We start from the raw sequence: 59,414 nt of genomic DNA, 5'->3' as shown, positions 1-59,414 counted from the left end.
CAGAAACATCAAAAATAAAATTATGAATGTTGGATGTACAAACAACGAGACACACCGCACATCAATAAAAAAATCACGCGCAGTAAAACAGTAATATTCAGGATTATGCCAATGATGGTATTGATTACCTTGGCTGAATTTGGCAAAACTTTTAGGAATTTTGGTCCTCGATGCTCTTAGATTTCGTTCTTTGTTTGGCCTTTTTGACTTTTTTGGATTCGAGCGTCACTGATGAGTCTTTTGTAGACGAAACGCGCGTCTGGCGTATATACAAAATTTAGTCCTGGTATCTATGATGAGTTTATTTACAACCACTGGGTCGATGCCACTGCTGGTGGAGATTTATTTCCCCGAGAGTATCACCAGCCCAGTAGTCAGCACTGTTTGTGCTGACATGAATTATCATTGATATGGTTACATTTATAAATTAACTGTTTACAAAATATTGAATTTTTGAAATACTAAGGCTTTTCTACCTCAGGCACAGATTACCTTGGCTGAATTTGGTCCTGGTATCTATGATGAGTTTATTAAAAGGCAATTTTATAATTATTTGGACTTCAAACGATAAGACATAACACCTTATGCAACCGAAACCATAACAGAAACATCAAACATTAATATACATTAATGTTGGATGTACAAAATACCGAGACACGTAGTAAAATAATGTGAATTCAATCTCGATATAACAGTCACATTCGACAATAACCCACGTTTGGTGGTTAGCAGGCAGACGACATAGATGTTAAACCACAATCTAAGACGTGGTCAAAATGTCATTAGTTAGTTTAAACACAGACACATCGCAAAGATTTTAACATCACCATAACACGTGAACTACACAGTCAAATTTTACTCACATAAATTTCGGGTACCTGTAAAAGAGGGACGAAAGATACCAGAGGGACAGTCAAACTCATAGATTGAAAATAAACTGACAACTTCATTGCTAAAAATAAAACAAAAACATACAAATAAGAGTATAGAAGACACAACAGAGAAAACTTAAGACTGGGCAACACAAAACACACCAAAAACTGGGGGTGATCTCAGGTGCTCCCAAAGGGTAAGCAGATCCTGCTTCACATATGGCACCCGTCGTGTTGCTATATTATTACAAATCCAGGTAAATAGTCTAATTCGGAAGGTCGTGAAAAGGGAAGGGTATTGTAGTTACGACATAAGGAACATATCCGATATCATCTGTGAAACGGTTATTCATTAATGGTCAACCAACTCGTGATGGCGTCCGTAAAATTTAGAAAGAGATGATTTCAACTTCACCATTTGAAACTCTTGGTTTAATAGCTTTCTTGTGAGCAGCAATTCTCTATCAAAGAAATCATGATAGGAAATAAAAGCCCGGGAATATCGTATCAATTGGGAGATATTTACTCCCTATGCAACCGCTGCTGGAATGTTGGTTCATAGAAATGGAAAGTTCACAATTGGGAAGCTGAAATCATCTCTTTTGTCGCAAAGTTTTGTTTTCAACGGTTGTAAAGTGCTAAACAAAATAGAAACGGAAGGAACAAAACAAAACGAAACGAAATTATAAAATTAAAATTTATTTCCTTTTGTTTCATATCGTTTCGTTTAGCTGTATTTCTTTTGCTTGGCGCTATTTCGTTTCGTTTCGTTTCTTTTTTTTTTTTTTCTTTCTGTTCCGTTTTTAATTCATTTCGCACTTTACAGGTACCTCACATTAGTTATAATGACTTAAACTTTTTATTAACTTTTATGTGAAGAAAGAAGGATAACTCAAGATTCTCAGAATCATATATGACTTTGTAGCGCTACAATTAAATACTGGACATGTGGTAGTGTGCCATTAATTAAGAAAAAGTCCATTCGAGCTAGGAAAGAGGGAAAACAGTATACATATAAGGAGATGTATAATATACGATGAGTCAACTATTCTGCTAGGCACAAAATCACGTGGATATAAACAGCCATATAGACCACCGTGCAACCTTCAGAAACTAGGCACAAAATCACGTGGATATAAACAGCCATATAGAACACCGTGCAACCTTCAGAAACTAGGCACAAAATAACGTGGATATTAACAGCCATATATACCACCTTGCAACCTTCAGAAACCTAGACCTATGATAAGCTATTAAATGCTCCTGCTTGACAAACTATAAAACAATCAAAACGAGAAAAGAGCGACCTAGATTATTTATTTAAATCTGTATTTGCTAGTTATCCGTTTATTATCACCAGAAGAATTTTTCCTGTTATTCTTACTGAACGGTTTATCAACAAAAACATTGATAAGAAATAAATATAAGTAACAATTTGCATTATAACAACACTTACCAACAAGAAAGACGACGACAAATATAAACTAATTATGGTTGGACAGTAGACAAATACATGAGTTTCGACAGCATTATAAAGGGGGAAATATGGAGGTTTGTGTCGCGATGTCTGTCACCACAAGTTTGTATTAACAGAAGATCGTATTTAATGGATCATCCAATGTTAAACTGTTAATGTGGCGATGTCTGTCACCATAAGTCGGTATTAACAGAAGATCGTATTTAATGGATCATACAATGTTAAACTGTTTATGTCGCAATATCTGTCACCATAAGTCGGTATTAATAGAAGATTTTATTTGATTGATCGTCCAATGTTAAACTGTTAATGTCGCGATGTCTGTCACCATAAGTCGGTATTAATAGAAGATTTTATTTGATTGATAGTCCAATGTTAAACTGTTAATGTCGCGATGTCTGTCACCATAAGTCGGTATTAACAGAAGATCGTTTTTAATGGATCATCCAATGTTAAACTGTTAATGTGGCGATGTCTGTCACCATAAGTCGATATTAAAAGAAGATCGCATTTAATTTATCGTCCAATGTTAAACTGTTAATGTGGCGATGTCTGTCACCATAAGTCGATATTAATAGAAGATCGTATTTAATTGATCGTCCAATGTTAAACTGTTAATGTCGCAATGTCTGTCACCATCAGTCGGTATTAACAGAAGATCGTATTTAATGGATCATCCAATGTTAAACTGTTAATGTGGCGATGTCTGTCACCATAAGTCGGTATTAACAGAAGATCGTATTTAATTGATCGTCCAATGTTAAACTGTGAATGTCGCGATGTCTGTCACAATAAGTCGGTATTAACAGAAGATCGTATTTAATAGATCATCCAATGTTAAACTGTTTATGTCGCAATATCTGTCACCATACGTCGGTATTAATAGAAGATTTTATTTGATTGATAGTCCAAAGTTAAACTGTTAATGTCACGATGTCTGTCACCATAAGTCGGTATTAACAGAAGATCGTATTTAATGGATCATCCAATGTTAAACTGTTAATGTGGCGATGTCTGTCACCATAAGTCGATATTAAAAGAAGATCGTATTTAATTTATCGTCCAATGTTAAACTGTTAATGTCACAATGTCTGTCACCATAAGTGGATATTAAAAGAAGATCGTATTTAATTGATCATCCAATGTTAAACTGTTAATGTCACAATGTCTGTCACCATAAGTCGATATTAAAAGAAGATCGTATTTAATGGATCGTCCAATGTTAAACTGTTTATGTCGCAATATCTGTCACCATAAGTCGGTATTAATAGAAGATCGTATTTAATTGATCGTCCAATGTTAAACTGTTAATGTCGCAATGTCTGTCAAAATAAGTCGGTATTAATAGAAGATCGTATTTAATGGATCATCCAATGTTAAACTGTTAATGTAGCGATGTCTGTCACCATAAGTCGGTATTAATAGAAGATCGTATTTAATTGATCATCCAATGTTAAACTGTTAATGTGGCGATGTCTGTCACCATAAGTCGGTATTAATAGAAGATCGTATTTAATTTATCGTCCAATGTTAAACTGTTTATGTCGCAATATCTGTCACCATAAGTCGGTACTAAAAGAATATCGTATTTAATTGATCGTCCAATGTTAAACTGTTAATGTGGCGATGTCTGTCACCGTAAGTCGATATTACTAGAAGATCGTATTTAATTGATCGTCCAATGTTAAACTGTTAATGTGACGATGTCTGTCACCATAAGTCGGTATTAATAGAAGATCGTATTTAATTGATCGTCCAATGTTAAACTGTGAATGTGGCGATGTCTGTCACCATAAGTCGGTATTAAAAGAAGATCGTATTTAATTGATCGTCCAATGTTAAACTGTTAATGTCGCGATGTCTGTCACCATCAGTCGGTATTAAAAGAAGATCGTATTTAATTGATCGTCCAATGTTAAACTGTTAATGTCACAATGTCTGTCACCCTCAGTCGGTATTAATAGAAGATCGTATTTAATTGATTGTCCAATGTTAAACTGTTAATGTCGCAATATCTGTCACCATAAGTCGGTATTAACAGAAGATCGTTTTTAATTGATCGTCCAATGTTAAACTGCTAATGTCACAATGTCTGTCACCATAAGTCGGTATTAATAGAAGATCGTATTTAATTGATTGTCCAATGTTAAACTGTTAATGTGGCGATGTCTGTCACCATAAGTTGGTATTAACAGAAGATCGTTTTTAATTGATCGTCCAATGTTAAACTGTTAATGTGGCGATGCCTGTTACCATAAGTCGGTATTAACAGAAGATCGTTTTTAATTGATCGTCCAATGTTAAACTGCTAATGTCACAATGTCTGTCACCATAAGTCGGTATTAATAGAAGATCGTATTTAATTGATTGTCCAATGTTAAACTGTTAATGTGGCGATGTCTGTCACCATAAGTCGGTATTAACAGAAGATCGTTTTTAATTGATCGTCCAATGTTAAACTGTTAATGTGGCGATGTCTGTCACCATAAGTCGGTATTAACAGAAGATCGTTTTTAATTGATCGTCCAATGTTAAACTGCTAATGTCACAATGTCTGTCACCATAAGTCGGTATTAATAGAAGATCGTATTTAATTGATTGTCCAATGTTAAACTGTTAATGTCGCAATATCTGTCACCATAAGTCGGTATTAACAGAAGATCGTTTTTAATTGATCGTCCAATGTTAAACTGCTAATGTCACAATGTCTGTCACCATAAGTCGGTATTAATAGAAGATCGTATTTAATTGATTGTCCAATGTTAAACTGTTAATGTCGCAATATCTGTCACCATAAGTCGGTATTAACAGAAGATCGTTTTTAATTGATCGTCCAATGTTAAACTGCTAATGTCACAATGTCTGTCACCATAAGTCGGTATTAATAGAAGATCGTATTTAATGGATTGTCCAATGTTAAACTGTTAATGTCGCAATATCTGTCACCATAAGTCGGTATTAATAGAAGATTTTATTTAATTGATCGTCCAATGTTAAACTGTTTATGTCGCGATGTCTGTCACAGGCGTTAAAACACAAAAAATCATATCATGATTTCAAAACATTTGGTCTACAGTCTGTCTATCCCACTCAATATTGCTATCAACTGTTTCCCACTCAATGCTCTACAAAGGATATCAATCCCTTGCCGGGGATTAAGTCGTCATCCCGTGGGAGATTAAGTTATCACAATGTTATCAGATGCATAATACTATAATGGTATGCCGATAATTAAATGGCTATTCACTGAAAGATTAAGTTGTCATAATAGACTTCGATATCGTATTGCTGGTGGTTTTTTTGGGTTTTTTTTTTTTGGAAAAGGGGGGGGGTGTACTTTTTCAATAAAACTTTCACGACAATCTCTCTAAAAATACAGGAAATCATACCTTTATCGAAACGATGGACGAATTTTACCTTCTAGTATCCGTATCAAACAGATTCTCTGGCTTTTTGAAAATATTGATGGCGGAGCATTTACACTTCAACTTTATAAACGCTATATTGGGGCTTGCAGGACCTACTCAGACTTTGTAAAACGTCACCAGTGTCTGAGCATAAAGTTGATGAACCATGGGTATGTCAAACAACGTCTCGTCCTTTTTCTAAAAAAAAGTTAATCGGAAGGTACCAAGACCTTGTTGATAAATATTCCGTATCAACTTCACAAATTATACATGATGGTCTTGAAGTATAGATTATGCGTACTGACGCTGTTTATCATCTTAATAACGTACGTGTTAATCTGTTCTTTTATTTGTCTTTATTAATATTACTTTTATTGTTGGCCTGTTTTTGGTGATATATATTTGATGTGGCTCTGTTCTTATGCATCCCGTCATTGTGTTGTTTGTATTATTTTTCATTTTTACTTGTGTGCTTTGTCCGTGTGACTTTTTATGTTTCTTTGATACATATGACGTGTATCTGTACTTTAAACATTCCGCCATTGTGTGAAATATTATTGATATGGTCATATTTATTAGCTGTTTACAAAACTCTTGAATTTTTGAAATACTAAGGCTTTTCTACCTCAGGAATAGATAACCTTAGCTGTATTTGGCAAAACGTTTAGGAGTTTTGCTCCTCAATGCTCTTCAACTTCGTACTTTATACGGCCTTTCTTTTTTTCTTTTTTGATTCGAGCGTCACTGATGAGTCTTTTATGGACGAAACGCGCGTCTGGCGTAAATACAAAATGTAATCCTGGTATCTTGATGAGTTTATCTATTATAATTTTTGCATACTTTGAACGACAAAATCATTTTATATCACTACCTTTATTACATTATGACGTCAAACACACGATTCTACGCCAGAGTTAATGTTAAAATTACGATTCGGTCCCAGTGCTTAAAATATCTCGATCCTTTATGTGTACATAAATGAAATACAAAAATTAGTAGGCAATGAGCGAGGTTGTTTAATGTGATATAATTATGTTTTTTTGTGCTTGTTTGTTAAATATTTTTTAGTTTTAGTTGTGATTAAGATTGTAACACGGTGTTGACTGCTGTACCCCTATTTTGACATTTTTATCTATTATGTCTGTTTGTTTCATTCACGCATCGTTGTCAATATAATGGAATGTGATGCGACTGGCATACAGGTTAGAGGTTTAGCGCTACAAAACCAGGTTCAATCCACCATTTTCTACAAGAAAATGCCGGTACCAAGTCAGGAATACTAATGATGACAGTTGATGTGTTTGCTTTTGATTTTTCCATTCGATTAAGTACTTTCCGTTTTGAATTTTTCTGAGTTCAGTATTGTTGTGATTTAACTTTTTGGATGGAGCATGAGAATGTGCATTGCAGTAGTTATCGTTCGTTCCACAATTTGAATCACCAACGAGACTGTTGTATGTATGCTCGGATCTCGTAGACCACACGTACGTCAGAGGAACGACTCTGTCCATACTGGAAGTTGCTGGAAATTGTCTATATGAATATCCTAAGAAGTTTCAAAATATCGGAATTAGTGGTCGGTAAGAAAATGTATCAAATTGAATCGTATTGTTGTTATTCTATTTGAACTTAATATATGGCATGTTTGGTTTTCATTTTGAATAATTGTCGAATCCTGTTTTATTTCTCTCATTAGCATACAATTCACTATATTTCATTGTTAAATATTCTAATGAAAAATTAGTTCGGTTTCTTGAAACAGAATATTCTTTTTATCAAATCTTTGCCATTCTCTCGAAACTTTGAATCAAAAAGTGCATAAATGGCGGGATTAGCGATATGATTCCAACAATATGATGATCTGGCCAGTATTTGATGTACGCATTTGTTATAAGTTTCTGGGTCGTCTATATTCCAGTGTGCAGTAGTATCCAAGAGTTTCATGACTGTGCTGGGTAAATAACTCACTATGAACACTATTACAATTGTAAAAGAAATTTTGGTAATTTTACGCCCCGAGGATTGGTCCTTTTCAATTGGAGCGGTTATATCAATGACTGCAATAATGGATCGGAATCGTTTCCTGTATTTTGATTGCTTGATAATTTTTTTCCAGATTAGTGCATATATTGTTATTAACATTGTAACCAAGGTTACAAGAATGAAAAGAATAACACAATTATATATTGTAGGGAATGAGTTATGTTCATATGTTTGGGTTACACAAACCTCAACGGTTATATGATAATTATCTACCTTGAACAAATGAGTATTCCAAATGAAGTAATGAGGACAGGACAGTACAATAGCTATTAAACAAGCGCCATTCATAAGAACTATGGCATACTTTGGCGTGTACTGAGAGTCCATTGGCGTGCACACACGTTTATACCGATCGACAGACAAGATCAGAATAATTAGAGCTGATAATATCACCACAAAATAACAAAAAGTAAGCCATAACTTACATGTAATTGATGTGAACAGCGAAAAGTGATTTAGTTTTTCTGCGACTTCTATTGGAATAGCAACACTACACACAAGAAAATCAGAAATCGCTAATCCAAGAATAGCTGTTGAATGTGTAGTTCTGTTCTGTTTAAATCCATAGACAAGTATAACAAAACCATTTCCAAAAAGTCCAATAAAAGACAAAGTTGATAAACATATTATATAAACGATGTGATTTGACGTATGATTCCGATTCAGTTCTGTAATGACATCCTGATAGTGTGTTATGTTGTCATCCAAAGCGCACGAATTCATATTAAATGATTCCTTATTGAATGCTACTTTACTTCTGTTAAAAATCCTTGTTTAGATCCTGACAATCATGTATACTATGACTCAATAATCAGTATTACTTTAGGTGGTATAAAACAGCAAACAACACATTAAGCTTTTTTTCCAATCGAGGAATTGGTCAAGTGAAAAATAAACAGACGTAATGGAGTAAAATCACGTGGGGTGGTTCTACTCAAATAAAACCAAGATAACCAAATTAATCGGACACTTGACATTAATCAGAGATAAAGAGTTCTCTGTATAAGTGTATGAGGCAGCAACCTAACGACACACTTAAAGTTTCTTACAACTTTTTAAAACAGTATTAAATCACATAGTTATTGGCTAGTGGTGTATTCTGAGACTGCTACCGAACATCTGTGATGTCTCGGATGTGCTAAATATTCAAGGAAATTCGACCTTATCAGTTAAAGATGTCAATATAGTTGATTTGTATATGCTTTTATAATGAAAATTAGGTCTTTATCAAATTCATATGACTCAGAGCCATGAACATTATAATAGTTACGATATGTGTATATACATGTATATCCCAGCTCGTTCGTTATGTCTATGACGTTAAAATACTAAATCCCCTGGGGGTGTCTTAGCTGATTTTAGTCTCTGATGCATGATTTTTTATTATCTATTTGTTTTGGATTTTAACTATCTGTCAGTAACTGCGAGTACTCTCAAATCGCACTTTCTTGTTAATTTAAAAATGTTGATACTATTTGTAATATTTTTTGTCATTTAATGTTTACTTATTCGGGATTATATTTGGTCTATATACAAACTTGGATAAGGTTTTGGTAATACTATAATTTTTCACTTCTTCGACCTATGACCATCAACATTTTTTGTTTTGTAAAAACTATTTCCTTTCTCCTGTTAAAACAACATTATTTTCATTTACTTGTGATTGAGTAAAACCATTTCAATTTATATTTCATAGTGTGTCTTTCAATGTTTTGATGTTACATTATTGTTTCAGATGAATGGTTTGAATGGTTTTACACTAGTAATTGTTGGGATCCTTTATAGCTTGATGTGCGGTGTGAGCCTAGGCTCCGTGTTGAAGACCGTACTTTGACCTATATAAGGGTTTACTTTAATAAAATTGTGACTTAGATGGAGAGTTGCCTAATTGGCACTCATACCACATCTTATATATATAGCTCACAAAACTAACCTTCTAAAACGACTTGTTTTCTTTAAATGTGTTACTTGATGAACTCATCAATTCTGTTTTGATCAATGAATAAAACAAAGTAAATGAAAATCTTCGACAAAAATCACCGCCTTAGCTTTAAATAATGATTTGTAATGTTAATTATTTTTATTACTGCCTCAGATCAAGAAATTGCCAAAGATTGAAAAAGGGCGTTGACATGGAAAGGTACATTGTAGATTGATACTAATTTTCTTTGTTTTATTTTATTGATAAAATAAATGAAAGGTGAGGCCGACCATCATTGGTAGATTTATTCAACGTATTCAATTCACTTCTAAAGAGGAAACCGACCACCGTTGGTAGACTTATTCAACGTGTTCAATTCACTTCTAAAGGGGAAACCGACCATCATTGGTAGACTTATTTTACGTGTTCAATTCACTTCTAAAGGGGAAACCGACCATCATTGGTAGACTTATTCAACGTGTTCAATTCACTTCTAAAGGATAAACGTTCATCATTGGTAGACTTATTCAACGTGTTCAATTCACTTCTAAAGGGGAAACCGTCCATCATTGGTAGACTTATTCAACGTGTTCAATTCACTTCTAAAGGGGAAACCGACCATCATTGGTAGACTTATTCAACGTGTTCAATTCACTTCTAAAGGGGAAACCGACCATCATTGGTAAACTTATTCAACGTGTTCAATTCACTTCTAAAGGGTAAACGTTCATCATTGGTAGACTTATTCAACGTGTTCAATTCACTTCTGAAGGGGAAACCGTCCATCATTGGTAGACTTATTCAACGTGTTCAATTCACTTCTAAAGGGGAAAACGTCCATCATTGGTAGACTTATTCAACGTGTTCAATTCACTTCTAAAGGGGCAAACGTCCATCATTGGTAGACTTATTCAACGTGTTCAATTCACTTCTAAAGGGGAAACCGACCATCATTGGTAGACTTATTCAACGTGTTCAATTCACTTCTAAAGGGGAAAACGTCCATCATTGGTAGACTTATTCAACGTGTTCAATTCACTTCTAAAGGGGAAACCGACCATCATTGGTAGACTTATTCAACGTGTTCAATTCACTTCTAAAGGGGAAACCGACCATCATTGATAGACTTATTCAACGTGTTCAATTCACTTCTAAAGGGGAAACCGACCATCATTGGTAGACTTATTCAACGTGTTCAATTCACTTCTAAAGGGGAAAACGTCCATCATTGGTAGACTTATTCAACGTGTTCAATTCACTTCTAAAGGGGAAAACGTCCATCATTGGTAGACTTATTCAACGTGTTCAATTCACTTCTAAAGGGGAAAACGTCCATCATTGGTAGACTTATTCAACGTGTTCAATTCACTTCTAAAGGGGAAACCGACCATCATTGGTAGACTTATTCAACGTGTTCAATTCACTTCTAAAGGGGAAAACATCCATCATTGGTAGACTTATTCAACGTGTTCAATTCACTTCTAAAGGGGAAACCGACCATCATTGGTAGACTTATTCAACGTGTTCAATTCAATTCTAAAGAGGAAACCGACCACCATTGGTAGACTTATTCAACGTGTTCAATTCACTTCTAAAGGGGAAACCGACCATCATTGGTAGACTTATTTTACGTGTTCAATTCACTTCTAAAGGGGAAACCGACCATCATTGGTAAACTTATTCAACGTGTTCAATTCACTTCTAAAGGATAAACGTTCATCATTGGTAGACTTATTCAACGTGTTCAATTCACTTCTAAAGGGGAAACCGTCCATCATTGGTAGACTTATTCAACGTGTTCAATTCACTTCTAAAGGGGAAACCGACCATCATTGGTAGACTTATTCAACGTGTTCAATTCACTTCTAAAGGGGAAACCGACCATCATTGGTAGACTTATTCAACGTGTTCAATTCACTTCTAAAGGGTAAACGTTCATCATTGGTAGACTTATTCAACGTGTTCAATTCACTTCTAAAGGGGAAAACGTCCATCATTGGTAGACTTATTCAACGTGTTCAATTCACTTCTAAAGGGGAAACCGACCATCATTGGTAGACTTATTCAACGTGTTCAATTCACTTCTAAAGGGGAAAACGTCCATCATTGGTAGACTTATTCATCGTGTTCAATTCACTTCTAAAGGGGAAACCGACCATCATTGGTAGACTTATTCAACGTGTTCAATTCACTTCTAAAACTAGGAGCTGCTCTTTGTCAACATCATTTGATAAAATTGTACATGGAAGTTAACAAAATAAAAATATGTGTAATGTTTGATGTCTGTACCATAAAGCCACAACAGCTTATAAATCGTTAAACCACAACTACTCCGTCAGAACCATAAAGCAAAAACATCTCTGTCTGAACCGTAAAACTACAACAACTCCGTCTGAACCGTAAAACCACAACAACTCCGTCTAAATCGTAAAACCACAACAACTCCGTCTGAATCGTAAAACCACAACATCTCCGTCTGACTCGTAAAACCACAACATCTCCGTCTGAATCGTAAAACCACAACATCTCCGTCAGAACCATAAAGCAAAAACAACTCCGTCTGAACCGTAAATCCACAAAAAATCCGTCTGAACCGTAAAACTACAACAACTCCGTCAGAACACTAAAGCAAAAACAACTCCGTCTGAACCGTAAAACTACAACAACTCCGTCTGAACCGTAAAACTACAACAACTCCGTCTGAATTGTAAAACCACAACATCTCCGTCTGAATCGTAAAACCACAACATCTCCGTCAGAACCATAAAGCAAAAACATCTCTGTCTGAACCGTAAAACTACAACAACTTCGCCTGAACCGTAAAACTATAATAACTCCGTCTGAATCGTAAATCCACAACAACTCCGTCTGAACCGTAAAACAACAACAACTCCGTCAGAATCGTAAAACCACAACAACTCCGTCTGAACCGTAAATCCACAACAACTCCGTCTGAACCGTAAAACCACAACAACTCCTTCTGAACCGTAAATCCACAACAACTCCGTCTGAACCGTAAATCTACAACAACTCCGTCTGAACCGTAAATCCACAACATCTCTGCCTGAACCGTAAAACCACAACAACTCCGCCTGAACCGTAAAACCACAACAACTCCGTCTGAACTGTATATCCACAACAACTCCGTCTGAACCGTAAATCCACAACTCCGTCTAAATCGTAAAACCACAACTCCGTGTGAACCTCCATCTGAACCGTAAATCCACAACAACTCCGTCTGAACTGTAAAACCACATCAACTCCGTCTGAACCGTAAATCCACAACTCCGTCTAAATCGTTAAACCACAACAACTCCGTGTGAACCGTAAAACCACAATAACTTCGTCTGAACCGTAAATCCACAACAACTCCGTCTGAACTGTAAAACCACAACAACTCCGTCTGAACAGTAAATCCACAACTCCGTCTAAATCGTAAAGCCACAACAACTCCGTGTGAACCGTAAAACCACAATAACTTCGTCTGAATCGTAAATCCACAACAACTTAGTTGGTACCATCAATTCCCATTAAATTTGACTTAACCATAAAGTCACAACAGCCCCGTCTTTACCATAAAATCACAACTTCGAATTAATCATAAAGTGACAACACGTTTGTATGTTTATAAAATCACAATATAGTTTGGTCTAAACCATAAAGTTGCAAGAGCTTCGTATTTTCCATAAAGATACATTAACTTCGTCGGTACCATAATATCATAAAAACTTGGACCTTAAAGTCATGATAATTTCGTGTGTACCATTTAGCATTAACAACCTTCGTCGGTATCATAATAAGATAAAAACTTCGACCTTCAAGTCTTGATAATTTCATGTGTACAATATAGCATTCACAACCTTCGTCCGTACCATAATATGATAAAAACTTCGACCTTAAAGTCATGATAATTTCGTGTGTACCATATAGCATTAACAACCTTCGTCCGTACCATAATATCATAAAAACTTGGACCTTAAAGTGATGATAATTTCGTGTGTACCGTTAACAACCTTGATTTGTCCATACAGCTTCAAAACCAACTTTTTACAATTTTACATTTGATCAAACATATTTCCTCGTATTCTTCGGATGAAAATCTCAAACGCAAAATATATGATTTGTTGATTTTATCTAGTATTAAAAACATTACCTAATTTTTTGAAAGATGTCATCACCTAATAGTTTTTGTATCCATTTATATCCTTTTTGTTTCATAAAAGAGAGTATGTCATTACGATGTTGATCTGTTTCTATCGTAAAGACGTCTATATTTAGATCATCCCATTCAATTGAATTCAATATGTGCATTTCTGCACCTTCTACATCTAGAGAAAAGTAATCGATATCCTTGCGCCTTATTGTTCTCATTATTGTAAGCAATGGAAAACAATTAACTTTAACGGTGTCGTTGACGTGAGCCCAGTGTTTATCTTTAGCATAGGCAATTCTCTCCCTGTCTATGCGTTTATGATGCCTATCTGTTAGTGTTTCCTTTGCACTAGTAATAGCACCAGCTAACATAAATGTCATTGCTGGCAGGCTTTTGCTCATACATGCATTCACCATATAACACTTCCGGTCTTTTTTCAACATCATATCATACAGGAAAGGACTGGCTTCGACAAGCAAGCCATTCCAATTTCGTTCTTTTTCAAAAAACAAAGTATTGGACATACTTTCGCCATCATAACCTCCAATTTCTACAAAAAATCCATTTTTCTTTTTATTCAGCAACTTGTCAATGACCTGGTCCTGTCCATATTGTGACCAGCTTATCACACCTTGTTTGGTTCCTTTAGGATGTTCCAGTTTATAACTTCCTTTACCTTTTATTATAGCATTTAAATCCATGTATTTTTCTGCTTTTGTGTGCAAGGGAGATAACCTGTTTCTATTTGCATTATCAATCAAATCGAAATTATATAACTGCTGTTTTGTTTCGTTTGAGTCGTAATTCCTTGTTCTTTGAAAATTGGCAAAATAGAATAGAAATAAAATAAAAGCCGTCAAACAAACAATCATAAGACAGCCCTTCGAAATGGTTTGCATCTCTCTTTCTTCTATGTTATGTCCAATAACAAAACTCTACAAAATAAGTAATTGTTATTATTCATGTTGTTCCAGAATAACACTTGTATCTGGGGGAGGGGGAGAACAATCTCGTGTATAATAATGATGGATTTCATTCCTTACGGTTTGTACAAGTAGTAACGAGGCAACTACTTTGCTTTATCTTATGTTCAGCTAGCTTAATACCAGATTCAATCCACCCTTTTCTACATTTGAAAATGCCTTATACGAAGTCAGAAATATGACAGTTGTTGTCCGTTCGTTTGATGTGTTAGAGCTTTTGATTTTGACATTTGATTTCAGACTTTCAGTTTTGAATTTTCCTCGGAGTTCGGTATTGCTGCTGTTTTACTTTTTGCAAGGCAAACCCATTTTAATTAAGAAAAATAGTGAACGCGAAGAAACAGTTGAATGTATGGGTGCAAATTATAATTACAACAATGAGAAAAATTGATACCGCACAGTAAGCTATAAAAGGCCCTGAAATAAAATAAGGTGAAATAATTCAAACGAGAAAAGTAACAGCCTGATTTAAATAAATAACAATAAACGGAAAAAAAAATAGATATACAGCAACAAACAAACGACAGCCACTGACTTTACAGGCTCCTGACTTGGGACAGGTACATATAGAATGTGGCGAAGTTGAACATGTTTGCTAGCGCCAAACCCTCCCCTTACCTGAAAGTGCAACAATACAACACATACACTAGCACATTCAAAACTAGTATAATTTTCTTCTTCAATTAAATTCAATGTGTCTCAAGTCTGATACTTTCTTAACAAACAAATAAATTTTGTCATTAGATCGATAATGAGGCAATTATCAGGCAAGTTGAGGCAGAGTTTGGTGTTGTCTCCCATAATTTGTTCATTCGTTCAACTCTGTTGTTTGATTTAGAAAAAAAAGATAATGAGCAAAAATACCTTACCGATGTTTACTGGGTATGTATCCGTATATCCTAAAGACGACAAATATACACTGGTATTAAGGCGAAGTGTACGTAATTAAACTACACAATGGATTTTTTTTTAATTTTACATGTAGATTCTGCTTGTAAAAATAAATCGGAAAATAAAATAAAACAAGAGGCTCTCAAGAGCCTGAATCGCTCACCTTAATTCTTTTGGTTAAATCTCTCATCAATGATTATTTTGGCTTTTCAATTTATTTAAATGTTTTTTGGATCGTCCTATTTTCTTCAAAAGCCAAAAAAAATAATCATTTTCTCCTATGTTCTATTTTAGCCATAGGAGCTATGTTTCTTGACATACAAGGAAATAAAATATAAAATTTATACTAGATACTCTGAAACTCATTTAGCCTAAGTTTGGCTGAAATTGATACAGCAGTTTCAAAGGAGAAGATTTTTTAAAGTAAGTCAACATGATGAACAAATTGTGAAAAAAGTCTTTAAAGGGCAATAACTCCTTAAGGGGTCAATTGACAATTTTGGTCAAATTGACTTAATTGAAGATCTTACTTTGCTGAACATTATTGCTGTTTACAGTTTATTTCTATCTATAATTATATTCAAGATAATAAACAAAAACAGCAAAATTTCCTTAAAGTTATCAATTCAGGGGCAGCAACCCAACAACAGGTTGTCTGATTCATCTGAAAATTTCAGGGCAGATAGATCTTGACCTGATAAACAATATTACCCACGTCAGATTTGCTCTAAATGCTTTGGTTTTTGAGTTATAAGCCAATAACTGCATTTGACCCCTATGTTCTATTTTTAGCAATGGCGACCATGTTTGTTGATAGATCATAACTTCGGATACAATTTACAAACTAGATACCCTAAGGAACATTCAGTTAAAGTTTGGAAGTATTTGGCCCAGTAGTTTCAGAGGAGAAGATTTTTGTAAAAGATTACTAAGATTTACGAAAAATGGTTAAAAATTGACTATAAAGGGCAATAACTCCTAAAGGGGTCAACTGACCATTTCCGTCATGTTGACTTATTTGTAAATCTTACTTTGCTGAACATTATTCCTGTTTACAGTTTATCTCTATCTATAATAATATTCAAGATAATAACCAAAAACAGCAAAATTTCCTTAAAATTACCAATTCAGGGGCAGCAACCCAACAACAGGTTGTCCGATTCATCTGAAAATTTCAGGGCAGATAGATCTTGACCTGATAAACAATATTACCCCTGTCAGATTTGCTCTAAATGCTTTGGTTTTTGAGTTATAAGCCAAAAACTGCATTTGACCCCTATGTTCTATTTTTAGCAATGGCGACCATGTTTGTTGATAGATCATAACTTCGGATACAATTTACAAACTAGATACCCTAAGGAACATTCAATTAAAGTTTGGAAGTATTTGGCCCAGTAGTTTCAGAGGAGAAGATTTTTGTAAAAGATTACTAAGATTTACGAAAAATGGTTAAAAATTGACTATAAAGGGCAATAACTCCTAAAGGGGTCAACTGACCATTTCCGTCATTTTGACTTATTTGTAAATCTTACTTTGCTGAACATTATTCCTGTTTACAGTTTATCTCTATCTATAATAATATTCAAGATAATAACCAAAAACAGCAAAATTTCCTTAAAATTACCAATTCAGGGGCAGCAACCCAACAACAGGTTGTCTGATTCATCTGAAAATTTCAGGGCAGATAGATCTTGACCTGATAAACAATATTACCCCATGTCGTATTTGCTCTAAATGCTTTGGTTTTTGAGTTATAAGCCAAAAACTGCATTTGACCCCTATGTTCTATTTTTAGCAATGGCGACCATGTTTGTTGATAGATCAAAACTTCGGATACAATTTATAAATTAGATACCCTAAGGAACATTCAGTTAAAGTTTGAAAGTATTTGGCCCAGTAGTTTCAGAGGAGAAGATTCTTGAAATAGTTTACGACGACAGACGACGACAGACGACAGACGACAGACGACGGACGACGACGGACGCCAAGTGATGGCATAAGCTAAAAAGGGGGTAACCGTTTTCGTTTTTGAGATACGAGCTTTTGAAGTTAACAGCATCATACACCAAAATTACAAAGGATATATAGGGAAAATCGTGAAATTCGGCAGGAATTGTTACATTTCCAAGATTTTCTATTATATTAGACAATCGATTTTTTTTTAAATTTATGAAACGATTCTAAAATGTCTGAGGAATCGATTGGTGCAAAGAAAGTCCTTAGCAACCGTGCTACTTTTCAAGCTATTATACCCTGTTAAAGTTGAATCTTGAGTTTAAAAAAAAACAAAAAACAACGACAACGTTATTGACGTCGCTTCATAAAGTCCTATACTTGTATGAAATATATACCGTTTTGTTGGAGTTCGTGTTGCTCGGTCTTTAGTTCTTTATGTTACGTTTTGTGTACTATTGTATTGTATTTGTCTATTATATTCGGGTGCATGCGGAGATCGCCAAGCTAGAAAACGGTTGACATTTTCTTCATCATGAACTAGAACTATTTTCGACCTTGGTGTCTTATTTTTTGTTAAAATCTAAGCACTGCGAAGTGTTTTCAAAATCTTTGTTCCCATAAAACTTGCATTCTCAAAATATCAGCCATCTGTCTGGCACAGGATAACAAATTAATATTTAAGTAAATTTAAGTTGTGTGGTAATTCTTAGTACATTTGGGTAAATTCATCTTATCTTTATGCCGCATAAGCATCTCTATAATTCAACACATCCCTGAGCCACGACATTATATATTTTATGCATTGCATGCGCTTCTTTTTATCACAATCCAGACCGTCTAGTAACCGTTGTATAACTTTACACGTCTGAAGACGAATATTTGCGTGAAACATTTTTGTATGATTTTTATTTCTGGAAATCAATCTGAAATCTACAACAGTCCATTTCCGAAAGTCGGGCTGGACCTTTACTTTTATGTGCATTCGGGATTTACACAAATTGTAACCCGAATAATTCAGTCGTATTATTCAGCTGATGTACGAATGCTACATTTCTCGTGTGGGAGAAAATCGGAAATGGCTTGAATTATTCGAGTTACTCGAATTGAAACTCGGGAATATATTTCTAGCTGTTCGGAATTCGCGGAAACAAATGATTGTTTTTCGGCATTACGGTATTGAATCAATAGAGATACAATTTTTTTTTTCTTTTAACAAATTCGAATACCAGTCAGTTTATAGGACTTCAGTTTGAAATAGGGGCGGCAATCCATTCATTTTATCCAATCAATTGGAAGAGGGGGGGGGGGTCAACATTGATAGTCAAAAAGCCTTGAAATATTCGATAAAAAACGTTGAATGTAAATTATATGAACTGCAAAGTCTCATATTATAAGACTAGTAAACCACAGGCTTCTCAATTCGTGTATGAACATGAACTACATGTAGGTGAAAACTTAGAGCTGACCGAGTGCGAGATCCTCATGGATAATCATCGAGGTCGTTAAACACCCCTTGCAGTAAACTTTGGTTAAATTTAAAAAAAAATCGAAATGTAATAGTCTGAACACATTTCACCTCTCATTCCACGAATTATTAAATTGCAGTTACAAGTATCACAAAACTTCCCTGACCTCTTTTCTTTAACAATAATAGAGGGGGAGGGAAGGAGGGATCCAGATTCCGAAATCCCGGGCCTAAAAACACGAAATCCGGCGAGGTCCCGAATTAAAAAAAAAATTAAATCCCGACTACCCAAAATTCGGAAATAGAATTCCCGGATCCCGAAAGGGTCAATCCCGAAATCCCGAGCTTAAAAACACCCAATCCCGGAGTTCCGATAAAGGTCCTACACCCTCCCCCCCCCCCCCCCCCCTTTCCGTAATACTATATTCTATTCATTCATAATCTTGAATTGAGACTTGATACTTCAAAATTACATTCTCTAATTTTGAATGATGCACACAGGCACAATAAAAGAAAACAGATTTCGCTATATATCTCTTCGAAATTGGAATTTGTGAAAGAAGAAATGACATGTTATATTTAATCTTACATGTTTACTTTCAATTTCAATATGGTTCTAAATTTAGATTTAGTTTTCCCATAAATTGCGGACGGAATAGAAGACACCTGTTTATTTTCTGCACATGTAGAAAAAGTTGAAAACTGGGAGTTGAATGACATAATTTTTACTTATTTTAAGATAAATGTTAGAGTGAGACAATTTTTAAATTACTGAGTAATTTTTGGGGCATAATTTGTTTATTTTTTGTTTGGTTTCCGTCTTTGTTCTTCCGACTGGTAGGTTTTGACTAGTGGTCAAATTATTCTCGTGGTATCGTCTGATTTCTTATATGAATATAAATCATGTCCTTAGATTTTCAATTGCACAAAATACGAAAATTTCAACGTCTTTTTAATTAAACAATTAAATTCACACGTCTTTCATTAATTATTTGTAACCTATTATAAAACTTTACGTTGAGCACTGGTTTTCGTTCAAGACTACGGCTTTTTAAAACGATATTGTTGGGTCAATCCAGGTTTCATTTTCATTAATTTGATATCAATAGAAAAAAATTGTTACATGTTTATTTGTTTATAATTTTGTTGTGAGGCGTTTTTCCTTTCTGTTGATATCATAAACACGAAATGCCTTCTCCTACGCTTCTAAAACAAACAAAAAACAGTGTTTTTAAGTCAGGCTGCACACAGAACAACGTATAGAATGCTGTGATTTCTAAGTGGAGTTATTTTGATAATTTCTATGAGGTTTAAGACAGCACAGGCGTGCTTGTTGGATTCATTATAGACCGCAGAAAGTAGTTTCTCTTTCGTGTGTCCTTTCTTGGAGTAAGGGAGATAACTTGCGTAACTAACGACGAACGTTTTTAATCCCGTATTCCGCTAGAGGCGTGCAATTACGTACACTTCGCCTTAAAGAGATAATCGATTATCCCAATATGGCGACGGTAGATATAGGTAAAATCTTTACACTCATTTTCTTAAATGTAGCATGTTTTTGTCAATAGTTACTCAGCTGCAAGGTTTATCTATACCATTTCATCATATTTGAATCGTAACGGTTCACTGGTATTGTCTAAGCGTTTTGAAAATTGCCATTGAAAAATTCGGGATGATAATCGTAACTCGGAAAAAAGATAACCGTAATTATGGTATTTAAAAATGAAAAGATAATCAAAACTGGAAAGTGTTTTATTGATATTGATACTAAAAACGTACATCTGATAGCATATTATGAAATTGTGGCGATGAATTATTTACGAAACGTTCCAACATCTTATGACATTTCTTTTAATGCATATATTATTATTAGTTCTTATGAAAAAAATCATAAATACTCGGTATATGAAAAGTATGCTGCATACATATGCATGAAAGATATTGTAGAGAAAAATATTGAAGGTACTAAACAGGGAACTTTTTTGTATTTTCATACTTGCCATATAATTAGTACTTTTCTATTAGATGAAAAAATTATAAAGTTATTGACGGAAACTTTTGTTCATTTCGCACAGAATTTTAGTATGAACTTGATATTGGAGGCAAAACATATGACATATGAAAATGTGGTATACGTGACTTTCATTTTTAGCAATGAATTGAAAGGATTGCACTTTTGGGATATGGGATATAGCTAATCCACCCTTTTTCTCACCCCCCCCCCCCCCCCAAAAAAAAGACAAAAAAAAAAAAACAAAAAAAAAAAAACAAACAAAAAAACAAACAAAAAACAAACAAACAAACAAACAAACAAACAAAAACAAAGTTAAACGCGCACACAACATTGAAACTTTGAAAAATATGAAAAAAAAATATCTACTTACCACAATAACTGACTCGACAGCTGCTTCATTTTCCATATCTTTAACAGGTACATATATATATATCAAAAGGTTATGCATATTGTTGTCAGTTATAAATAGAGATATATTTGTTGATTTGTTTATATGCGTTAATGTCATCGTTAAACTGGACATTTGCATTTTTAACACACAAGATACCATTGAAAAGCTGAAAGACACATTTATTATGTTTCAGTTACTATTATCCGATAAAGAAAATTACTATTATCAAAGAAGAAAAATACCATAGAGTTACGATTATCATCTCGATTTTTCCAACGGCTATTTTCAAAGCGCTTAGACAATTCAAGTGCACCGTTACGATTCAAATATGATGTAATGGTATAGCAAACCTTTCAGCTGAGTAACTATTGACAAAAACATGCTACATTTAAGAAAAATGAGTGTAAAGATTTTACCTATATCTACCGTCGCCATATTGGATAATCGTAATTTCAGTTACGATTATCTCTTTAATACCAGTGAATATACGTGCAACGTGAAATAAAATAAATGGCAACATATGGAATGAATGCATTATTTATAATGATTTTTTTGTGTAATTTAAATGTACGCTGACGATATGGTTTTATTTAGTGAAAGTATTACTGATCTACAAAAGATGATCGATGCTGTAAATGTTTATTCAAATAAGTATGATTTGTACATAAATTTGTCAAAAACCAAACTTGTAGTTTTTAGAAACAGTGGGAAAATTAGACCAGAAGAGCAATGGTATATAATTAATGGAAAGGCTATTGATATATGTAACGAGTTCATGTATTTGGGAATTTTATTTTATTATACTGGCAACTTTGCAAATACTCAAAAGAAACTATCAGACCAGGATAAAAAGGCTGTGTTTAGTATATTCAATAAAATACATGATGATTATTATAATCCTGAAACTTTGTTGTCATTATTTAATACTTATGTAGCAAGTATACTGAATTATTGCTCGGAAATATGGGGATTTCATATGGCACCAAATATCGAAAAAGTTCATTTGTATTTTTTAAAACGTATTCTTAAAGTCAAAATGAGTGCTGTAACTAACTAATATGATTTATTGTGAATTAGGTAGATTGCCAATGTACACTGAAAGGCAGTATAGAATGGTCAACTATTGGTTAAAAATTTTGAGTACAGAAAATTGTATAGATAAGATAAATTTATTTTATTATAGTGTCACATATTGATTGACATAATAGAGTACACAATATACATATCATCACATAAAACATTCAATCAATACCCAGCCATAAAATTGACTTATGAGACACTTTTAAAACTCTATATTTACACTAAATTCTTATAAAAATCTGTATTAACACTAATTACAAATACGTTATCTGTTAAGTAAAAACAAAATAAACTAAGCGATTAAAAAGTAATCAATAAAAATAAAGTAAAATAATGTTACTAGATCTATCACTGTTAATAATATTGCAATCCATTAAATAAAAATTCTTCAGTATAAAGTTATAAATTAAAATTAAAGCAAAAATCAGGTAAAACCTTAATCTTGTTTTAACACTAGTTAAAAGTGAAAAGTTTTCGACGTAAAAAGAATTTATGCAGACTCTTACAAAAATATTGCTGTATTTCTTCGCAGTTCATGATATCAACAAATTGATCATTTAAACTCATACTGTTAAAATTTTCAATATATTTAACGCATTCAAGTAAAAAGTCATATCTCAAATCTGAATATAATGGACATGTCATTAGAAAATGTTTTTTCTGTTTCTATTTCATCTAGTTCACAGTATCTACAAAGTCTATGTTCAAGCGGAGTAGGCGGCCTGGAGTAACGCCCGGTCTCCAGGGCTAGCGGCAACGAGCCAGCGCGAAACATTGCCATGCATCGTCTCTGATATTTTGGAATGTTTATTCTGGTATATGTTTCAACATTAACATTGTCTTTATAAAGTCGATAGGTACGAAGTTTGTTTCCATTTAATTGGTTGCCTTTGTCATTTAAAAGTTCATTTCGCCATTCTACATTGTCCAAATTGATGAGTTTTTCATGGACCACTTGCATTGCGTTGTTCACAGAAACGTCAATGTCCTGTACAACAATATTACTATCCACCTTGTCCGCAATTTTATTCACCTCAAAGGTCCAACCTTTTCTTCTTCTGGATGACCATCTCCAAATCTTACTTAGGAGACGATTCTCATCAAGTCTATAAAGTTTACATAGTAAGCGTACACACGATTTTCTTAGTTTAGTCTTGGTCGAGGTCCAGCCCATATCTCCGCGCGTCGCTATATTCGAAGTGTGTTTTCCTACACCCAAGAAGAGTTTAAATGCTTTATTCTGCACTGTCGAGATTTGGCTAAAGTTTTTATAGCCCCAAATTTCACTTCCGTAGAGGAGTATAGGCTCTACCATAGTTGAATAAAGTTGCTAAATACACTGTGGGTCACACCACCGGCTGATATCACTTTTCCATATACTGCTCCAAGAGCTCGACTAGCTGACTTTGCGAGCTCTTTTGCATTCTTTTGAAACGTTATATGCTCATCAAGCCACACACCTAGATATTTGTACGAGTCTGTGAACTGTATCGATTGACCACCACAAGAAAATGTACTTCGTGAGATTGTCATTGTAGAAGGTCTGAAATGGACAACATTTGTCTTATCACCATTTATAGTTAACTTCCAATTTTCACACAATTCGGTAACCGTATCCATCATTCGCTGTAAATTAATTTCATCAGGAGCCAGCAACACTATGTCGTCTGCATATAATAAAACACTGAGCATAGAGTTGTCCATCTGTATACCACATTTTAGATCGTTGATTTTGCTGGCTAAATCGTTTATGAAAATAGAAAACAACGTGGGAGACAGTATACAGCCCTGTTTCACACCGCTAGAAACGTCAAACCACGGGGTATTGTCACTGTTAACCCGTACAGTACATTGTACATCTGTATAAAGAGATTGAACTGCACTTCAGAATTCCCCACGGATGCCAAACGCTTGTAACTTATACCAGAGTAATATACGGTCTACCGTGTCGAAAGCCTTTTTCATGTCTATGAAACACGCAAATGTTGATTTACGCGATATTTTTCGGTCGTTCAGAGTCAAAAATAAGGAGGGAATATGTTCCTCACAGCTTCCTTTCCGGAACCCGTTCTGTTCGTCACATAAACAGTCATTTTCTTCTAGCCATTGACTGAGTCTTAGATTTAATATATTACAATAAATATTGCATGGTACTGAAATTAATGTTATTCCGCGATAATTTAACGGATTCCGATTATCATCTGCATTCGGCTTCAATATCGGATTTATAACACCCATTGTCCATTGGGATGGCACTTTTCGCATACGAAAGCATCCACTTATAATTTCGAAAAGTAAGTCTACAGATACTTCATTCTTCAACACTTCGGCCGGAATGTCATCGATTCCTGTGGCTTTTCTGTCTTTTGCACTGATCACGGCCTGTAATACTTCATCTCTTGTAATTGGTACATTTAATTCAGATACGTCTCTTTCAGTGTTAAAGTTATCACTATTTGTAGGTAGTTGAGCTGTATTGTCGGACGAGAACAGAGTTTTAAAGTCATATTTCCACCGGTCAAGAACAACTGCTTTATCTGTCTGAACAACCCCGTTATCATCAACAATTGCACACGGAATGCATTACGAGCGTTCATTATGTATTCCCACTTTACCTATCGATCGCCAAAAGTCACGTTGATTCGAGGAGTATAGTTTATCTTCTAATTTTTGACGTTCCTCTTGCTGGTATCGACGTTTGAATTTACGATTGAGACGGTCAAACGCTTTCCTTTCTGCGCAGAATGCCTCTTTTAGATAACGCTTCACTGAATTCGATCCTTTACCTTTTAACCACTTTTTTTCAGCTATACACGCTTGATCCCATTGTCGGCTTAAAGTTTCATTCCAGTACGGCTTGTATAGAGAATTTTTCTGTTTCATATTTCCGTTTGAATAATTAATACTTGGTAACCTGTTATTAATTTCACAAATAATAAGCGATTGAAAGTTGTCATATGCATTCTGAACATCTTTTGTAATCCTCATCGAATTTTCAATATTACGGATGGTTTCGTGCACTTTACTTTTAATCTCTTCGGTATTTAGAAAATCATTTGGAATATCTGACACTTTATATTTCCGACGTTGATTGAACGCGTGATCTGATTTCTCGTTATATTTAGCATCACACATAGGCACGTGTATATCACAGTATAAAAGAGAATGATCAGGTATTTTCTCCGGGACGTAACCAATTTCATCGATTAAATCTGACATTGACATAATTTTAAAATCTAAAATAGACTCGGTATCGTCATAAGGCACACATATATCAGTCGGAAACCCGGTTGAAATAGAACAAAAGAATCGAAGCTCTTTGTTAGAGAAGGCGATAAATGTGTACTGTATTGTTTACTATAGTGACAAAAATTTTAAAAGTTAATAGAAACAAAGAAAATTACAATTTTCTTCTCAATTACGAGGTGTTTTATTTTAAAAACACCATTTGCATAAGTTTTCAATTTATCTAGTACATAGTTAAGCAGAACAATTAGATTTCAAGTCGACGACATGGGTATCTTTCAAGTTGGATGAAGAAAATGCATAACCTCTGATTTTTTTGAAAAAATTACCACGGAACTATAACATATCAATCTATTAGTTCAAAAATTTTCGTGTCTGCCCTTCCATTATGTTACTCAAGAAAAAATTCCTAAAAATGGGTAACAATTGTATCGAAAAGAGAAAATCGAGTGCACCTTTTTATGTTACGGCGTGTTTGAGTTGAATATTTTGTCTTGATATCGTACCAAGTAAGATTATTTCATACATCGTCTCGCTTCAGATTCTATTATTTTTATATATCAAAGTTACAGATTGACTTTATAACACAAAAAAATAACAGTACTAAAAGATGAAATATATGGGTCAAGTGAAATACCTATCTAATGAGTCACAAAAACAGAGAAGGTGTGTTCGAATAGCTATTTTTTAATGAAAGTACTTGAAGACAGTCTTTTAAGTTGGATGATGAAAATGCATATCTTTGAAAAAATATAATTTTTTGTGTGTGAAAACTAGGGTTTATAGTCTTTATACACTAAAAAAATCTAGTCTGCCCTTCCACGAAATTTTTAATTAGAATTTTTTTAAATGTTTATGAATTTTCGAAAATTCCACCTGACAACCGATCAGACAATAGTTTTAAGTTGAATCAATGCAGACAAGATCATTAACTGATGCTCATTAGCTAGTTGATACATTTGTCTTTTAAAATACAACTGATATATAAGGATCGTAATGGTGCAATGTGGATAAATTTATCGGTTTCCATGAGCAAAATTGGTAGCGCGTCATCCCTACAATGGCTTCCATTTCTACGATTGTAAAAAATAAACTGGCGTAATGGGGAGATAATTCTGACGAAGTAGGATCCTGACTGTATATAATCCACTACGGATCTACCAGATCCAGAAATACATGTAAAATCACTATTATTAAAACGGCCATTTAGCATGGCGAAATTCACATCACATCGAAAATTAATTAAAACATCTCCTTGATGGTTTTCAGTAGCATCAACAACTGTTCGGGGTTTAATTAAGTCTACTCCTTCAATGTAATCTAAGTTATATCCAACATGGGAATTAAAATCACCACATGTCATAATTTTACCCATATTTTGGTATGTATCTATGTTCCAGACCGTATGAGTATTTGGACCGTACGCGTACGGTCTGGACCGTATGCGCACTTTTTCAAAATACTCATACGGTCGGACCGTACGCGTACGGTCTGACTAATATTAAAAAGTTGGTCAAGTTTATTAGTTACAAATGCATATAGCAGATCAACATAACTTAACTATCAAATTAAAAAAAAGTTCAATTGTAATTGAAACAAAAACTTTATATTTTTTAACTTTTTTGTAAATTCAGGCTAATTAAATCTGTTAGTCTCTTGTATTAAGCATGTCGATCAGTAATACATTAATTGAATTATGATCACTGAAATTGAAGATATCGGAAGTAAACATAATGTGGGAGGTCAATTGTTTTAGAATATTTAGCAACTTTACCAAAAAATGCAAATGCAAAGGAACATGCATGAACTGCATACATGAAAATGTAAAAAATATTACGTTACTTGAATTGTGTCACCTTGGGCGAGAGTACCAAAATGGGATTCAGATATAAAATTAAACAAATACTTAATTTCAATTGTTCGTTTGTTCATTTTATCTATCTAATTGTAATAAATTATCAATAACAATTTGTAAAACTAAAAATAAAGATTGTGATAAATGCTTGTTTCAATTTAACCCATATGATCAAATAACATGTATGGTCAGCTCGTACTGGACCGTACGCGTATACTCATACGGTCCGACCGTACGCGTATGGTCGGACCGTACGAGTATACGTATACGGTCCGGACCGTACGCGTACGGTCCAAATACTCATATGGTCTGGAACATATATATCCTTCAACAAATTTTGAAAAAAATACATCCGATTCTAGTGACCTAGTTGATTCTGCGGGTGGCAGATAGCAAACTGCTATACAGAAGCATACATCGTTCACTTTAGATTTAAGTTTAACCCATAATACTCCTTCATATTCTGAACTCAAAATATCGCAATCAAAATTATCTAACAGTTATAATTTCACTAGTAATCCTACTCCACCAGATCCCCTAATAGCATTTCTGTTAAGTTTTTTTCTGTTATTTCCATAAAATTTAAAACCATTTATTTCCAAATTTTCGTCACGACGTAAAAAGGTCTCCGTGACGGCAAACACATCACAATTTGAATACTCCAGTACCAGTTTCCGGAACTGCGAGTTGTCGTTTGTCTTCAGTGACCATCCCTGTGCGTTCCAAACTCCAAGCCGCAGTAACTCCTATTGTTGTTTCTTGACGAGACGGTTGCCAACTATCTTGTAATCTTTCTCCTTACCCATTTCTCTCAGAACTGTCCTGAAACTGGGTTGTAAGTTTCTTGTTTCATATGACTGATCATTGTCTATGTAAATACTTTCGTATTTCTTCACAGTTTTCAATTTGCGTTTGTTCTTCATAATTTTAGATTTATCATCATAACTGTTCGTTTCAACGATAACAATGCCAGGGTGTGGGCCTCTTGTTTCTTTTCGGTGCACTGATTTAAGTGTTATGTCCTGAAGTTCTAACCCGTCCTTAAAAAGTCCTTGTACCTTGTTAATTGTGACGACATTGTTATCTTTTTCTGTCTGGTCGTATATGAGATTTCTGATGACAAATTTATTTCTGTTGTTACTTTCAGTTTTTCCAGTGTTTGTTTCCTTCATTGTTTTTTCCAGCGCTTTATCTTGCATTGCTGTCATATCGGTTTTAACCTCATCTCGCACAGTGTCAATTTTCTGTTTTAATTTTGTGTCGATCATTTCCGAGATTTTCTCTGACAGTTTTTCTGTAATTTTGCGTTCAAAGTTATTCTCCATTTCATCTATGCGACGTTCTAGTTTTTGACTCATATAACATAAGTTTGTTGACAATTGTAAGATCAATGTCTCCATTCTATTTTGGGACGTCTCGTTAATCATGGGTGCGCTCGAAATTGTCGGTTTCATTCTTTTATTGTCACTTGAATTTTCTATGTAATATGCGTCTTGAAATGACAAATTTCTTTTTCTTTGTGTATTGTTAAATAGTTCACTACTCACATAACCATTGTGTTGATACATCGAAGAATTACTTGACAATTGATTGTTTACATTATCCTGTAAGAATGCCGGACTCGCTCCATTAACTCAACACACTGAGTATTGTGTATACTGATCCATTTCTATCATTAAACTGCTATTTACTATTGATTGTTCTTTCACAAATGTATCTGGAGTATATTGTATATACTTTTCTTCACAAAAATCACTTATTATAATAATTACTAAAATACTCGTTAATTGAAAACTTTTTGTAAGAGCACTAATTAATTCAACACGTTCACTCTAAGTCACGTGATAAATACCATCATATATGTATATTAAAGAATTGCTATGATGAGATGTATGACAGAAGTTTTATTAAAAAGAACGATAAACAAAACTGGTGTTGTAAAATTAGAGATATTTTGTTTAGATATGGATTTAATTATGTTTGGTTAAACCAAAGTGTAGTTTGTAAAGATATTTTTCTATCGCAATTAAAAGAAAGAATGCTTGATGCATTCATTAGTGAAGTAACTATGTTTTTTGAGAATTCAAATAAATGTCATTTGTATAGATACATGTATAGTACATACACATTGCAATTTTATTTAGATAGACCTGTAAATGATATATAGTACTTTGATCACGTTTACAATACAACATTTAATAGTTGAACAATATTTTAGATACCTTGCCTCTTTGGATGATATAACCATACATTTGTAAATATCGTATATCAGCTCATATATTAAGTATAGAAACAGGTAGATATTATAATGTTGATAAAAATAATAGACTATGTACAAATTGTAATACTAGCTCTATTGAAGATGAATACCATTTTATACTTGAATGTAAAAAATATGGTCAAATTCGAGAAAAGTATATAAAAAAGTATTATTGGAGAAATCCTTCTACATACAAACTTATCCAGTTGTTATCTGTCAGAAATATTAAAGAATTGAATAACTTAGGTATATTTCTAAAATCTGCAGAAAAACTTAGAATTTAATTGCAGTCAGAAATAATATTTTTGTTCTCACTTTATTTAAGTATTATATCATTCTCCGCTCGTATTTCGTATTTTGTATTATGTATTATGTATTATGTATTATGTATTATATGTTCTTTCATGCACACCTTATATTTATATATATTATATATCTCTTGTAAAATTCTTATATTGGTGTAAAATTGTGTATATGTATCCTATGAGCTGTATTGCTTTCGGAATAAAGTATTATTATTATTATGTTGCAGATATATAAAAAAAAAATCTCCGAATTTGATTCACTGCTGTTGTGCCGAAGTTTGCGTTAATTCCTTAAATGAACAATATTCTAATTAATACGAATAATGTTCAAGTAATATTTAAATTTCCTCTTTGGTCTCCGGAAGATTTGTGTAAATTATGTTAAATGTTTGTTGTTGAGTTGCTGTCTCATTGAATCAGATTTTATTGAAATATTATGGTATATTAAAAAGAGAAACGCATTTCAACAAGGTGAAATCAAATTATAAATTATAAATTCAAATTTTATATATATTATCTTAGTAAAATAAATACGTTACAAAACCTTTATAGTGATGTTTTTCGAAATACTTATGTTGTTTTTATTCTTTTTTGAAGATTAGTAACTTTCAACGCATCGATATTCGATATTAATCAATAAAAATATAATTTTAATCACAGAATATTTTCTTTTTTGTTTGGAATTTATCATGATGGCTTCTTTTCTCCGATCTAAAATGCAAAACACATTATTTTTCGGTGTTTTCTATAACCAACACCGGAATTTCTAACGTAAAATGTTGGTGAATTTTTTTTGTGACGGGAGACCTTTGAGGTTAATATACTTAATATTTGTTTTTGTTTATAATTAATGCTATAAATGAGATTACTGTCCGAATAAATGCTGTACCGATGTAATAGATTAGGAGGCATGTTATGTTTTATGACTAAATGAAAAGTTTTGCACATTTTTAATCAATGTTGATAATTTCTTTATAGAACAAATTTTTTTTAAACGCTGTTGTGACAATGTACTTTCAAATTAGGCTAGATTTTTGGTAAAGATGTCGAAGTTTTCACGGGATTCGCTCATTTACATTGGATTTCTTTGCTTTCATAGACTTTTCCAAACTTGTTTTACAAAAGGATATGCGCTATCATAAATTTGAGAATATAAGGAATCTGATGTACAGTAGTCGTCGTTTGTTTATGTAATTTATACTTGTTTCTCGTTTCTCGTTTTTTTTTCTTTTATATAGATTAGACCGTTGGTTTTCCCGTTTGCATGGTTTTACACTAGTAATTTGGGGGCCCTTTATAGCTTGGTGTTCGGTGTGAGCCAAGGCTCCGTGTTGAAGGCCGTACATTGACCTATAATGGTTTACTTTTTTAAATTGTTATTTAGACGGAGAGTTGTCTCATTGGCACTCACACCACATCTTCCTATATCTATTCTCGCTATAAATGCATTTTAAACTGTTGTGCCGTAAGGGAGAGATATTTTTCCTTGGTGTCTACAGTCAAAAATTACTTCTTTCAAGGCCTACTCGGTCCACAAATTACGTTATTTACGTTTAAAACACATGTTACCCCAAAGCCCTAACGCTCCTCTTTCCAATGGTGTAGCAATATTATACAAATATAGCCTTTGTATGAAGTAGATACAATGATATATTGACCTGAAAGAAGTATATTGACCGAGGACGAAGTCCGAGGTCGATATACTTCTTTGGGTCGATATATCCTGTATTGGCCTCATACAAAGGCTATATTTGATATATTATTAATTTCCGACCAAATTTGTATCAAAATCGTCATTTCAGTGATTTTTGTTGGAATTTTATAGATATCATATTGTCTCCTTGACAATAACAAAATATTATACAATTACTGTCTTTTGATGAGGTAAATATGCGGTTTTATTGACTTTTGAAAAAATGATATTCACTGAGGCCGACGGCCGAAGTGAATATCAGTTTTTCAAAAGTCAATAAAACCCCATATTTACCGAAACAAAAGACAGTAATTGTTTTATTCCATAGTCCGAGAGAAGAAAATGTATCTAACGACAAACATATACCAATTTTTTTTTTTTTACATGAAACATTTTACCATAACGTTGCATGTAAAAGCGCGTGACGTTTAGCGCGGTGAATAACACTTTCTCAGGTGAATATGCTTTTTTATTCAAAATCCAATTCATATAGAGAAACCTACTAAAATAATACCAATATGGAATAATAGTTGTTATTTCAATTGCTTTTTTTTTTGTTTGTTTGTCATCTTATGTATTTGAAGATTTTTTTCGTCAAATAATCGATCACAGATATCATTTGTTTCAAAACAATAACCGTGCAGTATGCTTTTTGCTGTGCAATATGCTTTTTGCTATCCGCCGTTTCCTCTCTACCTCGAAAATCTAGTTTAACATGTGACTATCCCGAAACGAATCAAATTTGTTAAAATATGCGAATTAATAATATTATATTTTATATACCTATAAGTACCCGAAAAAAGAAGGAATACTCGAAGAACAACATTATGATATTACCCGTCTACACAAAAATATAAGACATTTCTTGTTAGTTTTACGTAAACAGATTAACAAAACTGAATAAAAACCGATAAGCTATATGTAACTTAATTTTTGTAGTGCTTTAACAAAAAATTCACAAAATAACACTTGATCTGTTTTATATTTTTCTTGTTTAAGGCCAATTTTTAGTGTCGGGTACGTGAAATCTGAAAACGTCATCAACATTGTGCGTAACATCGTTACATTTCAGGTCACTCCATGCAAACTTTTTTATTTCTAGGAAATGCAACTCTTTTATATTGAATAACGTTCTATGTTCTATGTTTATTACAGTTCACATTAATAAAAGTTTATACCAATACTAAACAATCGATGTCCTCTATCATATATGTTACGGTGTATTGTGATTTCACATTATCTGTAGTACACATTGATTGGTGGGTGCAGACTCGTAAGCAAGTATTTTTCTTTTTCATCTCATGGTCGACATTTTTTTAGTAATTTTTCTTTTAAAGACTTCTATCTTTATTCTGATCAACCAGAACAAACCAACTATAATGCACAACATTACAACGAAAGAAAGAAAAAGTAAAAATTTTCGAGAAATACTCCAAATTGTGACAATGTTATTCAAATTATTGAATAAAACCCAATAATAAAGGCATAGGGTCTTTTGACTTGGTCTATTGTAGGCTAATTGGAGACCTTGAACCTGACAAACACCAACCGGAAGTGACCATGAGTAAACCAGAAGTATCAATATTTCCAAATCTGTCATGGATATGTCCAGAGAAACCATATATATTGCAAAATCAGTATGAAAAAAAAATATCATATGAGACCGGTTCGTTATTTCTTATTCGATATTCAATATTCAACCGTCTGCTAGCAGCAGTCGGTCCGATATACAAACTAGTTGAAAATCAACAATATTGAAATATTCGAAAACATTTATACTCATAGCTATAAGGAGTGAAAAGATATGTAGGAAATCGTTTTATTACCCCTCCAAGCTATCGTATCAAATATAAACTATTATGTAAATCGCACATGGTCTTTATGAGATATAGATTTTTATCAATAAAACGACTTCAAACATGTTCTTTTATAAATGATATTTCTAGAAACATGAAAAAGCGCTCACTCTAGTAACATTTATAAATAGAAATAGAAATAATTATGGAAAGCTAAAACAATAAGAAAAACAAAGTGAAACATACCGGAGACCGCTTAAATGACATTAAGACCCCTCTAATTTCTCAATCTTCCGATATCATGCATGTCGTTAGTAAATATATAGATACACACGAAACCAAATGGAATTTGGATGAACTTCTTGTATTTGATTTTTAAGGAGGACTCAAAGTTCCAGTTTGATATTCAAAATATATAGTGAAAGTCTACCGGAGACCGCTTAACGAACGGTGAGTATCCCTGGTGTTTAAATGTCCATGACATTCGATGGACTTTTAGACAATATATATACAGATGATTTCAAAAGGATTTCCCGGAATGATGTCATCTTCGATATCTATGGAGGGCTTTAATTATAACTTTTCAGCTAAAATTCGACAAAAAATCGAATAGTTTATGGACATTGAAAGACCGGGGACTTTCATCGTCATTTAAGCGGTCTAAGTAGATATCGGAAGTTGTGGTGTGAGTGCCAATGAGACAACTCTCCATCCAAATAACAATTTAACAAAAAAAAAAGGTATGTTTTCACTATATATATTTCTTTTCAGTTTGGCTTCCCATAATCATTTCTATTTATATTTTTTAATGTTACAAGATTTATCGTTTTTTAATGTTTCTATGAATATCATATATATAAATTCAGAAATTATTGCGATGTTTTTATTATTGCGAAAAATGCCACATGATTATAATCGCATTAATTTAACTCGCATTTTGAAATTTTTTATATGAATTAAAATAGGATTTTTCTCAACATCGCAAAAAATAAAATCGCATTTTAGTCTAAGATGACAATAAATGAACACTAATTTATGAATTTACAGTATACAAAAGTACATCTTTGATATCGTTTTATTGATACAAATCTATATTTTGATAAGACAAAAGTTCGAATTGAATAAAGGTTTGTATTTGAGGACAACGAGAATTTACAACGGCTAGAAGGGGTAAGCACAACGAGAATTTACGACAGCAAGAATGGGTAATAAGACCATATCCGACAGATCTCCTTTTAACCATGAGTATCATACTTTTAATGTTATCGATTTTAGTATTTATGATTTTCAATTGAATTAGATTATTGGAACGACTGCTAGCAGCCTGTTGGATAATAAATATCGTATATCGAATAATGCTTATGTCACATACATATAGAAACAAGATATTTTGGGAATCAGTATAAATAACTACATACATACATATATATTGCTGAGTGTAAAATATGGTGGCTGATTTATACATGTAACCAACATCAGTGAATGACCTTGTCAATTTCCTCATAGAGTGTACAAATTAAATGAAATTGTAGGGGTGCTACTAGTTTAGAGATACGTATTCAGTATTTATATAAAATAAGATGTGATCCATGTATGATAACCAATGAGACAACTCTCTACCAGAAACCGATTAAATGACTTAGAAATTAACAACTACATTTAGTTAGGTCATTTTTTGCTTATCAATTCTAAATCACCTTTTATCAATTGGTCTAGGTACAAAACTAAAGTTTTTCAAATTACTTACATGAAGACTTGCCATGAAGTTAAGTCGGTCAAACAGAATGAGAAACAATGTATATTTTTTGTACTGACAATGTACCTAAAAACTCTGTCAAACATACTTTAATTAAATATCCTTTCAAATTTATCTAACTACTTTAAATGCTTATAAACACTAGAAACAAATGTGTGTAGTGAGTTCCCCCGTATTCCTGAGGAAATACATCCTCCAAACTTGACACGAACTTATTCGGTATATTTTGGATACTAACAATAATGTTATAAATTTTATTAACCATTCAAAATTATGAATATAAAAAGCCCGGAAGCTGGATCTAGATATAGCTACTTTGATAGTTTAATTCAAAGGTGACTTAAACTTTTCCCGGAATTTTAAGTGAAGGTCGTTGTCTTGGAATATCTATATATACTGACATGACCAACCTACTGACCCATGTATCTAGATGTTTTGATATCCTGATACAAACTGTTAAAATATTACCTTGTCTTTCGTTTCTCTTTTGAAGTATACATCCAAATAAACAACAATGAAAAACAAAAAACATTGACAAAAAACATTAAAAAACCTAATCAAATTACAAAAACTAAATAACATTAGACGGATGTCGGGTACTAAGGAAAATGCATATGACTGTTTCAGTTCACAAAATCTACGTCTGGTTACGAGAAAGGATATCTGGAATTGGATGTGAATGTGAGACTGAGCATCAAACGTTTGTTAAACTTAATATAAAGTCAAGAGCGTTTGATTAACATTCATTGTCCGATACTTAATAATGCACAGAATTTTCAGTGTCATCAAACCATACATCTTAACTGAAAAAAACACAAATATTTCAAAAGCATCCAACGAGTTTAAAATCTAAGGGCACCTAAAAGCAGTCTGGTCAAAGCTCGACTTTGTGCTACGTCAAAATGAATAAGTTATGGCATGGTTTGACACCATAACCAAATAGAAATACATGATTAGTTATTATACATTAAAGTATTAAAAATAAAATCAATATTAGTAACAATAAAGACAATGTTCACATATTTGACTCTATTCTTAGTCTGATGTCATATCATGTCTGATTTAACGGTACCCTTTGTTATTTGACTGATAATCGGGAAGGACGACTGATGTCATGTCATGTCTGATTTAACGGTAGCCATTGTGATTTGACTGATAATCGGGAAGGGCGACTGATGTCATACCATGTCTGATTTAACGGTAGCCTTTGTGATTTGACTGATAATCGGTCAGGACGTCTGATTTCATACCATGTCTGATTCAACGGTAGCCATTGTGATTTGACTGAGAATCGTGAAAGGACGACTGATGTCATATCATGTCTGATTAAACGGTAGCCATTGTTATTTGACTGATAATCGAAAAGGACGACTGATGTCATGCTATGTTTGATTTAACGTTACTCATTGTGATTTGACTGATAATCGGGAAGGACGAATGCTGTCATATCATGTCTGATTTAACGGTAGCCATTGTTATTTGACTGATAATCTGGAAGGGCAATTGATGTCATGTCATGTCTGATTTAACGGTAGCCATTGTGATTTGACTGATAATCGGGAAGGACGAATGATGTCATACCATGTCTGATTTAACGGGAAGGACGACTGATGTTTGTCTGAATTAAAGTTAGCCATTGTGATTTGACTGATAATCGGGAAGGACAAATGATGTCATACCATGTCTAATTTGACAGTACCCGTTGTTATTTGACTAATAATCGGGAAGGGCGACTGATGTCATATCATGTCTGATTTAACGGTCTGATTTTCAACGGTAGCCATTGTGATTTGACTGATAATCGGGAAGGACGAATGATGTCATACCATGTCTGATGTTACGGTTGACATTGTGATTTGACTGATAATCGAGAAGGACGACTGATGTCATGCCATGTCTGATTTAACGTTACTTATTTTGATTTGACTGATAATCGGTCAGGACGTCTGATTTCATACCATGTCTGATTTAACGGTAGCCATTGTGATTTGACTGAGAATCGTGAAAGGACGACTGATGTCATATCATGTCTGTTTTAACGGTAGCCATTGTGATTTGACTGATAATCGGGAAGGACGAATGCTGCCATACCATGTCTGATTTAACGGTAGCCATTGTGATTTGACTGATAATTTGGAAGCCCAACTGATGCCATACCATGTCTGAATTAGCATTAGCTTTTGTGATTTGACTTATAATCTGGAAGGACGACTGATGTCATACCATGTCTGATTTAACAGGATGGACGACTGATGTCATACCATGTCCAATTTAACGGTAGCCATTGGTATTTGACTGATAATCGGGAAGGACGATTGATGTCATACCATATCTGATTTAATAGTTGCCATCGTGATTTGACTGATAATCGGGAAGGACGAATGATGTCATACCATGTCTCTGATTTAACGGGAAGGACGAATGATGTCACACCATGTCTGAATTAACGTTAACCATTGTGATTTGTATGATAATCGGAAAGGACGACTGATGTCATACAATGTCTGATTTAACGAGAAGGACGACTGATGTCATACCATGTCTGAATTTACGGCTCTCATTGTGATTTGACTGATAATCGGGAAGGACGAATGATGTAATACCATGTCTGATTTGACGGTAGCCATTGTTATTTGACTGATAATCCGGAAGGGCGACTGATGTAATACCATGTCTGATTTAACGGTAGCCATTGTGGTTTGACTGATAATCTGGAATGACGACTGATGTCATATCATGTCTGACTTGACGGTACCCGTTGTTATTTGACTGATAATCGGGAAGGGCGACTGATGTCATGTCATGTCTGATTTAACGGTAGCCATTATGATTTGACTGATAATCTGGAAGGACGACTGATGTCATATCATGTCTGATTTGACGGTACCCGTTGTTATTTGACTGATAATCGGGAAGGACGACTGATGTCATGTCATGTCTGATTTAACTGTAACCATTGTGATTTGACTGATAATCGGGAAGGACGACTGGTGTCATGCCATGTCTGATTAAACGGTAGCCATTGTGATTTGACTTATAATCGGGAAGGACGACTGATGTCATATCATGTCTGATTTGACAGTACCCGTTGTTATTTGACTAATAATCGGGAAGGGCGACTGATGTCATATCATGTCTGATTTAACGGTCTGATTTTCAACGGTAGCCATTGTGATTTGACTGATAATCGGGAAGGACGAATGATGTCATACCATGTCTGATGTTACGGTTGACATTGTGATTTGACTGATAATCGAGAAGGACGACTGATGTCATGCCATGTCTGATTTAAAGTTACTTATTTTGATTTGACTGATAATCGGTCAGGACGTCTGATTTCATACCATGTCTGATTTAACGGTAGCCATTGTGATTTGAATGAGAATCGTGAAAGGACGACTGATGTCATATCATGTCTGTTTTAACGGTAGCCATTGTGATTTGACTGATAATCGGGAAGGACGAATGCTGCCATACCATGTCTGATGTCACGGTAGCCATTGTTATTTGACTGATAATTTGGAAGCCCAACTGATGCTATACCATGTCTGAATTAGCATTAGCTTTTGTGATTTGACTTATAATCTGGAAGGACGACTGATGTCATACCATGTCTGATTTAACAGGATGGACGACTGATGTCATACCATGTCCAATTTAACGGTAGCCATTGTGATTTGACTGATAATCGGGAAGGACGACTGATGTCATGCCATGTCTGAATTAATAGTTGCCATTGTGATTTGACTTATAATCGGGAAGGACGAATGATGTCATACCATGTCTGATTTAACGGGAAGGACGAATGATGTCACACCATGTCTGAATTAACGTTAACCATTGTGATTTGTATGATAATCGGAAAGGACGACTGATGTCATACAGTGTCTGATTTAATGAGAAGGACGACCGATGTCATACCATGTCTGAATTTACGGCTCTCATTGTGATTTGACTGATAATCGAGAAGGACGACTGATGTCATGCCATGTCTGATTTAACGGTACCCGTTGTAATTTGACTTATAATCGGGAAGGACGACTGATGTCATGTCATGTCTGATTTAACGGTAGCCATTGTGATTTGACTGATAATCTGGAAGGACGACTGATGTCTTATCATGTCTGATTTGACGGTACCCGTTGTTATTTGACTGATAATCGGGAAGGACGACTGATGTCATGTCATGTCTGATTTAACTGTAACCATTGTGATTTGACTGATAATCGGGAAGGACGACTGGTGTCATGCCATGTCTGATTTAACGGTAGCCATTGTGATTTGACTTATAATCGGAACGGACGACTGATGTCATGTCATGTCTGATTAAACGGTAGCCATTGTGATTTGACTTATAATCGGAACGGACGACTGATGTCATGTCATGTCTGATTAAACGGTAGCCATTGTGATTTGACTGATAATCGGGAAGGACGAATGATGTCATACCATGTCTGATGTTACGGTTCACATTGTGATTTGACTGATAATCGAGAAGGACGACTGATGTCATGCCATGTCTGATTTAGCGTTACTTATTTTGATTTGACTGATAATCGGTCAGGACGTCTGATTTCATACCATGTCTGATTTAACGGTAGCCATTGTGATTTGACTGAGAATCGTGAAAGGACGACTGATGTCATATCATGTCTGATTAAACGGTAGCCATTGTTATTTGACTGATAATCGAAAAGGACGACTGATGTCATGCTATGTTTGATTTAACGTTACTCATTGTGATTTGACTGATAATCGGGAAGGACGAATGCTGTCATATCATGTCTGATTTAACGGTAGCCATTGTGATTTGACTGATAATCGGGAAGGACGATTGATGTCACACCATGTCTGAATTAGCGTTAGCTTTTGTGATTTGACTGATAATCGGGAAGGACGACTGATGTCATGTCATGTCTGATTTAACAGTTGCCATTGTGATTTGACTGATAATCGGGAAGGACGACGGATGTCATATCATGTCTGTTATGACGGTACCCATTGTGATTTGACTGATAATCGGGAAGGACGAATGATGTCACACCATGTCTGAATTAGCGTTAGCTTTTGTGATTTGACTGATAATCGGGAAGGACGACTGATGTCATGTCATGTCTGATTTGACGGTCCCATTGTTATTTGACTGATAATCGGGAAGGGCGATTGATGTCATGTCATGTCTGATTTAACAGTTGCCATTGTGATTTGACTGATAATCGGGAAGGACGACGGATGTCATATCATGTCTGTTATGACGGTACCCATTGTGATTTGACTGATAATCGGGAAGGACGAATGATGTCATACCATGTCTGATTTAACGGGAAGGACGACTGATGTTTGTCTGAATTAACGTTAGCCATTGTGATTTGACTGATAATCGGGAAGGACAAATGATGTCATACCATGTCTAATTTAACGGTAGCCATTGTTATTTGACTGATATTCGGGAAGGGCGACTGATGTCATACCATGTCTGATTTAGCGTTAGCTTTTGTGATTTGACTGATAATCGGGAAGGACGACTGATGTCATATCATGTCTGATTTGACGGTCCCATTGTTATTTGACTAATAATCGGGAAGGGCGACTGATGTCATATCATGTCTGATTTAACGGTCTGATTTTCAACGGTAGCCATTGTGATTTGACTGATAACCGGGAAGGACGAATGATGTCATACCATGTCTGATGTTACGGTTCACATTGTGATTTGACTGATAATCGAGAAGGACGACTGATGTCATGCCATGTCTGATTTAACGTTACTTATTTTGATTTGACTGATAATCGGTCAGGACGTCTGATTTCATACCATGTCTGATTTAACGGTAGCCATTGTGATTTGACTGAGAATCGTGAAAGGACGACTGATGTCATATCATGTCTGATTAAACGGTAGCCATTGTTATTTGACTGATAATCGAAAAGGACGACTGATGTCATGCTATGTTTGATTTAACGTTACTCATTGTGATTTGACTGATAATCGGGAAGGACGAATGCTGTCATATCATGTCTGATTTAACGGTAGCCATTGTGATTTGACTGATAATCGGGAAGGACGATTGATGTCACACCATGTCTGAATTAGCGTTAGCTTTTGTGATTTGACTGATAATCGGGAAGGACGACTGATGTCATGTCATGTCTGATTTAACAGTTGCCATTGTGATTTGACTGATAATCGGGAAGGACGACGGATGTCATATCATGTCTGTTATGACGGTACCCATTGTGATTTGACTGATAATCGGGAAGGACGAATGATGTCACACCATGTCTGAATTAGCGTTAGCTTTTGTGATTTGACTGATAATCGGGAAGGACGACTGATGTCATGTCATGTCTGATTTGACGGTCCCATTGTTATTTGACTGATAATCGGGAAGGGCGATTGATGTCATGTCATGTCTGATTTAACAGTTGCCATTGTGATTTGACTGATAATCGGGAAGGACGACGGATGTCATATCATGTCTGTTATGACGGTACCCATTGTGATTTGACTGATAATCGGGAAGGACGAATGATGTCATACCATGTCTGATTTAACGGGAAGGACGACTGATGTTTGTCTGAATTAACGTTAGCCATTGTGATTTGACTGATAATCGGGAAGGACAAATGATGTCATACCATGTCTAATTTAACGGTAGCCATTGTTATTTGACTGATATTCGGGAAGGGCGACTGATGTCATACCATGTCTGATTTAGCGTTAGCTTTTGTGATTTGACTGATAATCGGGAAGGACGACTGATGTCATATCATGTCTGATTTGACGGTCCCATTGTTTTTTGACTGATAATCGGGAAGGGCGACTGATGTCATGTCATGTCTGATTGAACAGTTGCCATTGTGATTTGACTGATAATCGGGAAGGACGACGGACGTCATATCATGTCTGTTATGACGGTACCCATTGTGATTTGACTGATAATCAGGAAGGACGAATGATGTCATACCATGTCTGATTTAACGGGAAGGACGACTGATGTTTGTCTGAATTAACGTTAGCCATTGTGATTTGACTGATAATCGGGAAGGACAAATGATGTCATACGATGTCTAATTTAACGGTAGCCATTGTTATTTAACTGATATTCGGGAAGGGCGACTGATGTCATACCAAGTCTGAATTAGCGTTAGCTTTTGTGATTTGACTGATAATCGGGAAGGACGACTGATGTCATATCATGTCTGATTTGACGGTCCCATTGTTATTTGACTGATAATCGGGAAGGGCGACTGATGTCAAGTCATGTCTGATTTAACGGTAGCCATTGTTATTTGACTGATAATCGAAAAGGACGACTGATGTCATGCTATGTTTGATTTAACGTTACTCATTGTGATTTGACTGATAATCGGGAAGGACGACTGATGTCATATCATGTCTGATTTGACGGTCCCATTGTTATTTGACTGATAATCGGGAAGGACGACTGATGTCATGTCATGTCTGATTTAACAGTTGCCATTGTGATTTGACTGATAATCGGGAAGGACGACGGATGTCATATCATGTCTGTTATGACGGTACCCATTGTGATTTGACTGATAATCGGGAAGGACGACGGATGTCATATCATGTCTGTTATGACGGTAGCCATTGTGATTTGACTGATAATCGGGAAGGACGACGGACGTCATATCATGTCTGTTATGACGGTACCCATTGTGATTTGACTGATAATCGGGAAGGACGAATGATGTCATACCATGTCTGATTTAACGGGAAGGACGACTGATGTTTGTCTGAATTAACGTTAGCCATTGTGATTTGACTGATAATCGGGAAGGACAAATGATGTCATACCATGTCTAATTTAACGGTAGCCATTGTTATTTAACTGATATTCGGGAAGGGCGACTGATGTCATACCAAGTCTGAATTAGCGTTAGCTTTTGTGATTTGACTGATAATCGGGAAGGACGACTGATGTCATATCATGTCTGATTTGACGGTCCCATTGTTATTTGACTGATAATCGGGAAGGGCGACTGATGTCAAGTCATGTCTGATTTAACGGTTGCCATTGTGATTTGACTGATAATCGGGAAGAACGAATGATGGCATACCATGTCTGATTTAACGGAAAGGACGAATGATATCATATCATGTCTGATTTAACAGTTGCCATTGTGATTTGACTGATAATCGGGAAGTACGAATGATGTCATACCATGTCTGATTTAACGGTAGCCATTGTGATTTGACTGATAATCAGGAAGGACGACTGATGTCATACCATGTTTGATTTAACGGTAGCCATGGTGATTTGACTTATAATCCGGAAGGACGAATGATGTCATGTCATATCTGATATACGGTAGAAATTGTGATTTGACTGATAATCGGGAAGGACGAATGATGTCACACCATGTCTGAATTAGCGTTAGCCATCGTGATTTGAATGATAATCGGGAAGGACGACTGATGTCATACCATGTCTGATTTAACGGGAAGGACGAATGATGTCACACCATGTCTGAATTAACGTTAACCATTGTGATTTGTATGATAATCGGAAAGGACGACTGATGTCATACAGTGTCTGATTTAATGAGAAGGACGACCGATGTCATACCATGTCTGAATTTACGGCTCTCATTGTTATTTGACTGATAATCGAGAAGGACGACTGATGTCATGCCATGTCTGATTTAACGGTACCCGTTGTAATTTGACTTATAATCGGGAAGGACGACTGATGTCATGTCATGTCTGATTTAACGGTAGCCATTGTGATTTGACTGATAATCTGGAAGGACGACTGATGTCTTATCATGTCTGATTTGACGGTACCCGTTGTTATTTGACTGATAATCGGGAAGGACGACTGATGTCATGTCATGTCTGATTTAACTGTAACCCTTGTGATTTGACTGATAATCGGGAAGGACGACTGGTGTCATGCCATGTCTGATTTAACGGTAGCCATTGTGATTTGACTTATAATCGGAACGGACGACTGATGTCATGTCATGTCTGATTAAACGGTAGCCATTGTGATTTGACTTATAATCGGAACGGACGACTGATGTCATGTCATGTCTGATTAAACGGTAGCCATTGTGATTTGACTGATAATCGGGAAGGACGAATGATGTCATACCATGTCTGATGTTACGGTTCACATTGTGATTTGACTGATAATCGAGAAGGACGACTGATGTCATGCCATGTCTGATTTAGCGTTACTTATTTTGATTTGACTGATAATCGGTCAGGACGTCTGATTTCATACCATGTCTGATTTAACGGTAGCCATTGTGATTTGACTGAGAATCGTGAAAGGACGACTGATGTCATATCATGTCTGATTAAACGGTAGCCATTGTTATTTGACTGATAATCGAAAAGGACGACTGATGTCATGCTATGTTTGATTTAACGTTACTCATTGTGATTTGACTGATAATCGGGAAGGACGAATGCTGTCATATCATGTCTGATTTAACGGTAGCCATTGTGATTTGACTGATAATCGGGAAGGACGATTGATGTCACACCATGTCTGAATTAGCGTTAGCTTTTGTGATTTGACTGATAATCGGGAAGGACGACTGATGTCATGTCATGTCTGATTTAACAGTTGCCATTGTGATTTGACTGATAATCGGGAAGGACGACGGATGTCATATCATGTCTGTTATGACGGTACCCATTGTGATTTGACTGATAATCGGGAAGGACGAATGATGTCACACCATGTCTGAATTAGCGTTAGCTTTTGTGATTTGACTGATAATCGGGAAGGACGACTGATGTCATGTCATGTCTGATTTGACGGTCCCATTGTTATTTGACTGATAATCGGGAAGGGCGATTGATGTCATGTCATGTCTGATTTAACAGTTGCCATTGTGATTTGACTGATAATCGGGAAGGACGACGGATGTCATATCATGTCTGTTATGACGGTACCCATTGTGATTTGACTGATAATCGGGAAGGACGAATGATGTCATACCATGTCTGATTTAACGGGAAGGACGACTGATGTTTGTCTGAATTAACGTTAGCCATTGTGATTTGACTGATAATCGGGAAGGACAAATGATGTCATACCATGTCTAATTTAACGGTAGCCATTGTTATTTGACTGATATTCGGGAAGGGCGACTGATGTCATACCATGTCTGATTTAGCGTTAGCTTTTGTGATTTGACTGATAATCGGGAAGGACGACTGATGTCATATCATGTCTGATTTGACGGTCCCATTGTTATTTGACTAATAATCGGGAAGGGCGACTGATGTCATATCATGTCTGATTTAACGGTCTGATTTTCAACGGTAGCCATTGTGATTTGACTGATAATCGGGAAGGACGAATGATGTCATACCATGTCTGATGTTACGGTTCACATTGTGATTTGACTGATAATCGAGAAGGACGACTGATGTCATGCCATGTCTGATTTAACGTTACTTATTTTGATTTGACTGATAATCGGTCAGGACGTCTGATTTCATACCATGTCTGATTTAACGGTAGCCATTGTGATTTGACTGAGAATCGTGAAAGGACGACTGATGTCATATCATGTCTGATTAAACGGTAGCCATTGTTATTTGACTGATAATCGAAAAGGACGACTGATGTCATGCTATGTTTGATTTAACGTTACTCATTGTGATTTGACTGATAATCGGGAAGGACGAATGCTGTCATATCATGTCTGATTTAACGGTAGCCATTGTGATTTGACTGATAATCGGGAAGGACGATTGATGTCACACCATGTCTGAATTAGCGTTAGCTTTTGTGATTTGACTGATAATCGGGAAGGACGACTGATGTCATGTCATGTCTGATTTAACAGTTGCCATTGTGATTTGACTGATAATCGGGAAGGACGACGGATGTCATATCATGTCTGTTATGACGGTACCCATTGTGATTTGACTGATAATCGGGAAGGACGAATGATGTCACACCATGTCTGAATTAGCGTTAGCTTTTGTGATTTGACTGATAATCGGGAAGGACGACTGATGTCATGTCATGTCTGATTTGACGGTCCCATTGTTATTTGACTGATAATCGGGAAGGGCGATTGATGTCATGTCATGTCTGATTTAACAGTTGCCATTGTGATTTGACTGATAATCGGGAAGGACGACGGATGTCATATCATGTCTGTTATGACGGTACCCATTGTGATTTGACTGATAATCGGGAAGGACGAATGATGTCATACCATGTCTGATTTAACGGGAAGGACGACTGATGTTTGTCTGAATTAACGTTAGCCATTGTGATTTGACTGATAATCGGGAAGGACAAATGATGTCATACCATGTCTAATTTAACGGTAGCCATTGTTATTTGACTGATATTCGGGAAGGGCGACTGATGTCATACCATGTCTGATTTAGCGTTAGCTTTTGTGATTTGACTGATAATCGGGAAGGACGACTGATGTCATATCATGTCTGATTTGACGGTCCCATTGTTTTTTGACTGATAATCGGGAAGGGCGACTGATGTCATGTCATGTCTGATTGAACAGTTGCCATTGTGATTTGACTGATAATCGGGAAGGACGACGGACGTCATATCATGTCTGTTATGACGGTACCCATTGTGATTTGACTGATAATCAGGAAGGACGAATGATGTCATACCATGTCTGATTTAACGGGAAGGACGACTGATGTTTGTCTGAATTAACGTTAGCCATTGTGATTTGACTGATAATCGGGAAGGACAAATGATGTCATACGATGTCTAATTTAACGGTAGCCATTGTTATTTAACTGATATTCGGGAAGGGCGACTGATGTCATACCAAGTCTGAATTAGCGTTAGCTTTTGTGATTTGACTGATAATCGGGAAGGACGACTGATGTCATATCATGTCTGATTTGACGGTCCCATTGTTATTTGACTGATAATCGGGAAGGGCGACTGATGTCAAGTCATGTCTGATTTAACGGTAGCCATTGTTATTTGACTGATAATCGAAAAGGACGACTGATGTCATGCTATGTTTGATTTAACGTTACTCATTGTGATTTGACTGATAATCGGGAAGGACGACTGATGTCATATCATGTCTGATTTGACGGTCCCATTGTTATTTGACTGATAATCGGGAAGGACGACTGATGTCATGTCATGTCTGATTTAACAGTTGCCATTGTGATTTGACTGATAATCGGGAAGGACGACGGATGTCATATCATGTCTGTTATGACGGTACCCATTGTGATTTGACTGATAATCGGGAAGGACGACGGATGTCATATCATGTCTGTTATGACGGTAGCCATTGTGATTTGACTGATAATCGGGAAGGACGACGGACGTCATATCATGTCTGTTATGACGGTACCCATTGTGATTTGACTGATAATCGGGAAGGACGAATGATGTCATACCATGTCTGATTTAACGGGAAGGACGACTGATGTTTGTCTGAATTAACGTTAGCCATTGTGATTTGACTGATAATCGGGAAGGACAAATGATGTCATACCATGTCTAATTTAACGGTAGCCATTGTTATTTAACTGATATTCGGGAAGGGCGACTGATGTCATACCAAGTCTGAATTAGCGTTAGCTTTTGTGATTTGACTGATAATCGGGAAGGACGACTGATGTCATATCATGTCTGATTTGACGGTCCCATTGTTATTTGACTGATAATCGGGAAGGGCGACTGATGTCAAGTCATGTCTGATTTAACGGTTGCCATTGTGATTTGACTGATAATCGGGAAGAACGAATGATGGCATACCATGTCTGATTTAACGGAAAGGACGAATGATATCATATCATGTCTGATTTAACAGTTGCCATTGTGATTTGACTGATAATCGGGAAGTACGAATGATGTCATACCATGTCTGATTTAACGGTAGCCATTGTGATTTGACTGATAATCAGGAAGGACGACTGATGTCATACCATGTTTGATTTAACGGTAGCCATTGTGATTTGACTTATAATCCGGAAGGACGAATGATGTCATGTCATATCTGATATACGGTAGAAATTGTGATTTGACTGATAATCGGGAAGGACGAATGATGTCACACCATGTCTGAATTAGCGTTAGCCATCGTGATTTGAATGATAATCGGGAAGGACGACTGATGTCATACCATGTCTGATTTAATGGGAAGGACGACTGATGTCATGCCATGTCTGATTAAAAAGTAAAATCACAAAAATACTGAAGTTACAGGAATATCTAATCGGAAAGTCCATAATCACATGAAAAAATCAAATAACAAAACACATCAAAAACAAATGGACAAGAACTGTCATATTCCTGACTTGGTACAGGCATTTTCAAATGTAGAAAATGGTGAATTAAACCTGGTTTTATAGAGCTTACCCTCTCACTTTAATGACAGTCTCATCAAATTCCGTTATATTTACAATGATGCGTGAACTAAACAGACATAATAAATAAAATAGTCAAAATATGAGTACATCAGTCATGATCGTGTAACAATTTTAAAAGGAACAATTTAACAGAACACAAAACATCTATCTACAAACACATTCATTGATTCGCGTGTCTGACGTTAGAAACTTTTATACGTCACATCTATTTGTCGTTCAATGTATATACAAACAATTTTAGAATTTCACATAGGCAATGTTAGCATACAGGGTTACAAAATCAAAAGTATGTAAGAATTAATTTCAGAAATAGACCAAGATTTAAAATAGTCCAAAAGTTATATAGAATTTATAAGAATCTACAAATAGATTATTCCACTACGCGATTGATTAATTTTGACGTTTGTGGTTCAACGTATTTTGTAATTCATAATATAAATATATCATAATGACATAAAATAGAACAATATTATACTTACAGGATCTTTTCAAGTACAGAGTCACGTTATAAGAAACAAAAAAATACAAAAAGGCGCATATACGAAACACACCAGCAAAAAAATGAAAGACAATACAAGCACATTTACAGGATGTTTAAGTACCGAGCCACGTTAAATGGATATCACATAAAACAATCCAATAGTAAAAGTAATATAGTTAACAGAACAAAGACAAATGAAAGAACAATAAAACACGTTGTGTAGATGGTAAACAACATCAGTACGCAGAATCTATACATCAAGACCATCATGTATTATTTGTAAAGTTGATACGGAATATTTATCAACAAGGTCTTGGTACCTTCCGATGAACTTTTTTAGAAAAAAGGAAAAGACGTTCTTTGGCATACCCCTGGTTCATCAATTTTCTACTCAGACACTGATGACGTTTTACAAAGTTTGAGTAGGAGCTGCAAGCTCTTGAATATCGAATAAGTTTGGAAAAATATATCCCATATGCAGGTGAAGTTGGTATATTGCTACTAAAGTGGGGGGGGGGAGGATTTATAATTTCAAAATTAAAAAGGTTGCCATGGTGATTTGACTGATAATCGGGAAAAACGACTGATGTCAGACCATGTCTGATTTTATCGTTGCCATTGTGATTTGACAATACATTCTACATTACATTGATTTCCGTTTTATCTGCACCACCGGACCGGAATCTCTGCTGGTGGACAATCTGTCTCCGAGGATTCCACCAGTCCGGTAGCCTAACAGCATGAAAAAGCATGTTGTAGTAGAACAAAAAATATTCCATAGATTTACGAGTTTTGAACAGGGTATACTACTGTTGCCTTTATTTATCTGCTAGTATATCAAAGTCTATTTGAAATTGATTTACGTATAGATACTAGTATACCAAAGATATTTCTATCTGACATTGATACCGTTTTAACTACTAGTATACCAAAGAAATGTCTATCTGATAATCATACCGTTTCATCTACTAGTATATCAAAATCTATCTGATATTGATTTCCGTTTTATACTAGTATACCAAGGAAATGTCTATCTGATATTGATACTGTTATTGAAATATTTTTACAACTAGGCTGGCCAGTGGCTGATCGCATGTTTGACAAAGCAATGCTAATAAAAGCGATTGATATCTGATTTGGCGCCAATGATAATTGTGTGTAAACCAGAAGGGTATTCCTATCAATGATTAGAAAAATTAAAGCTAGAAAGACCTTAAATTAATAACTGAACAAATGATTTAAATTTTTGTGTCGATTTTCATTTTGATATTTTAAATATCAATCGACAAACAAACTCATCATAGATACCAGGATCAAAATTTCATATTAACGCCAGATGCGCGTTTCGTCTAAAGACCCATCAGTGACGCTCGAATAAAAAAATGTTTAAAGGCCAAATAGTGTACAAAGTTTAAGAGCATTGAGGACCAAAAATTCTAAAAAGTGTTGCCAAATACAGATATGGTAATATATTCCTGAGGTAGAAAATCCTTAGTTTTTCAAAAATTCAAAGTTTTGTTAACAGTTAATTTATAATTATGAACATATCAATGATGACTCAAGTCAACACAGAAGTGCTGACTACTGGGCTGGTGATACCATCGGGGGAAATAAATCTCCACCAGCAGTGGCATCGACCCAGTGGTTGTAAATAAACTCATCATAGATACCTTGATCAAAATTTTATATTTACCCCAGACGCGCGTTTCGTTTAAAAAAAGACTCATCAGTGACGCTCGAATCAAAAAATGTTTAAAATGCTAAATAGAGTACAAAGTTGAAGAGCATTGAGGACCAAACATTCCTAATAGTTTTGCAAAATACAGCTAATTAAAGTAATATATTCCTGAGATAGAAAAACCTTAGTGCAGGTCCTAAGGCTAGAACTGCTGTTTCTTTCGATCTTCATTCACTATCACTAGGCTTTGTCATTTACTGAAATGCATCGCCTATGCATCAAAAATATATTGTTTAGAATATGCACTTCTTTCTTGTGTGTTTTTTCTGACCTGTTCCAAATAATGGCTCTATACCAAAATTCGTTTCCATGCATTCTAATGGAAATACAAAGAGATTTCAATCCACTTTGGATAATTAAAACGATTATAGAAAGTACTCGTATATTGTCTCCTTTTTTAATAAGTTTGTACTTACTTTTGAAATAGGATGTAATAACCATCGATCCGTCCAAAGCAAGTGAATACACTAACCCTTCATTTATATCCCTGAAATAAAACTGAAAACCGTTAGTTTATTGAACAACATAATTTATGCTACACTATAAATAGGTAAAAGTTATTGCGGATTACTACATTTTTACATATAATTTAAAAACGATTTTTCTACATGAGAAAATGCCTGTACAAAGTCAGGAATATATCAGTTGTTATCCATTCACTTGATGTGATTTATCCTTGGATATTTCATTTGTCGAGAAAAAAAAATGTAAATAGTCAACAATTTAATAATTACTTCTATTTATTTAGAATTTTATGCACATAATAAGAATTACAAGATTAAAAACAAAACTACGTTAGATATATATGTTTCCATCGGACTTGTCAGGTATATACTATGATGAAAAAAAAAACAATTATGATTTTAATTGCTGAGGCAAGGCCAGACGTTGTGCAAGACAAGTTAGATATAAGTGTTGTTTTGTTACTTTTCGTCAAATCAATAATATATAACCGACACAAGTGGGCCTCTTCACAACTGAAATTTAGGACGGGGTCTGCACACATCTGTAGCGCCATATGTGAAAATGGTCATCAACGTAATACAGACCCCAGGGACTCGGTCAACAGATTAACATTTTGTTTATTAATGGTTTTCTTATCTTACTTTGTATTTCCTGTCTATTTGTATTACATTAGCAACGTTTCTAACGTTGGCATCACTATTTCTTTGACCCGAAAATCAAAGCATTCTTCAGAAAGAAGAATCATTAAGGACTAAAATGAGTCACATGAATCTATTTTTAACTATTTTTATTGAAAGAAAGGTTGACTATTCAAATTGGCGACTTAGATCCCGTCATGATTTTTCAGTTAACGGATTTGAATAGTAAACTGCCCATTTCTAGAAAAAAAAAACAAATATTGATGACGACATTAAAAACGTTAATAATGTAATACAAATAAAGAAAAAATACGAAAAAATATTGAAAAACATTGTTAAACAAAATTTTAAATCAGCTACCCGAGTCCCTGTGGTTTGAACAGCATACATTTAAATCATGTGAAATGTTCAGTCATTTGTATTCCAAAATAAAGAGTGCTTCTCCTTCTACTATTATAATAATGGATTCTAAAATAGATATTAAGGTTTTGCAGTATTGGAGATACATTTTCTAAATAGTTACCAACATTTGGTTAACCATATCAACATACATATGTTACAGGCTTTTTCTAAATTTAGGCATTTTGTAAAATGACTGAATTTTCAGGCAATTTATAAAATGCCTAACCTTGACAGGCATTATACAAAATGACTAAAACTACCTAGTCATTTTGTAAAATGACTGAAATTTGAAACAAAATTCCTCAAATTGCCTTTTCAGTTTCAGGCAATTAGTAGAAGGAGAATATCATTGAGATGTATATATTATGTGGAAAAACACAATATTTTGCAAAGAAATTACTAATGGTTCGGTAGAATTAATTTATTTTCCAAAAACCAGCTGCGAAAGTTTGTATGTCATATGATGTGTTCTTTTTAGTGAAACTACGTTAAGTTTGTACACACTATGTATTTCAGATAGTAAATTTAAGATTATTTTGTCAAAATGATAGGAGGACAAATTGTTCTTTCCAAACGATTCAAAACAGTGAAGTGAAACAAATGAAACAGAGAAAAAGAGGTTTGTTTATAATTGACTGATTGTTTGCTTTTAGTAGCAAATATTTCATACATTTTTAAGATGAGAAGGATTTGATTATAATTCATATGGGTATTTTCTGCAGTGGATTATTCTGTATAAAGGACAGGAATTACGACTGCCGCTTGCCCTACTATAGCATGGGTTTCGCGATTCAAAGCAGTTTATGGTTGTGATGCCAATATATGAGTATCTTCATATTCACTACCTCGAGTAAACTCCAGTTATAGATCCATCACTCATTATGGGCAGATCTGATTCACTGAGTTCAGTTCTTTAAAGCTATTAGCCAAAAACTACAAGTCAAACTAATCATAATGTGCTTTGAATCTTCTGGGAACATTTGAAAAACAAGATATGCATGTGTGACGTGTGTGCTCATTGCGAAGCCAATGTTAAGTGTTTTATCAGAAATAGTAATGGAAGTGCTTTATTAGAGATAATCCAGGTTTCTCATGCATATGTGGTCGAAGTGCTGAAAACAGATTTTTGTGTCAATCAATGTAATTGCAAAAAATACATGGACAAATATTGTGATCAGTTCTGTCATCTCAACATTTTGAGAAATTATAAATAATTTTATAGTTCTGTGCATGTGTTAATTTGGAATAATTCAGTAAAAAAAATCTTGATTATTTAAACTCATTTCAGTAATTATCATAAACAAAACTGCTCCGGTGTTCAACGCTTTCAATTGTTTTGTTTTAACATTTCATTTTATCAATTGATTTCAGGCATTTTGTAAATGCCTTTCAATTTTTTCAGGCATTTTGTAAAATGTCTAGAAAAATTAGTCATTATGTACAATGACTGAATCTTGCAGGCATTTTAGGAATGTCTAAAGTTTTCAGGCATTTTACAAAATGCCTAAATTTAACATATACACATACACGAATCGTTGTTACATGTATAACACCTTAAGTCTGCTTAGAGATGGCAAGTTGTAATACCATCAAATGTATAAGAAGAGCTCACCTTAAGTTATAGTTCGTTTACAACTGTAACAATTTACAATTTTTTTTACTTGATACATAACTAAATATTTACCGCCCTATCCATTGCATAAATATCACACGGACCCTAAATGCATGATAATAATTGTTGGTTTTATTTTATAAATACACACATAAATAAGTGTACTTATCTGTTTTTATTTTAAACTGAAATGAAAACAAAGTTTTAAATAAAACACGATGGTAATTATTGAAAAAGTTAGCTTTGAGTCGTCATTATTTGAATTCTTAATCAAATCTCATGATATTAATTACGAAAAACCACAAATACATACCTTGATTTTGCTCGGTTCTACCAATAAAATTCCCCAACATCAATATTCAGTATCCATGGCCACAAAAACGCCTTCTGATTTTATAATCGGTGCAAATGACAAAAGTGATAATACATGTTGAGGTTTTATTGAATTTGATCAAATGTGGTCTGAATGTACAAGTTTTGACACTTAAAATTGTACTTTGGATTTGAATGAAATGTAAATTCTTGGTGTCTATAAAGTGAAAAACGAAATACAATTGAATCAAAACATTAAGAAACAAAACGAAACAAAATAAGGTTAAACAAAAAATGGCACAAAAAGTGAATGTTATATATTTAATAATTCTTTGAATAAGATTTTAAATTTATTTACACAAGTATGCAATTTAAAATCTGCAAAATTTTAGAGATATGGTTTTCAATTATTTTACTGTTTGAAAAAGTGTTAAGGTTTTTGATGAAATAAATATAAAGGAAACGTAAATGCTATGCCGAACAATTTAGGAAGCAATATTAAATGTGTTTTGTAGTTAACATTTGCCCACTACTTGGTTCAATATTCATTTTAGATGTTTGCAGTGACGGTTTTATTTTCAGTTGTATTGTTAAACTATTTTCTAAGATTTATGCATCATTTTTCTGAGTGTAAGTAAAAATACTGTCAATTTTCAATATAAATTTCTGCACGGAATTTTAAGCGCAAATAATGACATGATGTGAAAACCATTGACACGTGACATGTAATATTCAAGCTCCAAACTACAAACGTTATTCTAAAGCTTGATGTATTTTACCTAAAGTCAAAATCAATTTAATCCCTAAAAATGGAATAAATTAAATCTACTATATGTATCAGATGTTTTATTATAATTTTTGCGGGAAAATGTTGATTTGTGTTGCTGTTTATTTTTACCCGGATCATAATGTGTTTACATAGGAGACATTTGGAAAAAGAGGGTATGTATTTTTCATATACTGTCTACAATATTAGTTGTAATGCAAATGAAAAACGATTGTCTACTTCTATGTGGCTATTAAAAATGTCCGTATGCAAATTAAAATGTAAGCTCAGATCGATCATTTGAAAAAACATTGGTTAAAATCTGCATTCAATATTTCCGAAACGCAGATACACTTTGTGTGTGTGTGTGTCAACCAGTACACTGTACAGAGTAAAAATCAGATATCCATAGTAACGTCAGGAACTCCAACAAACAGACCCAGAAGGAGTCGGTTGTGATAGTTTGGTTGACACTTTAAGATAGTTGTTCCAGTCTAACAATTGTTCTATAGATGAAGCTGTATTTACATGCATCTGTTAATGTGCTGACCATAGACACACCTGTCTCTGTCTCTATAAAGATCTATGAAGTCAACTGAAATAAGGACGATGATTTCTCTTAATTCGTAGGTTTCTGTAAACGTAAGGTGAATATGCCAATGTTTCATCCGATTGGTAAAATAAACATGAAAAGGAAATATCATTGAAAACCGTGACGATATGTGAAATGTTTTGAAAGTACACCGATAGTAATATAGATAAAATAAACAAAGCGACATATAAATTCTGAAGTTATTGATGCATTTTTACATTATGCACCTATGACGTCTTTACACAAATTACATATTATTACGTTAGCACGAATGACGCATGTACAAAGATTAAACATTGTTACATTAGCACGTATGAAGCCTGTACACAAATTATACAGTGATACGTTAGCACGTATGACGCCTGTACACAAATTATACAGTGATACATTAGCACGTATGACGCCTGTACACAAATTATACAGTGATACGTTAGCACGTATGACGCCTATACACAATTTATACAGTGATACATTAGCACGTATGACGCCTGTACACAAATTATACAGTGATACTTTAGCACGTATGACGCCTGTACACAAATTATACAGTGACACGTTAGCACGTATGACGCCTGTATACAAATTATAGTGATACGTTAGCACGTATGACACCTGTTCACAAATGATAGTGTGATACGTTAGCACGAATGACGCCTGTACAACAATTATACAGTGATACGTTAGCACGTATGACGCCTGTACACAAATTATACAGTGATACGTTAGCACGTATGACGCCTGTACACAAATTATACAGTGATACGTCAGCACGAATGACGCCTGTACAAAAATTGTACAGTGATACGTTAGCACGTATGACGCCTGTACACAAATTACACATTGTTACATTAAGCATTCTCCAAAATTTAAAAAAAAAAAACCCTAAAAGATAACTTTGAAAATATATTGAGAATTTAGAATTAACCAAGGTAACAAGTAAAATGATCTTGTACAGTAACATTAAAACAAAATACGAATATAGAAAAATACATTCTTAAAACATATTTCTTGAAAAAAAACCCAGATATATTACACTTACTTCAAACAGGAACTCTCCCAGATATATTACACTTACTTCAAACAGGAACTCTCCCAGATATATTACACTTACTTCAAACAGGAACTCTCCCAGATATATTACACTTACTTCAAACAGAAACTCTTCCAGATATATTACACTTACTTCAAACAGGAACTCTCCCAGATATATTACACTTACTTCAAACAGGAACAGGAGTTTGATATTGTTGTTATTTTACTTGTTTTTTTTTTTTTGTTTTTTTTAACTTTATCTAATATTATGCAGATTATTACATTTTTGCTACTGCTTAAGGATATATATGATGTTCTTATATTGGTAGTGTATTATTTATATGCCCTCAACCCCTGAATTTATTAATACGGACGACTCTTGTACACAAATAACGACCATTAAATAAAATAAATAGTTTTTCATTATTTTAAAAATCTATATGAAAATGGTGAGTTAACCTAGTGGCAGCCCTATCAATAAAGTATTAAAGTAGCCGCTTTTGAAGTTATTGTAAGTTTTATATATTTTGCGAGTAATCTACGTATATTCTTTTGATAAATCATATGAAGAATGCGTAAGGAAAACCACAAAACAAGCTAAAAACATATGGTTCACTCATAGTGAATAAGTCTGCAGTTACCAGGTCGTCATAACTAATCAGGAGGTCATCTGACTCAAATCAAATATTGTATGTGGATTTTTATTTATTTATTATTCATCTTTATTTGTGCAAGTTTGTCCATTCGTTTTTGATGCGTTTGTCATTTGATTTTGCCATGTGATTATGGACTTTCCGATTAGATTTCAGTATTTTTGTGATTTTACTTTTTACTTATAAGTAGGTTTCTTTTTGTGTTCAAATACGCTGTTTGAAAGAACTTTGCGACAACGAAATATATGTTTACATTGTGTAACATATATAAAAGAAAATATAGCTTAAATGCCATTGAGACAACTCTATAGAATAGACCAATTGACACAAACATTAGCTTCAGATCACAGTTAGGCCTTCCACAAAGATCAACAATGGACAAAGCCCATACTACATGTTGATTTTTCGTTCATCATTTTGTACATAAATTAGACCGTTAGTTTTCTCGTGCGAATTGACAGTTTTACATTTTTCATTTCGGGGCATTTAATAGCTGGCTATGCAATATGGACATTTTTTTATTGATAAAGGCGGAACTATAGTTATTAATTTCTGTGTCAGATTTTTCGTGTGGAGAATTGTTGCATTTACGATTATACTCATCCGTTTGTCCTTATATTTATAAAAGAAAGCGTTCATTAATCAAAACGGTAAAATCGAAAACTTTACGACCCACATGCATTATATAAGTAAGAAGATATGTTATGATTATCATCTAATGGTCATTGTACGGCCTACACCAGCCCAGTAGTACCACGAGGGTATAACCAGCCCAGTAGTTAGCACTTCGTTGTTGACCCGAATATCAATTATATGGACATTTTGATAATTTTCTGTTTACAAAACTATGAGTTTTCTTATCCATGGAATAAATTACCTAAGCTGTAATTGGCACAACTTCTTTTGGAATTTTGGGTCCTCAATGCTCTTTGTACTTGTTTGGCTTTATACCTATTTTGATCTGAGCGTCACTGATGAGTCTTGTGTAGACGATACGCGCGTCTGGCGTTTTAAATTATAATCCTGGTACCTTTAATAACTATTTACACCACTTGGTCGATGCCACTGCTGATGGACGTTTCGTCCCCGAGGATATAACCAGACAAGTAGTAAGCACTTCGGTGTTGACATGAATATCAATTGTATGGTAATTGTTTTATAAATTTTCTGTTTACAAAACTGTTAATTTTTCGAAAAAATTTTGATTTTTGTATCCCAGGAATAGATTACCTTAACTGTATTTGGCACAACTTTTGAGGAATTTTGGGTCCTCAATGCTCTTCAACTTTGTACTTGTTTGGTTTTATAACTATTTTGATCTGAGCATCACTGATGAGTCTTATGTAGATGAAACGCGCGTCTTGCGTATCAAATGAAATACTGGTACCTTTGATAACTTACTAGCGCAAAACCCTCACAACTTAGTCAGCTTTAAAAGGCACCAAAATAACAAATGTAAAACAATTAAAACAAGAATGTGTCCACAGTACACAGATGCCCCACTCGCACTATCTATTTCTATGTTCAGTGGACCGTGAAAGTGGGATTTGACATTCAAATTAGAAAGATCATATCCTACGGAACATGTGTAATACGTTTGAAGTTGATTGGACTTTAACTTCCTAAAAAACTACCTTGACCAAAAACTTTAACCTGAAACTTTCATTTTCTATGTTCAGTGGACCGTAAAATTGGGGTCACAAATATTATTTGGCATCAAAATTAGAAAGATCATAGCATAAGGAACTTGTGTACTAAGTTTGAAGTCGATTGGACTTCAATTTCAT

The 59,414-nt window shown here is 34.5% G+C and overlaps 1 long non-coding RNA gene across 1 annotated transcript; it reads right to left on the bottom strand.

The window, feature by feature from the left end:
* Positions 1–13,835: 13,835 nt before the first annotated feature.
* Positions 13,836–51,653, bottom strand: LOC143084342 (uncharacterized). Its single transcript, XR_012981013.1, has 2 exons — positions 51,572–51,653; positions 13,836–14,808 (listed from the first exon to the last, which is right to left on the bottom strand). It is a non-coding gene; the product is annotated as an uncharacterized LOC143084342 (long non-coding RNA).
* Between the last annotated feature and the right edge of the window lie 7,761 nt (positions 51,654–59,414).

This window comes from Mytilus galloprovincialis, chromosome 7 (genome assembly GCF_965363235.1).
Source record: "Mytilus galloprovincialis chromosome 7, xbMytGall1.hap1.1, whole genome shotgun sequence".
Classification (NCBI taxonomy): Eukaryota; Metazoa; Mollusca; class Bivalvia; order Mytilida; family Mytilidae; genus Mytilus; species Mytilus galloprovincialis.
Note: the sequence above shows the minus strand (reverse complement) of the source record. Positions and strands in the feature narration are given on the sequence as shown.